Consider the following 71,345-nt stretch of genomic DNA (forward strand, 5'->3'; position numbering starts at 1 on the left):
CCCTTCAAAAGGTCAAACTTGCTTACAAATTTAGCAGAGCCCACCTGATCAACACAATCCTCAATACGAGGTAGTGGAAAAGAGTCTGGCTTGGTGACATTATTTACTTTTCGAAAATCGGTACATGGTCTAAATGTTTGATCTGGTTTGCTTACTAACACACATGGGGAGGCCCAGCTCGAACATGAGGGTTCTGCAATGTTGTGTTCCAACATGTAGTTCACCTCCGACTCCAATTGAATACGTTTCTCCTGAGAAACCCGGTAAAACCTTTGTCGGATTGGTTCCACATCTCCTATGTCAATATCATGTTCAATGAGATGCGTTTGGGTTGGAGTATCTGAAAACAAACCAGGAAATGACAAAATGAGGTCAGACAGTTCTCTCTTTTCCACATCAGGCAAATGGTCCAACAACCTATCCAGGTCATTTAGTGACTCAGAATTTTTCAGTCGGCCTTGCATCACACAGTCGTCTGGAGTATGGACTGGCTCCTCACCACTGTCTTTCCCCAGAGACGACAACACTACACCCAAAGAAGCCACCAGAGCCACCGGCTTCGTTTCCCTTTCAGTCTGATCTGTAGTGGAACGAAGAAAATAAGGTTTTAGCATGTTTACATGGCATAACTGAGAGGACCTTCTCCGGTCAGGTGTAGAAACCAAATAGTTCAAATCTGAGACCTGGCGAAGAACAGTGTAGGGGCCTGAAAATTTTGCCTGAAAAGGAGAACCCACAACTGGAAGGAGTGCCAGAACCTGATCACCTGGACTTAACACATGCACTTCAGCCCGGCGATCATACAATCTCTTCATTTTTTCTTGAGAATTGTCTAGATTTGTTTTTGCCAATTTTCCTGCCTCATACAAACGTCTTTTAAATCCATTAACATAATCTGTTAGTTCTGTAGGTGGAGGAGACTGCTTCCAGTCAGCATGTAACACTGCTAATGGACCACGAACTGTGTGACCAAACACAAGGTCATTTGGGCTAAAACCTGTACTCTCCTGGGTCACCTCTCGAGCAGCTAACAGCAACCAAGGCAAACCTTCCTCCCAGTCACGACCCAGTTCAGTACAATAAGAGCGCAAAAGCGACTTTAGTGTCTGATGGAACCTCTCAATAGCTCCCTGGCTTTCTGGATGGTAAGCAGTGGATTGGACATGGGTGATACTGAGTTTCTTTAACATTTTTCCAAACATGCCAGAGGTAAAATTTGTTCCCTGATCGCTTTGGATCACCTTTGGAATGCCAAAAACAGAAATGAACTGTGTTAAAGCTTTCAGGACAGACTTGGTAGTAATGTTTCGCAGAGGATAGGCAGCAGGATATCTGGTAGTTTGACACATTACAGTGAAGAGATACATGCTACCAGTTTTAGACTTGGGCAGTGGGCCCACACAGTCAATCTGCAAATGTTCAAATGGCTGACCAGCTGCTGGTATGGGATGCAATGGAGCAGGTTTAATTGACTGATTCGGTTTTCCTGTGAGCTGACAAGTGTGACAGGTTTTGATGTATGCTGAAATGTCTTTTTTCAGGCGGGGCCAGTAAAAGTAACGGAAGATTTTATCATACGTTTTCTTAACTCCCAAATGCCCAGCTACCATGTCATGAGCAGTACTCAAAATCCCATCCCTCAGCTTTGTTGGAACGACAATCTGGAACCTGGCATCGCCAACAAACCTATCACCTTGAGGCAGCCATTTTCTCACCAACATGCCTTCTTCCAAAAAGTATCCGTGTGCCACACTTTCAATCTCTTCCACTGGATGCACCTGCTGAAACACTTCAACCAGAGTAGGATCGTTCTGCTGCTCCTGTACCAGGTCAGAGCGAGACACAGAGAAGGGAAAAGCAGGCAATGGCAACACAACATTGAGAGAAACTTTTTCGTCCTTTTTCTCTTCTAATTTGTTTTTGTTCAGACAAGCCTGAGCCCTCGTAACAGCACATGCTGGAAAAACCTGTGGATGGCCCTTGTCCTCAATCTCAGTTTTATTCACAGAAGGAGTATGGGTAACCACTAGAGAGGGTTGTGAATCTGCCCAGATACGACCCCCAGCTAACTCATTTCCCAGAATAACTTGCACCCCTTCCACTGGTAGAGCAGGCCGCACTCCCAAAACAACCTCACCTTTAACCAGATCTGAACACAAAACAACCTTATGCAAAGGAGCAGGGACCAAATTTAGACTCATACCTCTAACCAATACAGAATTTCCTGTGTCTGTTTCTGAAGAGAATGGTAGCACTGATGACAGAATGAAAGAATCCAAAGCACCAGAATCTCTCAATATCTTGACAGGAATTCTCTCATCAGATCCTGTTAAAGATACAAACCCGCTGGACACAAATGGATCATAGCCTGGATCAATTTCACTGGACATGTTAGTTAGAGAGGAGACTTCCTGGGAGAGTCCAGGCGATTCCACAGGAGAAGGTGCATGCTCAGCAACCTGGGAGACAAGATCATCCACTATGTTAGACTTGGTGTGCTGGCGAACTGCCGCAATAGCATCAGCCTTCTCACCTAACCGTGCTGGAGCAGAAAGGGCCACAGGTTTTATATAACGATTACCGTGCTGTGATTTTTGTTTTGATTTCAGCACTGGACATTCAGCTTTCCAGTGACCTTTACCCAGACAATAATTACAAACCCGACTTTGATCTAACTTACTGCCAGTGTTACTTGATTTGAATGATGGAAACTCACTTCCTGACCCTTTCTGATGACCAAAAAACACCTCCCTGTGTCGGTCACCTCGTACTTTATGTGTTAATGCATACTCATCTGCAATGGTTGCTGCTTCAGTCAACGTTTTGGCATTTCTTTCACTCAGATAAGTAGCTATGCGTTCAGGAAGTGTGTCATGGAACTGCTCCACCAAAATTAGTTCACACAACTGTTCAAATGTGAGCACCTCAGATGCCAACCTCCATCTACCAAAAAGAGTAGACAGCTCACGTGCAAACTCCACATAGGTCTGTTTGTCATATTTTCGCACACCTCTAAACTTCTGTCGATAAGCCTCAGGTACTAGTTCATATGCTTTTAGCACTGCTGTTTTTACCTTCTGAAAGTTCTCACTATCGGCTGTAGACAGAGCAGAATAAGCTTCTTGAGCCTTCCCAGTTAAAACACATTGCAGCAGCAAAGTCTGCTCAGGATCGCTCCACTTCCTGTTTTTAGCCAACCTCTCAAACAGCAAGAAAAATGTGTCTGGATCCTTCTCTGAAAACTTAGGAACTAACCGTAAACAACTAGAGACATCAAAACGTGAGAAGCTGCTCCCCCCACTATCTCCTTGTACAACTGCTGAGGGATCAAAGATCTTACCGTCCTTGATCAACTCCAGCTTATAGTGTTCCAACTTCAGCTTCTCAATCTCCACAGCTTGCTCCTGTGCCCGAATTGTACGCTCTCGTTCCAAAGCCCATTCTTCGCGCTCCAACTCATGCTTGTGCTGCAACATTAACAACTCCTTTTGCTGTTCAAATGTCAACCCTACCCCAGCTACAGGCTGTACATTTTCCACAGGCAGGTCAGGGAAACTAACCTGGGGAGAAACTTCATCCTGCTTGTCCATTTCTTTTACCCCAGCAACCAAAACTCCCAACTGAACCAACCCTTCTTTAATAACCCCAAAAAGGTGGTCCTTACGTCCCTGACTAGGGATTTTAATGTCATAATGTTCTGCCATTTTTACCAAGTTATCCTTAGTGAAGGCCACCAACCGATCTTCACTTGGACTATTCTCAAATTCCTCCACAGCAGACATCACACAAACCACTGTACCACACTGACTATTCCTAAACCTCAATAAGCTCCCCTGTCACTCAGAAACTGCCACTTTTTTTTTTTTTTTTTTTTTTTTGAACCCCCTTTAAACCAGCACAACAGCGACCATGTGGAACATCCTTTCCCCTAGCTGTCTACCTAACCAGCAACTGGCTAGCTGACTCAACCCTAGTCTTCATGCAATAGCGGCGGTGGGAGATTTAAACACAAAGCCCAATGACTCAGCCAGGCAACCAGCAAGCTGGTGACCTACCCAGACAATCATGGAGGTGTACCCTCAGCAAAATGCTCTGGCCACACTACTGCACAAAAAAAATAAACTAAAACAACAAACAACGAATCCAGGAATGGAAGTCGTTCTGATGCCTAACGGGAAAGTAGTTCCACAAACAAGGGTGGCTTAAGTTTTTAACCAGATCAGGGAGCAACACAAATTGAAAGAACACAGTTTCTCAGTGCAGGTAGCCTGAAAGCCTGGAAGCCTGGAACCTCACTCCACACTAATCTGAACCACTTGCACTATCAACCCTATGTGGTGGACTCTCTCCAGTACTATTGTTTTCAGCCTACAGCTACAAAAATGCACAGAATCCCAATAACAATCACTAGACTCTGTACTCACCATAACCCGTATGATTCTCATCCTCTAGCTGTATCGCTACCAAATACTATCAAATACTTAATAGAAAACTAAGGATCCAAGATCCCGGACGAGCCCCCATTTGTTACGAACCTGGCTCAAAGGTTCACAACAAAAGGAGATGAGTCCACACACCAATATAGTGCAACAAAACATTTATTTAACTAAACATAACACAACCTAAACTGTGCGAATGTTATTCATCAGTGGTGTAGAGCGGGTGTATGTGTGAGTGGCAAATAAATGAACAAACTCAAAACAAACTGAATTTCCCATGCTGTCAGAACAAAAGAGAGAGACTCTAAGATGGCCGCCCTTTATATATCATCCAGCTCCACCCTCTCAAGGTGTAACCAACCAGCTGACGGCCTGGAAGATACTTGGAGGCTACAGAGAGGTAAACATAAGGGAGGATTAGAGAGAGGCCGTCACAGTGACGTAAGCTGTTTTTCATTTCCCGCCCATCCCATCTTCACCAGCTTTGCCATTTCTCAACCTCTCTTTGTTTCCTTGTGTTCTTTTGCTCATCTCAAGCTTCATATAGCTTTTCGCTCCTGACTTTATAATTTATATCACTGTGTGCGCTTTATTAAACTCGATAACGTGGCTGTGTCGCGTTGTCCTCCGAGCTTGTTGCTTCCTGTAAACTGTGATGTATGAATGATGAAGTCAACGATCACAACTAGCATGCTAACATGCTAACAATACCAAAGCAAACATGCTGATCTTTGGCGAGCATCACTACTGGGACAAATGTGTTAAGTTAAGCAATATGTTGACTTTTAGTTATGATTTTGATCACATTTGCTAATATCATTTGGGGCGGAGGTGCGTGGGTTGCTTGTCATGGCGAAGCATTTTTTTTCCTATTTTGCTGTTATTGTGCACTGTTCAAATATTTTAAATTTAAATTTTAAATGTAATGCTCTGCCAATATTGCTCTTGAAACGTCCATGCCAATAAAGCTTTGAAGTGAACTGAAAAATAAAATGCTATAAGACGACGAGCGAGAGCGGTTTCTCTCCGTGCTGCCGTTGTTGTTGTAGATAGCAATTAGCTAGCAGTGCTATTAGCTGAAGCCAGTTTATTCAGAAGTGTAGAAACCAAGAAATATCAACGAAGCGAGGCCATTATCAAGTCGACACAATGCACTCAACAGTGTAAAAAAAAAAAAAAAAATGACAAAATTTGCGATTTCTCCTCCATTTTCCTTCCCCTCGCAGATCTCTCAAAATGAAAGGAATGTGGAAGTGTAGTTTATGAGTTGTTTCTGATTGAGCACGTCACTGAGAGCTTAGTGGTATCTGTGTGTTCATTATTCAGAGGTAACTGTAAGCTTATTTATGTGACTAAACCAAGCTAACGTGGGCAAACTGGCCCCAGTCTTTGTTTAAAGATTGATCTTCAGTCTGGATGAATCATTTCCCCCCCTAAAATATAATGCATGATATAACAGCTCATCAGTTTAATAATGAGTGGATCAGTACAAGTACTTTGGCCAGCTTGAACTTGCAAGATCACGGGGCAATATTTTCACAGCTGTCGATTGAATTTCAATCAAACCTCTTCAACGCTGCTAATGTTTCTATACATGAAGTATCACGTCTGTAGTGTCCAAATAGGTTCAGATAGGTCGGTGTGACTGTGCTGTTTATTCTGAGCTGTTTTAATGTCAGCAAAATCACTTCTGAGGTTTAGAAATCCCTCCAGGGAACATGATTTCTTTCATTTGAGCACAATTTAAGACTTTTGTGTTGCTCTTTAAATTGTATTCATTGTTTCCAAACCTCTTTCCTTCTGCCGATGCTTTGTTCGTCATGACAAATAGAAACAGTGACAGGGGATGAATGTGTTTTATGATACAATTAACATAAATCAGTTTTACTTCACAAAGATACTTTTGACATCCTACCACAGAAAATAACCAACTACTCAGTATAGTGCAGCACAGAAAACATTGTGTTCCCGCTCATAAGCCTCTCATGTGAAATATAAAAGTCAAATAGCATGAAAATCACTTCAGTACAATTTTTTGACAGCTTTAGTTACCAGTGAGGAAATGTAACTAAGTACATTTACTCAGGTATTGTAGGTAAGATTTTAAGGTACTTGAACTTTACTTGAGTATTTCCATTTTCTGCTGCTGTATGCTTCCACTCCTGGCAAATATCACAAACGTTTTACTCCACTACATTAACTTTAGTTACTAGTTACTTTACATGCTGCATTAGAGAAAAGGGTCCCAGATAAGGGCAGATAAAAACACTGATTCTAATACTCAGATAAATGCTGGATATTGAATTTGATAGTAGGGCGGGCTGATAATCGTTGACCTGTAGTGTACAGCATAAACATACATGCAAGTATATGAATAATTTACTTTTACTTGTACTTTTGATACTTAAGTACACTTAATTTTAGCTACTTTAGGCCTTTTCCTTTCTATTCGAATGAGTGCCTTTCACTTTTACCAAAGTAATAATAATAATAATAATTACATCTTTCTGCATTTTAATACTTTAAGTTCATTTTCCTGATTACACTTACATATTTTTATTTTCAATGCAGGACTCTTACTTGTAACAGGTTATTTTGCACGGCGTGCTATAAGACCTGAACACGTCCTCCACCGCTGAAGCACAGTGAGACTCAACAAATAGGAGAATTGTTCACAAAGTGTTTATTGTAAATTGTTTCAAATGGACACAGAAAAGACCATGTATGGAAAATAAAACGTTTCATGTGTATACAAAAAGAACAGACATTGTACTCGAGCAGTATGGAGACATTCAGAAGAAGTGAGTTACCCTCGGCTGTCTTTGACTGTGCACCGGACATGAAGAAACTCTTAACTCTCAGAACAACAACATCTTTTGATTGTTTACTGTACTCATGCTCCCTCTCTTTTACAGAACAGATGGAAGCTGATCGGCAGAACAAAAGGATTGTTTTGCAATTTCATGCCCCCGTTTGAAAAGTAATTCATACATTGTTTTTGATGCTTTGACAGTAAACTCGGGCTGACAGACCCTAAAATCAATTGCTGTACTTGCATAAAACACGGACTTTTCCCTCATTTCTGGAATTGATATGAAGTTCTCAGAAACACACATCAGATGTGCGAATTATTCATGTGATAGTTCAAAGCAAATACGATCACGTCCCTTTCAGTTTGGTAAAAGTAGGATATAAAATTGGCCACGGTCCGTCATGTCAAAGTCAAGAGGACGATTGGCCTCGTGCACTTCCAACGGCTAACAGGCCACTGCATGAATTTCCATCCACATTCTGACAAAGACCGTTTTCCCTTAAGGACAATGTGTCGACATGGAAAATATCCCTTCTTAAAAAGCAGATAAAAAGCATAATTCAGTGACCAAGTGAGTGGAAATAAAAACCAACAACATGTTCACCTTCATATGAAAATAAGCACACGACAGCTAGTTCACTGGCCCTTATTAAAAACTAGCAACGGAGTCGACATGCAAGCTTCAACAGCACATGAAACAGTTACTTTATGCCGTCATTAGTTAAGATTCAGATCCACATATCTCTGTTGAAATTTGGTCCTTTTTCACAAACATAGGCAAATTTCTTAAAGTCAACAGTTGTGTTTTGGCTCCCTTTAGGCAGTTCATTACCTTACAGCCTGCATGTGAACATGTAGAACATTACACACAATATTCACTTCAGTAACACTGCGTCAAGCTATCGATAAGTGGACATTTTGGCAGCAGCTACAACCACACACAGTCGGGGACGAAACCAAAAGAAGCGCTGCAGACAAGGAACAAGGTACCGTACCAGTATAGCAACACATTAAATCAGTGTTTTAAAAAAAAAAAAAGATACAAAAAATTTCCTAGAAAAATATATTGTTAAATACACAAGACATGCATGTTAGAAATATATGACGGACCAAAGAGAGAAAGAAAAATACACAGTCAACCCTGTATTATCAGCATTACATGTTCAACTTTTGTTGTTAAATTAAATTCAAGTTTCTTTTGCATCTTCTCAACACTTCATTGTTCAAATGGGCAAAAAAGAGACAAAATCAGGATTGAATCAAAGTCTGATTGTTCAATTTTCTCCAGCGCAAAAAAATGATTTGCTGATTGACCGGTGAGTTGACAGAAAAATCATCTGTAAGAACTTTGACAAATTTGCTGGTTAGAGACGAGACATCTGAGGATTGTGTTGCTTCCATCTCTCTCATCTAAGAAACTGAATATTTAAATTTCAGTTTGACCAACAGGAAAAATCTTCCATCTTCATGTTGGGCTCTGACAACTTGTGATAAACATTTATCATCAAGTTTGACAACTTATAGACTGTTTTCCAAAACTGTTTTGTCCCTACTTCTGTAAGATATGCTGATGATTTGATGTGAGGATAAAAAAAGGATTAGGATTGTTAAGATATGAGTCCTGAACCTTGTTTTACTACACAGACTCTTCTCGACTGTTCTGGCAGTGGAGTGCTGTGACTGACAGCTGTCAACTTTTAAACTTTAAGCCACAGGGTGTCACGTTTCAAACTTATTCTCTAAAACCTTTTAAGTACAACAGCTGGAGCTGCGGAGTGCTGCTGGTGTGGGAAAGTTAAAAAGTAAAGAAAAGACATAATGTGTTTGTCTGGACTAATTTAGCAATGACGGGGGGTAATTTGTCATTCTGATCGATTCTTCTCCGTTTCTCACGTAAGCCACTATAGATATGTTGAGATGCTCTCGACAGGACAGCACAGATCTGATGTACACCGTACCGATACGATTCACAATCAAACACAAACACAAAAACAACTCTATAACCACAATCATGTGCTATCAGGATTCAAAACCGAAAGCATGCAGTCTGCATGTAGCAAAGTAGAGGCAAACACATGAACAGAAACCAAATATATATATAATTTGTCTCCATTTTTAAAACATCTGTATTCAAAATACATTAATTTTTTTTCAAGTCAAACCTATGAAATTGTCTTTGGTCAAGAAAAATATCTTAAAATCTACAGGCTAAAAATGTTATTGTACAGGAATGAAACATAAACGTACTCGAGATCATGTAACTGATCAAAATGGGGAACGCTGATACCAAAGTATCTAATCATTTCCATTTGGAGTGCTCCAAATATTTAAAGTGCTTCTGTATTATTCCCTCAGCATTTAATGTGAAAGAAACATCCATTGAAGTAAGGCAGATCGGTTTCATCTACTCAGCTGTCCTCTGAAAATATATATACACGTTTGTTCAGACGAGGAAGGACACTAAAAGAGTAGAGAAAGATAAACGGGGCACAAGTAGAGGTCGATCCTCTAGAAAGATGATGATTATCAAATCAACTCTAAAGACAGGTGTCAGAGCAAAACCTTAAAAGATCGGGAGAGCATCATCACAGCTGTTGATATAAAACCGGGTGAATAAAAAAAATTAGCAGCCTATTCACACACCATCTAATGATGCCTTTTCCACACAGAGGACATAAATTAAGACAAGGAGAAGAGTGTCTTTATGGGGGGGGGGGGGGGGGGGAGATTAGGCAACGTACTGCCAAAGAAAACAACACCTCAGGGTTCGTTTTGTTTCGAGGACCGAGGAGAGATCCTGGAGGAGCTCACGAGCTCGTTCTGGTTCTTGTTCTAAGGCTGTCACTGCTGTAGTGGACTCATGATGTCTGGAGGTCAGGGTGTATCGTTCATCTTTCTCCTGGACACACAGAGGGCGCTCTCGCTGAGAAAACTCCCGGGGCTCCTTTGCGCTCGCTGTGGTGTACCGACCCCTGCTGGTATGGCTGTTTCAGGCCACACCTCCCTGCCCTGGTTAAGAGGTTTTCCCTACGATGGGGTTGTCCCTGAAACAGCAAGGACAACAAAGATGGGTTGCCTAGTTGATTACTCTGTGAAACCTCTAACAGGAGCAGTTAAAGTATGTATGCAACATGTAGTGACGCCAGTCCAGACTTACAGGCTCCCATACTGCGCCGTGGTGTCACTCCTGATGTTGTGCTGCCTCTGAAGTTCCTCCATTATGTTTCGAAGCTGTTTCAGTGTCTGAAAGGTCTCTTTGGGTTCCTGAATGGTGAACTTGGAGTAGTCCTCCTGCTCCCGCTGAGGGCCCTGGTACACCGCCATACTGGCGCAAGCATCTACAGAGAGGACAGACATCATTATACTGCACAAAACAAGTCCCCATCTACATACTTCAGTTGTTTAGGAGAATTCTACACGCCGCTTTGCTGTGAAGCTCCAGAAACGTTTAGTGGACTACGAAACTTCACCCGACTTTCCACTGGCGTGTGAGAATATAATGCCTGAATTTTTTTTTTTGGGTGACCTTATCCTTTGAAAGAGAAAGTCTGAACTTTGGCTATTATTGCTCATCCATCATGCTGGAGTAGAGCCAAAACAATCACGTCTGTACATGATACTGCACATTAATCAACATCAGAAGTCACGAGCTTTCACAATGTAATGCTCCAACAATCCCACTGACCCTCCATGTTCTGGAGCTTGGTATCGTTTGACGAGAGGAGGGAGAAAATTCTCTCCGTTTCCCGGTCACAGTCTATGTCCAGCTGCAGGTTGGCCAGCACGGTGCTGAAACAGGAGAGAACAAAAATGTAAGGAGATCTCGTCCAGGTGTGAACAGCAGAGAGAATAGAAGCATGTAATATTTTTTATTTCAAATCCAGCTGAGGCCGGGATGTACTTTCTGTAAGCTGCATGTACGACTGCAATTCCCCTAAACGTTGTGACACTGTGTAAATCATAAATAAAAGTGAAAACAGCACAAAGAGTTATTGTAATTTAGCCTCCTGCTGCAAAACAGTGTACTATTTGAAGGAATGTTGGAAAGAAGACAAGCAAAGGTGGAAAAATAGATTGAAAGAAAACCCCAGAAAGGCCAAATGTCGTTCTCTACGGTAATGAACGACTGCTCAGAATTTCCTGATTATTTCCAGCTTCCTGCACGTAATTATCAAATAAAGTTCTATTTCAGCTCCTATAAAGCTTCCTGGATAAAAGAGTTATATATCTTAAAGAGGGGTTCCTTCAACGCTATGTTAAGCATGTTGCTCCATACGTGAGAAACTGATCAGTTGATGGGACCAGACGTTTTGTAGCTGCTCTAAAACAACCCACATAAACAATCCAGCTGAAGAAGTTTGGTGTTTTTGTCATTTTAGAGAATCTCTTTCTACACAACATTCCTGTTTTTATGACTCACAGCTACATGGTTGGTGAAATTTACCACAAATGGCAGAGGTTCAAAACAGCAGTGAGCAATTTTATCAAGCGTTTAATGCGATCTGCAACACATGTCCCATGAAACAACACTTCATAGATGAAACATTTTCGGTCCTGGTGTTGGTGGTGGTGATGAGGGCAAAGACTCACGTTGTGCAGGGCTTACAGCCGGGCTCGTTGTTACTCTGGCGTTTGCAGCACTGCCAGGCTCCACTGGTGTAGTTCGACGGATGGAAGGTAGTAAGACGTCCCTCGTTGCAGCGACTGACCTGACCCAAGACCTCCAACCACTCGCTGGCCTCCACACAGTTTCCTGCTTGCACGTACAGAGGCTTCTCAGAGTGGACCACCTGAAACATCTGGCACAAGAGACAAACCGCTCATCATTTCAGGTCATTTTTGCAGGTTCATGTAAAAGATTTTAAAAAAGGGTTTCACTATAAAAAATGATTTCAGTTTCTTTATCAATATGTTTTTAGCACATTTTATCAATACTGTGATAATACTGATAACCTTGATCATCATGTTTCACATCAAAACTCGACAATTTCCAAGACATTTTGTTAAAATGTGTCACTCTCTACATTTCTTTATGTTGAAAAATGCTTCAGGCTGCAAGTGTTCGAGGTTTTCCAGGTACTGGCATTTACACTCATTTACCGGGGTGTCAACAAATGCTCATGAGGTTAACATGAGGTAATACAATATTTCATCAATTGTATGTTTCAACATACAATTTCAACATGAACTGGCTCTGGGGCTAAAGTCGTCATTACAAAGGGGCCATACTTTAGAAGTGATGACTGGGCGTCTGAGGGGAATTGGCTTACATTTTTGCGGTTAAAGGCACTTTCATCCAGTTTCTCCACCGCCTGGATATTTTTGACATTGATGATGCAGAGGGCCTCTTTCCCTGAAAAGCAAAAGTTATTCTGTTTAACATTTGTACAGAATAATACACAGTTACACTCAGAAGTAGTAATAAGCGACTGTATGTAATAGGCTGTTTGCTTGTGTGCTCCTTTGTAATAGCAGAAAATATGAGGAGGTGATTGAATGAATGCACTGTAGGTCTTCTGCTTCTTTGGATTTAATTTCTTAAAGTCAGTCTCCCATTCTTAAGTAATAATTAATAATAAATGATCATATTCTACAACCCCCCTATTACTACTTATCTATAGGAAGTAAGAAAGACGTTGCACATGAATTACGTTCTTTATATGCTTTGCTCAGTATGGGTCTTGTAAGGTGCCACAAGAATAAACAATGCAGTGCACATCCAGACACCGTCTGGACCAACAAAATATGATAATACGTCTGCACACTGTAGCTCCCTGAAGTGACATTTATTGGTACATCCACCGTGGAGCACTTACATTGTATTTACTATGAGGGAGCTACAGCGTGCAGGCTTTTTTCTCCAGGTTTTTTGTAGTGCCACAAGAATAGTCAATCTCCCTTAATAACACTTCATAACATGGTATTTTGTAATGTAACAAAACACAAATCTGTAAGTGTTAATAGTGTCCAAATAACTAAATAACTAAATTAAATGAAGTCTTTCTTACTTAAAATATGTTCCACATTTTAAGTGTGGTCTTGTTTATCACTTCTTAATCCAAACAGGTTCTACGTGTTTCAGCTGTTTAATGCTGCTGGACCTCCGATTTCTTTGTGAAGGACCAGATAATGTTAAATTAGAAATGGAGACGGCTAACATGAACTAAAGACCGGCTGCGAGCACAACACAGAAGCTCCACAGAGTTAGAGAATAAGTCATATTTATGAAGTGTTATTGAGGGAGAATGACTAGTCTAATCTAATCACCTAATAAGGCCCATACTGAGCAAAGCATATTGAGATCGTAATTCACGTACCACAACTTCCTCATTGGTAAGCAGTAATTAGGGGGCAAAACCTTCTTTACCTTTTCCTTGAACCCCCTGAGAACATGAAGTGTTTACTTTATATACTTCAATACTTCTGTATTTTTTTAAACAATCATGTACAACATAACATTGTTAATATTAATACATTCCCTGCCACCACCACTATGTGAGACTAGAAAAGTCTTTACTTTGGTGCCATCTGGTGGTTAAGAATGGTACTGTGATAGAAAAAAAGCATGCGGCCATCTCCTGTTAGTTTTCTGCTACAAGTTCTAGGTGAGATATATTTGGTTTGAGTACGACATGATAGAAACTGGTCTCACCTTTATGTTTGTGGTAGGAGAGCTCCCTGTTGGTCACTCTGAGCCATCTCTTCTTGAAGTTTCTCTTGCCGAGGCGTTTTCTCCCCTGGGCACGTTTCTGTACCTCCCTATGAAAGGACACACGCAGGATTAAGGTTCAAGTGAAACAGAACCAACACCTTTTAATTATTTTGAGCAATTTTCTTTTTCTTTTTAAAATCACACAGCTCTGATTTGAGAAAAAACACTGTAATAAATCTGAATTTCGAGCAAATAATTTATTCCAATTTCATGGATGTTTTGTGCAAAATTTTACTTTTTTTTAAATTTTTTTTATTTTAATAGAGAAGGAGCTCTCCTCTTCCACGGACCAAGCAGTCCTCAGTTGGTGTTTTGTTGTCTTTTGAGGATGGAGGTCTGTTTTCGTGGCTTTGTTGGTTAGTTTAGTTTATGTAGTCTTTTCTCAGTTTAGGGAGGGAAGTTCTGGGTCCGACAGCCACTGCGTGGCCAGGCCTACAGACTCCCATAGTTTTGGTATCGTTTGTAAATAAACATTTACTCTCTTTTGCAAACTTGTTCTCAGGGATGGCATCCATTATAATATGTTGTGGGTCACAAGGTAGAGCCAACTGTTTGTTTTACCGTTCATAAAGAAATGAATATTTTTTCCCCTAGGAGAAGACTTACATTTAGAAAATTTTGCTGCCAAGAGTTCTCCCTACTGATCCTCCCCAGCCCCATGATGAACACTCACCCCTCCTTGAGTACCACTGCGTCCTCCAGTCCACTGGACTCCTTGCTGACATTAGAGGAGATCTCATCAAGAAACTGGAGAACAGAATTGACGATGTCAGCGCTTAACCCTTTAGAGTGATAAATGAATACATTAACATTATGTGTATTAGAAAAAAATACCTTTTTTACTTTTTCGATACACTTGTCTTCTTGGAATGATTTGAAGAAGTCATACATGTAGGTTTCTTTGAAACTAGACTGTAAAAGAGAAAAAGACAAATCAACACGTGGCAGATGTGAAAATACTGCATTTGATAACGTTCGATGTCAGTTACACAGCACATACAGTAGACTAGATTTAAAAGTTTTCCTCTAAACAGAGAATCTTATTCTTGATGGTTTCTCACAAGTGCCTTTATCAATAAGTCATGACTCTACATTAGGAATAATGTTTTGCTTTAACTGGCTAAACACAGTTTATCATCTTGACTGTTAATCTTACCAGTTTTTTTGACAAACTACCCCAGCTGCCCAGAGTCTGGATTGTTTTTGAAATCAGTGTGAGTGTGCGGGAAATCTCAGGATCCTTGAATTAAAGAAAACACATAATGACAACAATGTACTGTTATTCAGATACAAATACGCTCTCCAGTATATTTATGAAACATTGAATCATGGTGCCAGGGACATGCACTTACAGGATGGTGGGAACGGAGTTGGAAGGTGTGTGGAGAAAGAACGGCGACAGCGAAGAACCGCAGGAACACAAAGCTACTGACGGCTGAGTACTGAACATGTGGGTCACCTGCAGAGAGAAACGACATGCTAATAAAGGATTCTGGCTTTCCAAAGCAATCATCAAAAACCAAATAAATACTGCAGCACATGGTGAAATTAAAACATCAGAAAAATAGAGAAAATGTGGAGAACTTAAATCAGTTAATTACTTAGTGAAGTGATGACTGATAAACACTGATCTTCCCATCCTATATGCACTATATGTCTGGATGGGCTTTGTTCTTGTTCTGGCATTTACCTGGGAATCGTTTGCAGGCCAAGTGTCTCAGTGACCTGAAGACATCACACATCAGTGGGGGACAGCTGGAACTGGACTGGGTGATGGAGGAAAAGACTTTCTGGACATAACCCTGCAGGTTCTCCTGCAGAGGTAACACAAACATTACTTTAGATACCTTTAATAAAGAGAGGAAACAAATATCTTGATGGTAAAAGCCACTGACATCAACAATGATACAGTGGAGGTTTGTTTTATGACATGTATTCATGTATACATTTACTGTAGCAGCAAAGGATATATCAGCCTGATCAAACTAGTTTGGTGTATTTACCTTGTTGACCTCCACATTGTCTCCTTCCTTTAATTTAATGGGGTCTATCTCACATGTTTTGGTGGATTCACAGATCTATAAAAAGGTTAAAAAGGACAAAAACAAGAACAAACATAATTCAATACTGAGATAATAGAGAGAGATGTTGCATGTTTTGTGAACTTAGAATGAAAACAACAGGATGAGTGATGAGTTAGAGTACAGCAAACATTCAAAATGTCAAAAAAACTCAAAGCAATATTACGTCTCAAATAAAAGACGACCAATAACACAATTTGGCACATTTTGAAGGTCAGACCAGAATCAATAAGTCACAAATGGACAACTGAGCAAAGAATTACAACATTAATTCTCATGAATGTGATCCATGTAGAGAATCTTACTGAAAAAGTGATCCAGTGCAGTCAGTGCAGCGCTCTGTGAGAACTCTCAACCTACAAATTAAGTCTGCACATCTGCTTATTTGTCACTGTTCAAGTCGAGTTTTCCATACTGACCTCAGTGACTCATGGCACTCTCTGCCATATACACTGTGTGTGTGTGTGTGTGTGTGTGGGTGTTCTTGTTACTCATACCTCATCTATTACAGGCTTCAGGGTAACCGCCAGGTAATTCTTTCCCACAATCTTCATCATGTCATCAATGCAGCGTGTTGCCAGTGAGTTGCCACGAAATATAGTGTTAGCCTCCCTGTGTGAACACAGAAATGTTCCAGCAACATTAGGACGACTTTTGACCACATTTGGTGACAAAAGATCATCACACACTTCTTTTTTTAAAATATATTTTCTGGGCATTTGACAGTCCAGCCCAGTTATTAAAAGGAAAATACAGATCAATGTTTTTATGTCCTTATTTCTGTAGTTATGGCCATCATTCCTTCTTCAATTTCAGCATCTGGGTATGACATTTTATGCACCACACTAGTTTTACAATCAGGAGGATGCAGTGATGCTCTTGAATGGCTTTACACGTTTATTAGAGTGAAATAAAGTTAACATGAACATTACTCAGACTCCACCTTTAAGTTTCTATTGTATTTCAGAGTTGCTTCCTGTTTCAAATTTAGCTTTGGTTACATTATCACAGCCAGAAGGAAGGATGGCAGAAACACCCAAGTTGTCAGATAAAAAAAGGAACTTAACTTAAACTCTTTATGGATAGGAGAAGTAAAAGTGTAGGTCATGACATTTATCTGTATAACTGTGTATTCATATCTACCTCTACTCCAGGTATGCATGTGTGAGTACTCACTGAGTGTTGTCCAGCTCCAGCGCCGCCACAGCAGAGACAAAAGGCACAAAGCGATTGTGGTGGAGCAGCAGTCGAACCGTCGGCAGCACAGCCTCGTATCGCTCTCGGCAGATGTCCCCCAAGATGTGCGCTGCTGACGCCGAGATGGGCTGAAGGAGGCAGACAGAGAGAGAAATTTACATTTATGTACGTGCTTTTAAAGGTTTTCCCCTCCGTCTTACAGTAACTTGAACCATTTTCCTACCTTCACATCTGGGGATTTGAGCAGCAGGTTGCAGAGTGGTGTGTAGCAGGCAGATGGCAGCACCGTGTCTTCTATGTAGGTCAGCTTCAGACGCAAGGATCCCAAATCGTCTGACTTGGACTTGCTGCCGTTTCCCTTGGGCTGGAGAAGATACCTGTGAAGACCACAAGAAGACATGTTACTGAGTTGTGTGGAAAAACAAATACTCTTCAAGCTCATAAGAAATGTAACCTGATATTAAAACAGTATCAATATCAATCAAATAAATCTAAGCTTCTACAGCTTTAAGAAAATGGAGGCTGATGGAGGGTTGATCCTGTGCCCTGCAACCACCTGCTCAACACATCAGAAACCAACTGTAACAAATATTACAGGCAAAAAAAGAGCGCTAAAAGGAAAAAAAAGGAGAGAATGTAGGATTTTATCTGCCAAAACTTAACTGGACTGGAGGAAAACATCATTATCAGTCAGTATTTTGTTAAATGAAAACCCTTAATGTGCTTTAAACCTGTGCCTTGTCTAAATATTGGATGGTTTCTACATGAAAATACCATTCTGCATCAAAAAACAACAGCTGAACACACTTTTTGGACATTAGTGCCTGGATACAGTACTTTGAAGCTAAAAACACAGCAAAGATACATAAGCAGCTTTTAGAGGCAATGAATATGAGAAATACTGCCGTAAAGATAAAGAACGAGTAATATATATATAAAAAATGACTTTATGTGAACACTGAGGCTTATGTATCATCGTTTTCTAACCGGGACAATGCCGCCTTTAGAAATATATCAGCGTTAAAAAGCTTATGCAGATCAAACAATGTCTTTGACATTAGCTTCTTATTTTCCCAGCTGTTTCAATAATTCTGTTGGACTGGATAACTTCCACTTAAAATCAAAGGTTTTATAGTGAACTTTGTTGAAGACAGCATTGCTCATATTTCTGCAGCATGCATGTCTCTCTAAAGCCAACAGGTGGAGCAAAACACAAAATGTTTAAATGCAGACTTGAACTGCAGTGCTTCAAAAGCTGCAGCTACATACTGTAGGCTCGTCCATAAGCTGCATGATCTGTACCCATGGTACACAGGCAGAGAGACGCTTCCCTGAACAAGTCAACAGATCACCTGTGCTGATTTCACCAAGCTGAACGGTTTTCATGTGTGCAACATGGACGATTTCCAGCATAAACACAGGACATGAGGTACTGCCACCATGCAAAAAGCCACCCACGCACTCAACTCACAGCCCTCATGTACTCACAGATTGCTATCTGGCATAATCCCACATCACCTACACTGACGCAAAGCTAGGAGACACCCACACAATGGAAAAAACTGCTGAACACTGAGAAATCTAGGAAGATTTTAAAAAAAAAACACCTTTTAACGGAAAGGAAAACGAGTTCAGTGTGTCCTGGTGGATAAGCAGGACAGAGTTCCTAAACAGAAAGACTCCAAAGAATGGAGATTCACTTCCAAAGTTTAAAGAAGTGATCTGTTAAGAGGAAGATGACCGGGCCATGAGTCAGAGTCAGAGTGAATAATGTTGACAGACTGGCTGGTTTGTTTATTACAAAGAACGTTATACATTATTAAGAAACAAACTCATCAGATTTAGTCAGGGATAGATAGAGGAAAGTCCTAAACTAACTTCATCATTGTGCCTTTTGTTTCCACAGCACAATCAGCTCTACCAAAAATACAGTTTTTTATAAAACCCAGAAAGTCAAATCTGTGGTGGTAAACAAATATGAGCCGGGAAAGGTGTTTGCATTCTGTACAGGTCTGTCAGTCTTCGATCTTCCCTGGAAATCTACATGAAAGTCTCGGCCTTTGGAATTCATATTCAAACCAGAAGTAGGCGTGATCCACCCCAGAAGCTGTTGTCTAGACTTACAATGAAATTGTTTTCTACTGTCAATTATTCTCTAAATGTTAACATGCTGCAAGTTTAGATAGTCACAGAACATGATTTGTATTTTGTTAAGAAAAAATTCTAAATAAAAGTCAAAGCTTGTTGTATCAGATGGAAATCAGGATCTGGAGTTATAAGGAACAGTTTTGTTCTACACAATGCAGAAATATGTTAATTGTACCTAAAAAGCACATTATCTCTTCATACTCTGATAATGGCGTTGCATTTTTTACAATTATAGTACACAGTAAATGTTAGGAATTATAGTGCATTCATGTAGTGAAGGAATACAATCAGTTCTTAACTTGGAAAATTCATGTGACCGCCCCCTCGAGTTGAAAAAACAACAAGGTAACCCGTGGAAACTTTTGTTACAGACCTCCTTTGACGTTGGCGAATGGAAGTTAATGTTTGGCTAATGGTTAGAAACTGAAGTAAAAAAATACCCCCAATACAAAATCAATCCATACAGCTTGTCTGGCATAATCTAAGTCTCTGAAAGCCCTGAGATCCCAAATTGATTTGAAAATATGTTTTTTACACACCTGACGCGCAGTCAAGCGTGTTCCCCCACTTCAGACAGGTTGCACACTAACACTTTTAGCTTAGCGGCTTCAGTGATGATTTCAACTTTAAATTGGGATCTCAGGGCATACAGAGAATTGGATCATGCCGGATGAGATGTGCAGAGTCATTTTATGCTTTATTTCTGTTTTTTGTATATTGTAAAACAAGTCCCCATCTACTTTAGTTGTTTAGCTAAATGTTGCCGTTTTGCTGTGAAGCTCCAGAAATGTTTTGTGGACTACGAAACTTCGGCCATCTTTCTATCAGCATGGGGGTGAGTAGCTAATGACTGATTTTCATTTTTGGGTGAACTTATCTTTTAAAAAGATCATGAACAGATCAAGTCTGAAGAATGACTTGCCAACACAGGAAATGGGACCATTCAAAGGGCATGTGAATGTAGGGTGGAAAGACCTCCTCTTCCGTCTAGTGCTTACCAGGCTTTGTGGATGTGGTCATCTCGCAGGATCTTGACAGGGACCCGCGTCTCCCCCAGAAAGACATCCTGAGCCAGATTCTCATTGTTCCACAAATCAACTCTGCAAAGGTAGAAAATGGAAACTGAGGAAGGTATTTGATCTATGAAAATATATCATCAAACTACACATGCATCAAGTAAGATATCATTTTGTTACTCTGTGTGTGTTCAGCACAAACACATAATCACCCCGTTCAAATATGGCAAAAAGGGACACAATAAATGTCACTACTGAGTGGTGCTTACCTGCTTGGTGCTTAAAAGCCAATTGACAAGACCCGTGCAATGAAACCACCTCAAATCCAAACCTCAAAACCATGCATGAGTGTTTACCTTTGAATCTGTCTAGTCTTACCCAGTGAGCTATGAGTCCACTGTGACGGACGCCTCACATATCCTTAACCAGAAACCCAAGGCTCTCTATCAGTAGTCAGAACACACCAGATCTAGATTCACTTTTTTGTCCTGAAGTTGTTAAGAAATCATTTTTCTTCCGTCAAGACCATAGAGGGGAAACGAGAGAGAGAGAGAGAGAGGGAGAGAGAAAGAGAGACTGAAAGTGAAACAAACATGAAAGAAAAAAAACGTCGACTTACTTAATCTCAAGTTTTTCAATGTCCTCCTCCTCTACTTGGAAATGAGACTTTTTAGCAGAGTAGCTGCTGGACCTTGTGACCTGAGGGTGAACATGTTGAGGCTTATTCATAGGCTTACTTATACACGTAGAGTCTTCAAGGAATCTCACAGTAATGTAATCGAATGATCTTATTAAACCTATGATGTGGCAAGACAGCAAAAATTTACCTCAAAGAAGAAGGTCTCTTCGAAATGAGGGTTGCTGGTTTTCTTCTTTACCTTTGTTTTCCTTTGGTCAGACCTGAGGAGACGTTACAGAAATTCACATTTTAAAACTTTCCCTGCTGTGATGTTTACTGACTAAACATTTCTCCAAGTACGCAAGCAGTTTTATTTTTGCTCATCTAGCTTTTTGTCTTTCAAACTTTTAATTTGAAAATACTGCATTATATATTTAAGGAAATTGGCAGAAGTCTGCATGTTTGAAGTATTTGCTCCTTTTTAAACTTGACTTTTATAGTTAACAACATATAAATGAAAAGAATATCACTGTTTGTTATAAGGAAATCCTAACTCCCTTCGGTATATGTGTGACAGAACTTTAAATGGAGCCCCGATTATTAATATTATTTATGTAAGTAAGTCAAGTTTAAAGGCTCACTCAACTCTTCTATACTTGCAGCATGTAAAAAATTATCATCTTATGTTCTTGTTGTCAGGAAATCCCAGCTTCCTCTGGTAAATGTGTGGCATTTAGACTTACCTGGCAGGTCCAACTAGTGACACGGTGGCATAGGGGTCACAGTTCTGCCCACTGATCAAAGGCAGTCCCTGGCACTCTATTATCCTGGAGGAGGTCATAATGACATAGGACACTGTTAATAAAATACTGTGAACAAGGACAAGAGTTTAGAAAGCATATCCTCAGTAACGTGTTAATTTACATTATTACCATCAAAGTAGTAGTCTGAAATATTTGTTTTATTTACATAGTTAAGTTGTGAGAAAAAAACATGAATTAAAAAAGAGCAGGGATTAAATCATTTCTATTTTCTTAAGCCATATTCATTTTAAAAATAAACACAGATCATTGGTTAGATGTTTTTAATTAATTATTTTAAAATTCCACACACTTAAAAAGAGGACACTATTTTACGACAAATATTAGAAAATAAGGAGTTCAATATTTTTTATTTTTGGGAAAAATGGGGGAAAGAAACACCAGACGTAATAGACATTTATGACGTTTAAAAACAGAAATATAATCTGAAAAACAAGTTTTGTGATGACTTGGTAAAATAGAGCTAACATTATACAGTAAAATGTGTCTATTTCTAATTACTGGGTCGTGCCCTCTTCATGCAGCGTTATTTTTATGTATCAGTGTTGTATTTTGTTGTAAAAAAACGGCCACATTAAAAGGAGAAGGCTGACATATTGCTATGAAGTTTGTTTTTCATCCAGTTTATCCGTTCTGAGACGTGCTTAATCTGGTATTAATTGTCAAGATCACCATTTTAAAAAACAACTCTGTTGCCAGGTCCTAAGTTCTCACAGACACCATCATTAAATTGTCTGCAGTAGAAAGCAGCACTATGCAGTGACAATCTGCTGCAGCAGTCTTCATTTAGAAGCAGTGCTTTGCCCTCATGTTTGGCTCGTGTCACACAGGGACCACTGCTTTTTTCACTAGTGTTTCAGGTGACAACAAACAGACATTGTAGGCACCCTAAACAGGATGTGGCTGCTAAGCACGAGTCACCAGAGAATAAGAATGAATTCAGTCCAACGCTAAATGAAGCCAGAGGGAGAAACCGAGCAGAGCCAGTGTCAGGATGTTTGTGCATAATCTTCCAGGGTGTCATGACATTATTCCCTATAGTCTCCTTTGCATCTTGTTCTTAACTCGACCTCATCTCGCTCTGCTCGGACATCTCTGGTGACTAATCATACTGCAACAGGCTGACTAAAAGTGTGAAAATGATAAGCTTAACCCCTTTTGGTTTTAACTTCGTCTGGTCAGTAGAGAAAAAACAAAAAGGCGCCTGCAGCGTTCACTGTGTACGCATATATGGTGATAGCTGACAGCGAGCAGGTGACAGCTTAGGCAAACAATCCAAGTTACACAGTGAATGACGGCAGCAGAAAACCACAGCGGTTGCAGTGTGAGAAGCACAGGCTTCCTGCTCAGATGCCATCACTTCCACCTCATAACCCTGTTCTGCAAATATGAATGGGGGATGCAAAACAACATAAACAGCGTGAGGTCTGAAACACACACTCGTATACGTGTGTGCGCTTTACATGTTTAACCTCAACCTTCATTGAGCGCTTTTCTTTTGAGCAGACCCTCCTCCTCTGTCGTTGTTTGGTAAAAGTTTTAGCTTGTGACAACTTTATTTTATTTAGTTTTGTACAAAATATTTTTATGGAACAAACTAAGTTAGATTGCACATTAAAATAATACTTTGCAATAAATAGATAGATATATAAATAAATCCCTTCACATGCAGATAACTCCAAAACCAAAAAAGTAGCGGATCATGTGGAATAAAATAAGCCTTTATTTTCTCACGATTCAAAAACATCATGAGGTCTTAGGTGGGGCTGGTAATTTCCAGTTTAATAAAATTATTCTGGTTGCCAATAATGATACATATACTATAATATTGTTTGATTTAAAGTTCTGCGATTATGGTTAATCACCGTCTTATCACAGTAGGTAGACACATCAGGGCACATCCAGGACATGTGAGTAAAGTCAGCCTGGAGGAACATGACATCCATCACAAGTCTTGTCAAAATGAGGATATATTTTACAGGGTTTGGCTTTTAAATAGTGAATATAATGGAGGACATTAAATTGAATCAAGCCATGTCTGGCACAAGAGGTACTTCCGTTTATTATTTTCTCAGCAGCATCCCAAGTTTTCTCTGGGAAAGATTACCAAATTTTTATTCCCAAGTCTACTCTGGTCCTAATCAAGGCTAAAGCGTTAAAAAAACAACAATACAGGATGTCTGACAATGAGGGGGAGAGGGGTGTCCAGAGAAGATATGAGCCCTGAATTTAGAGGAGATTTTAGATTCTGGGACTGAGCAAATATTGAAATCTGTTTTAATGAGGAAGGTAGAATGTTTTTGCCAGATTGTTGAAATTTGCAAATGTACAACCAATGTATAGGTCCTTATGATGAGTAAAGCTTGACTGTCGCCAAAGAGAGAAGTCAAAATCTCGCCAGGTTACTGCACATTATTGGGCTCAAGTTTGAAAGCTCAGTTGCTCTGACGATCTCCGGAGGTTTAGCAAACACATAATTTCCATCAACATCTTGGACAATTTTCCTTCTCTCCCACACATTTCTGCAGAGCACTATTCTGAGCTGTGAAGTTTTTACCAGAAGCCTCTGTGGCCGTGAATCTTGCAAAGTTAATCAGTGGAAGCACTCATTTGGTTTAATCTGCAGTTTTTAAAATGCTACCTTGATTTCAAATTCCCTGCTAACATTCCCATTTCATTAGACAACCAACTGGATCATACCTCACTTGATTGGCAACAAGGGAAACCTTGGTACTCACCGGACAGCTAATTGTTGGCCTACTGCCTCTGTGATCACTTCACTCAATCGCATCTCCAAGTGAACCTTACCCTGTTGAACATAAGGAGAGGAGATCGCCCAGTGAGAAGTTAGAAATGACTCAAATCATGAGATCTCAGTCTTACACCGGGCCACAAGTAAAAAGTTTCAAGCGGAATCCCAAATTATGTGTAGGTTGTAAAAGAACATTGAAAATGTGGGCTGCAGTATGTCAAATGCAATTCCTTCAACCCTGATATTCTCATCATTTTACTACATACATGTAAAAACGCATTTCATTGAATTTTCTCTGTCTGTTATTTCTTTTTATTCTCTCCACCTGCCGCCAGGCTCAGCCTCCTGTTTCATGTTGTTTTAGGTTAATGGAGGGACCATATGACAAGAGCCACAGCAGCTGTGAATTTTGTCATCACTCAAAAGGCTCTTTACGGGGTCGGATGTGGTGAAGGCTGCCGGTCTCGCCTTCGGAAGTGTCAGAGAGAGAGTGAGAGAGTGAGCAAGAGAGTGAGCAAGAGAGAGAGAAAGAGAGAGAGAGAGAGAGAGAGAGAGAGAGAAAGAGAGAGATAAACAAAACGCCCACACACTTGCACTCTGTCTCTGCAATTCAGCACTTGGCTGAGATGGCGAGTAGTTCTTTCTGATGCAAGATAGGCCTTAAAGCCAATATAATCTTGACTAGATCCAAATGAGCCCATATCATAAGCAAATTAACACTCACATTACACCCGTCTATCCTCCCTTTGAGGAAATGGTATGACCAAAAAGGTGTGTATCTTTCTCCGAGCACTGCAGTCTTCTTTATTAGCTGCACAGGTAGACTGGAATATGTGCTAACAGTGCTCACAGGGTACACACACACAACCCTCTGTTTGACTACAAACCAAAGCAGCGAGGCATTGCAATAACACCTCCATCACTCACTGATGTAACTTTGCAGTTGAAAGTGTCTACTTGTGAGTGAATCAGTGTAGCAGCACATACCCAGAATAGTCTGGCGTGGGCTAATGGCAGCTAGAGTCAACACGTTAGCTACAGCAGCACAGAAGTGGTAGTGTAGCTGTAGTTTCACCCAGCACAAACCAGACCACAAAAACTGATCTGATCAAAGAAATGTACAGTTGAAATAGAACAACCCACATACATGGCCTATATGTGACAGAAACTAGAACTGCAGCCCTGAAAAAAAGATCAATAAAATGCTGAAAAACAGAAAAAGAAAAAGACAGTTTCAACACATGAGGACCAAAACCACCGTGTTAGACTAAATTACTGTTTTTCTGTTAGCATTTAGCAGTGCAGCTAGGTACAAAGGTACTACACATTGGTACAGTAATAATACATTAGAGAGAAAGGTTGATTCTGCTGTGAAGCACATACAATTCAAATGCTGTTTAAAGAGAAAAGAGTACATGTGTATGTAATCTACTGCATAAGCATCACTGGTAAATGTGAACTCTGTGTATGTGTTATGATATAATAAGGGATTTGAGTTTGTACATTGACGAAATGGATATTATATTGTCTAAACTTTTTTAAAATTTCTTTTCCATCACTGTATTTTCAATGTTATTGACAATGTTTTAATAAAAATAGCATTATCCGGGAGGATTATGTGAAGAGCAGTCACGTTTCCCTGCCTCATTATTTTTGTCCTGTTTTCAGGAAAAATAATTTGTTGCCTTGGTACCAGCACAGTACTTAAAAATAAAAAGTAAGCAAGAGTAAGTAGGTAAAGTGAAGAACAAGTAAAAATCATGCAACTACTACAGAGTAGATAATGTGCTTCCTGTTTCCACCGACACACGCATGCCCAATTTACGTGAATGGTCATGTGATATGCATTTTCAGGCGTGTTAGTATGGATGAAGATTAGATTTGAATTGGTGCTAAAAATGCTCGTCTAGATGGAGATCATCTTGTTTTAAAATAAAAAAAGTATTAGTGGGGATATAGCCTTGTGGTTTTCAAACTTTTTGTGTCCAAAAGGCAGTTTAAAATCTCAAGGCACACCTGTATTCATACCCATGCAAAATAGCCTCTGTGGCATGTTATCTTATAGATAGATAGATAACTTTATTAATCCCCGAGGGGAAATTAGGTTATCATAGCAGCGGGTACATTCAAGTACAAATACAATCAAAATACAAGGTGCAAATATAGAAAGACTAAAGTACTATATACATATACAAAAAACAATAAAATGCTTAAGTAGTTATAAAATAAGATAAAATAAAATACTGAGGTAAATAAAATAAAATCAGTTTTTCAGTTCAAGTTTGCATTTGTATTAAGTTTGCCTCTGTATTCGGAAATGGATGTGTACAAAGGACTAATATGGTAAATTAAAAACTTATCAATACTTGTTGTATATTTCAGTAATAATAATGATGGTTGTAACAAAATCCCATGGCACACCTGAACTTGCGTCATAGCACACGAGCGTACCATGGCCACCATTTGGAAACCACTGATATAGCCAATGGCATCTGTATGATAGTCATCAGTGAATGCTACAGCAGCAAACTAACTTCAGCCAGCTGCAACCAGTTTTGACAAAACGTCTTTGTCTTCATTTACACAGCAAATTTGTTTATGAAATAATTCATAGACCATTTGATCACATTAGTTGCAAACCTCAGAGTACTGATACCATCAGAATATCTCCTCTAGGGCTTTGGGCAGGTTGACATGCTGGTTGTATAAAACAACGGCTACCTGTATTTTAGGCAGTACTGGTTTTATTTGTATGATATAAAAAGATGGAAGTGAGTTGGTGACAGAAACTTAATGAATTTTGAAACAACATTGGTTGTACATTTTGGACAAATTTACATCTTGCAAGTGACAAAAATAATAACCTTCACAACAACAACAACAACAACAACAACAGTGAACATAAACTGCTAGCATGCCAAAAAACATAATCTCATCTTCCACAGGTTTGTCTCGCAAGTGTTTACAATGTGCAGACGTTTGCACTGTCACCCTCTTAAGCAATAACAGTGGATCTCAAAGTGATCAAGAGGACCCATGACGGAGTTCAAGGCGGTGCCCAGCAAAAAAGGGAATCATTTATTTTCACTATAATTTCATCTAAAGGTGAAACAATGACAGAATGTATGACTATTTAGGTCATGGGCTTTCTGTAATAAAACATCTAAAAGCAAAAATATCATCAGACTGTGGTCTGTGGTCTACTTTGTGTTAGTTTAGAGGTCTTTGATGAAGAAGACTCAGAAATACTCTACTTTAAGTCTTGCATATTAGATTTCATTCTCATTTTTTCAGTGGGGGCTGACAGTAAACAGCCAATCGGTGAACAGAGTTGAGCCTGTCTCAGGATTTCAAACTGTGAGAAACACACCAGCTTGGACAGAGACTATCAAACCTTACTTTGACATGGAAATGATCTTATCTGTATGCAAATTTTAGATTACGTGCAAGTGAGTTTCCTGCTTGTTATGTTGGGGTGCTGCAAGTTGTGAAAGCATACATCCCCTGAGACCAGAGGGAGTGGTGCAGCCTCATTATCAATAACATTAATGGTAAATTACTTCAAACACGCAGTCAAATACTCATCAAAATCATGACGAGATATGCCATAAATTGACAGCCAGTTTTTCATTTCAACAGTGAAAAAAAAAATTACCTGAACTTCTGAGTTAGGATCTACTGGGTGAAGGCTAAACCAGTGCTCCTTCCCACTGTATTTACACAGGTCGTCCTTCCGGATTGACACCTTGCCTGTGAAGAGACAAACATGCACACATTAACCTACAACTCATCCACTCAAATGAGAAAATAAACTTGTGTAAGTGCCTTATTTAATGCAGCTTACCAACAGGTAGTTCCCTTTGGAAAACGCTCTTGGCATAAACATAGAAGGATAAACACTGAAACGGGCGTGGGATCTCAAAGTAGAAGTCCTCTCCATAGAAAGGGCTGTAAATAAAGTAAGAGGTTTAAAATTAGCAAACATGGCTGAATCCTTCGGGGTGAGAATGTGTGTAGTGGCCTAAGAGGTATGAGGTGTGATAAACTGTGACCAGATTTCCTTATTCAAGCCGTTACAAATACGAAAAGGCTTAATTAATGATGTGACTCTTGACTGTCTGATACATCAGTGTTATTCCATTAAAAAGACTCAATTTGTCGTAGTCTACAACTAGTCTGTGGGAGAAATGCTACACTGGAAAACAAAAATAAAACAATCACATTTATTTAGAAATTTATAAAAAATAAATCATATTCATTTCAACAAGTTGGAAAAAACAGCCAATTTATTTCACCTGTTAACAATGTAAATAAACTTATTTCAAGAATTAGGATCAAGTGTTTTAATGCTCACATGATACAAAAGCATCTACACCCTGAGCACCTTATTATCTCAGTTTACACCTGTGTGTAGTGAAGATGCCAAACACACAGTTTTAACTTTATCTTTCCAAGCTGGCCCTTGACTCCTGGCAAATAACCACAGAGGTGGGCATTGGGAAAGACCCGCTGCATGACTTGCATATCCTGGTCCCTCAACATTCATGTCTGCTGCTCTACCAGCTCTATAGTAATATATCACTGTATCCAACCTGTGCACAAATGCTCGCACAGATAAAGACAGCGACATATAGTAGCTGCTGACTGCAGCTAAAACATGCTAAAGTACTGTGAGCAACACAATAAGTGTTACACAGTTGTACACAGTGTTGCATGCAGTTACAATCATTTTATGCACTGTCTGTATATTTATATATTCAACTAAATCTTTGACGTCCACCTGACCTATTTATATATTAACAAATCATGTGATCACTAAATGTAATTCCTCATGTACTGTAATGCCGTTTGCTTATTATAATGATCTAATTAATGAGATACAAGGCTGTGTTTATGGCCTTAGATTATGTAGGAAAAATAGACAATCACTGAATTAACTGCGCCAGGCAGTGTGTAATAACATTATTATATTTGAGCATAACCATGATACACACAAGATTTGTTAATTTACTGGAAAATGAACTGTCTGAGCAGAAGGTGGACAACACAGGGTGCCCTTATGACTCATCAGGCTTGTGGGGAATGTTCTTGCTATGTTGCGTGTCACTTTTGCCATCCATTCGCTCCAAAACCTCTCTTGTCATTTGGTTAATATGCAGCCTAACAGCGCACAAAGCCTGTAACAATTATCAGTGAAGTCTCATTTGTGCGAAGTTCGTGTACGTCATCAAATTAAATGGGAAAATACAAAATATGACAAAAAATCCTGCAAAATGAAAAGAAACTGGGCTGACTTGTGTATTTTAAGTGCTGAAAAATGTGATTTTGGGAACAGACAAATAGTAGAGCTAGAAGGAAAACAATCTACTGAGAAAAGCCTTTATTCTACTGGCAACTTTTAACTTTACATTGTCATCCAGTCAAGACACATGAAAGAAAACATTGTATCCCCAACTAAAACAAATTAGATCGGATGTCTGTAAATACTACAGGTTCCAAACTAAAAAACAACCAGAAGATAAGGTTACCACCATTTATGTATCTTTTATTTGTGCAGGAAGAACTTCTGATTTATTGATTGCCTTATTTAAGGTTCTACTATTGTTATTTTTTTCACTATAAAAGATTTGTGTCCTAATTAAATACAAGGTCAAAGTGATTCCAGCATATTTTAGTGCAGTTTTAGTTTTTATTTGAAAGTTTTATGAATATTTAGATGATTATTGGAATAATATTGTGAATTGCAATTATGTTGGACAGGATACTGAAAATGAAAAATTACATTTTCATATCATGTCAAGTGTCAAAAAGTAATTTGTAGCGGAACTTTGCATTAAGCTTCAATTTGATTATTTAAGACGTAATTGTTCATGTATTTGTATCAGGAAAATATTCATCAAGCCCTAGCAAGAGGCCCAGGTACAGTCTGGATGGGTTACTGGTCCAGTGCACCTAACCTGCATGTCTTCCGACTGTGGAAAGAAACCTGAGCACCGAGAAGACACCCACTGAGACACAGGGACAACATGCAAACTCCACTTAAAACACAACATGTGCTACAATGCTGCATAACCTGGCCTAGTAGCAAAGTGGTTACATCTCTTCTGTCCAGCACTGACCCTGTAGGAGCTGGCACAAACATGGAGGGCCCAAGCATCTGTGCCACTTGGCCCTGCCAACACAACCGCCTCACGACTGAGACTGCGAGCTAGACAGCTTGATCTGACACAGCCGATTGTAGGTTAAGCTCTACCTCAATGTAGGTGCTGCCTGCAGATGGACCACCTGTCCCAAACAGACTGAGCAGTGCTTAAAAGTTGTGCTGAATTAACCTTTCGTATGTTCAAGTAAAACTGCAAGCCATCTTAAGGTGACAAAGTTTTGAGGTTTGTTAAGTTGGAACATAAATGTAGCGTCAAATAATTAGCATCTGGCACATGAACAACTAGACACATGCTTGGTGAATAAAATAAACTAAAGGAATGCAACTCAGACATGTGTTTCCCTGTCAAACATTACATTACTGGAGTTTAGGGGTCATGACCAGGAAATTAGCTTTGTAAACAGGCATATCTGTGGAAATATTCACCACAAGTACAGAGGGAACCTGGTCCTGTAGCTCTTCAATCCCTGCACGGAGGCCTCTCTCTACAATTCATGCATCTTGGATGGTGAAATATCTTGCCTGACACTTCCGCACTGGGTTTGGCCAACACATCCAGTGTACGCCCACACACCCTCCTCAACATCACATGGAATTATGCACTTGTAACCTCTTTATTCTGTACACACTCAAACATACACGCACTATACTACTGTCCCCTCTGCTGTCATCATGCTAGCTAGAGCCACTCGACCACAACTGTTTGAACATGCCTGCTTTATCCAAGGGATTAGCTGCAATTAGAACTTCCATACAGCCCTTAAACCATTAGAAATAGGAGCCCATACAACAGGCATGAGTCACGCACCATTAAAAAAAAAAAAAAAAAGAAGCAGTGGGCCAAATGTGAGTGATTATTAAGATGTGCTAAACAGAGGCTAAGGTAGTTGAGAGTGACACAGAGAGAAAGACAGGGGAGAGCGTGGGAGGACACACTTCCTCAGAGACTGTAAAATCCTTTTGAACGGCACCGAAATCAGGAGAGAGAGAGAAAAAAAGAGCTGTTGTGAAATACCTAGAGAAGGCAAGCCCATGTTTACAGCCAGATGTGCAATGATGTAGATAGAAAGCTGAAAGGTTTTCTGGTGCCCATCTCCCACACCTTTCTCTGAATGGCTTGTGAACATGAAGTTATTGGTAAAATAGCTCGTTTCAGTCTGAATCACTTAATGTTTCCCAGCTAAAATGGTACCCTGCACACATACAGCTCTGAGTCACACACGGACAGTTTGTAAGATGTAATAATCAAATGGCTGAATTTCAAACCGGACGTTTCTCCTGTGATCGGCCTGCTGCAAACGTAAATGGTTCAGAATTTAGTATAACCCTTTCCACATGAGGGATTTCCTCAACACGTTAATTTGTTTTTTTCTCTAGCTGTGTTTTGACTTCGAGTCTTTAAACAAACTGTAACTTACACAAAGAATAACAGCATCCAAGAGTAATGTTCCCAAACTCCAGGCCATTCTCTGGATTTAATGTTAGTAAGCTGTGTCTTATATCCAGAAAAAGATTAGGCTCAGTCCACATCGAAACCTAACCTATGTTATTTAATACTTTGCCCGAAAGCACTCAATCATTGTTTTTTTTATCTTTAATATGAGAAGCGGAGATAATCAATCCATGTCCATAACTTAATCAACATTATTCCTGAAACAGTATGTTGCATGTTCATGTTAGAGCTGCAACGATTAGTTGAAAAAAAAATTCATCGGCAACTCTTTTAAAAATTTCATTTTTCAAGCAAACATTTGCTGGTTCCAGCTTCTTAAATGTAAGGATTTACTGTTTCTCTTTGTCATTTATGTACTGCTGCAATTAATTATTATTTTCATTGTTGATTAATCTGTTGATTGATTTCTTGATTAGCTGTTTGGTGCATAAAATGTGAGAAAATTGTGTGTCGATCAGTGTTTCCCAAAGCTCAAGATTAGATTAGATAGGCTTTATTTATCACACAACGGGGAAATTCACTTGTTACAACAGCATTTGAGATGACGTCCTCAAATGTTTTGTCCACTACCCAAAAGATATTCAGTTTACCGTCATACAGGAGTAAAAAAAAGAGCTGGAATTAGATCATTTAGATTTCCTTTCCCCCTTGAAAATGACTCACAAATTGACTATCAAAATAGTTGATGATTAATCTAAATTAGATTATCATAAACTACATTTATGATTATGGTTTTGTACTGTTTGTTCGACAAAAGAAACAAGTGAAGACCTGACTTTGGGCTCTGGGAAATTGTGATGAGCATTTCTCACAGTTTTTTGGACAATTTATAGATTAAATGTTTATTGATCAATTGTGAATTGCATTAGTAGATACAAGTTACATGCCCATGACATTTCTAGTGTTGAATGGTGTAATCTTGCAATATCTTGTATTTCTAGCTCTCTTAGAGCATCCTACATCATTTTAGATTAACATTACTGGGGCTGAAACAGATAATTACTTTCATTATCAATAATCTATTAATTACTCAGTAAATCAAGCTAACTGTCAAGACGAATGACCCCCTAAGTTCTAACACGGCACAGTCAAAAACAAAAAAAGGCATTCAACACAGGATGCACAAAAAAAAAAAACCTCACAAGGTTTGACATTTTTACTTGATGGACCGGATTGTACAAGCTACACATCCAACACCCTATAAAAAGTTCACTGCTAGTTCAAAACTTCCCTATGAGAAGGAAAAAGCACACTGAACCCAAAACCTTCGCCTGTGATTAAACAGAGGGATTTTCTTGTATAGCCAACATTACTTGCTACAGCTGAGGTGTGTAATGCTGGACATGATAAAACCCAAGACACTGAAACGTCTGTACACACCTTGCAATCACTTCCCCTCAGGAATAAGGTCTCTTTCTTCTTCTGAGTTGCTTAAAGTATCACACTGGCTGGGAAACTAGTCACTGAATACTTTCATACTCATCATGATATTCAACTATGCATTTCTTTTTTCAACTGATGGTATGAACCTGTTGTTTATGTTCACTTTGCACATCCTTTGTCATTATGTAGTCCAGTGGCCTTTCATGTTACTGTTTTTTAATTGACATGTTTTAAACATCGTACTGTAAACTGATAGCTGTAAAACACAAAACCCCAACTGGATAAAAAGACCATAAAAAGGGTTTAGAAATGTAGTCAACATGAAAATTGACTCCACACACAGAGTAAATTACTTGGTGCTTACCTAACGCTTTTGTCAAACACCTTGGTGCGGAACACCTCCTCCTGATCCAGACTTATGGTGCAAAAAGTGCAGAGATCCCTTTGTCGATTTGGACCTGAGACCGGACCCAGGTTCTTAGCTTCACCTACACCAACGAGAGAAGAACATCATTAATATTGACATGCATAAAAACAACAGTAGTCTTTCAGAAGTTAAAATGAAAATTAAATATAACATTTATATTAATATTAAATTATTGTTTTGGCAAATATTGTGAATGTGATGATTCAGGATTAGTGGGAATGATCATTTCTGCATCACAATTTTCACTTTCACTGAAATAACTAATAAAATCATGATCATTTGTTGGGGTTTGTAGCAAACAAAGAGGTTTTCTTACACCTGGAGAACAAGATTTGTAGGTCAGAGCATCTCTGCAGCACTACAGTAATTCATTATAATGCTGTTTTATGACACATTTGTTGTTGATATTGTTATGACACAACAAAAAAATGCAGCTTTTTGTCATCTGAATATTGCACTTTGCATTTAGATTAATTGTGGGGCCCTACTTTTAGGTACGCTTGACTTAGAAGTGAACTAAAGTAGCAGTCTTCAAGTCTGACAACTCTGAAAAGCTAAAAAAAAAAATGACGCAGAAGGAGCTTATCTTGAATCAATACAAGCACATGGGATTGCAATCATACACCGCACACTTTTAAACTATGCTTTTACAATCAACATCCTCATCTTCACAAGGGGACACGGGCTCTTGCCAGTTGTCAGGGCAAGCTGCAGAGCGGATGTAGCTGAAGTAGACTTGAGGCTCCTATGTGGTTAAAAACATGAAACATTGACTTCCTCAGCATAGCCAATGGCGACGACGCAGCGCTGATTCACAAATGACAAACACCTTTGTAACACACGCTGCTTGCACACACTTGCATTACATCGCAGGCAGACCCAGATTACATTGCATGATGTTTTGTGCAACACATGTATAATCAATCACCAAATCAAAGCCAGATAAATTGAACCTAACTCTACAGAACAGCTAATTGGAAAGTTACTCGAACACAGTCAATAACAGTAAACACGATCAATAACTTCACAACGAGTCTCATTTGGACTGGTGGATTAGAGCAAAGACAAGAGTCTAAATTGGTCCTCTAGCTTTGGTTAGGTTAAGTCCAGGTAGAGTCCTAATTAAGTAAAGCCACTGGTGAGATCAGCTTTTTAACAGGCTATTAATAATGGTGTATGGCTAATCTTAGGAACGGTCAGTGAAAACAGCCAAGTTGTCACTAAGCTTGGACCAGGATGACTCGGTGGGAGTAAAGCACATATGCAAGCAGACACAAACACATACAGTATACTATGGCCAACCACTCCTGCTGCCATCGCTTCAATAACACTCCCACTCAAACAGAAGCATGTCACCTGTGAAAACCGTGACCTAAAGGTCAGAGAGCAAACAATACTTTGTCTTTTTAACAACTGGGCCTTATCGTGATTTAACTCTGACGACAACGCAACAAAGGGAACATTTCAAAGTACGCAGGCCTGTATCTGAAATCTGCTACGAGAGTACATCTTCACACAATACCACCTCCATTGATGTAGGCTAAAGGAAAAAGGACAAAGTGTGAACGAGGAAGAATGGAGTTTCGTAAGACTGCAAAGTGAGTTACATGCCATTATAGTTCCTCTATTTTGTTCTGCTTACCGTTTTCTCATTAATTCATAGTAGTGAAACTGTTGTCTTCCTATTGTGTGCTGTGCATACAAGCCTTACATACTAGCAAGTCTTTAGTCACCTTCCAGTAAATATAAAAAGCTCAGCCCTGTTTATAGCCGGTCATTACATGGTCTACATTTACGTTTACTTACTCATTTAAAACGACAACAGGAATACAAAACTCTGCTTCAGTACCAGCTATTTTAAACTGAATGTGCAGCAGCCTGTTATCTCTGTGTACAAGTGCATAGTTATGAATCTCAAACTTATGATGACATTAATTCACATCTTGAATTTGAGTAATGGGACTAAACCACATGTATACATTCCAACAGGTGCACAGCATGCAGGTACTCCAGTGGACCAGCCCCGCCTGAGAATGAGGATGAGGAAACTTGCCTGACAGGCATCTGACTTTAAAGCCAATGTTTCCGATTTAGATGCATGACTATTGTAATACCATAATAACTACACTGCTCGCAAAATACATTATTTGTTGCTCGCGGGCAAAAGACAACTCACTCATTCCCATGAAGGGGTTTAATCATTAATGTGGTCGCAACTGATGAGACATGACAACTGCATTTAATTGTTTCTTGATGAATCCCTCCACATCCAGGTCAGAGAGCCAAGACATCATGTCCCCGGCTTGGATATTTAACATTAGCTAGGCGTGTGAATAAAACTCTTGACAAGCTCACATTAAACTCTAAAGCGGTGAGTGATCACTACTTTGCTGCTCGAGATGTTATTTGATAAGCGTTGCCTTTGGGCTGAACATAATGTTGTAATTATCTCACAGCAGCTGAGTTACCTGTAACGTTATGACTGAATGGGTGAGTGACGCTGGACTGACACGGTTGGTACAAGCTAGCCTACTTTGCCACCAGCGTTAAGTTAGCTTCCAGGGCAGCTCGGTCCGCACAAAACGGCCCCATGTTGAGCACATTTCCATTTCTAACGCGTATAAAACACCCAGGCAGCTTGAGCGTCTTCACTGGCGGTCGTGCGGCCGTACTCGATGAATGAAATCATTCACAACAAGCTAGCAGCAGCTGCTAGCATGCTAGGCTAGCTTGACGTTGAGCACCAGCAGCCTGCAGCCCGACCAGATGAACTGGCTGCCTCTGCCTCCTCACTACTGCTGGTAGCACGCCGCGCCCTCCGGCTTCCCCTCTCGCCGCTCGCTGCCTGTTCTACCGACCTCTCTCCCCCCGCGAGAGACGGAAAACATCGACTCGCCAGTCAAACTTACATATTTTACCCCGCAGGCTCTGTAAAATCCGAATCCTCGCGTCGTCCTCTTCCGCCATGGTCAGAGCTGACTGTTGTCGCTGCTCCGGTGCATTCAGCGCTGGTTTATCATATCCGTTTATGAATGCAGGCAGAGTGGAGGAAAGCCAGCCCCACTGCCGCGTCACGTCAGGTCCCGTCCGTACACACTGGTGCCTTAAAACGTTTGGAGAAATATCAAGCTTCCTCAAAAGTCGAGCACCTCGCTCTAGCTTGTACTTAAATCTGGAGATGGCAGGAGGTTTAAAGAGGATTTAAGGTCTCCGTGCTGTTGCTCATTATGCAACGACAGTGCTCGCAAGGAACTGATACTTTGACTTGTGAAGGTAGCTTAGCTAGCTAATCTTGGTTACCAGTGCTGTAGGTTAGCTAACCGTGTCCTCATGACATGCTTGTGTGAAACAGATTTAACTGGGTGTGAATGAACTGCCTCTGCTCTGAAAACTCACGTCTGAGCCGCACAACTAATCAGTCAGAAACTATGTAGCTACACAGGTTACATTTAAATGTGAGTGACAATATTAATGTGTCTGCAAATTCACCACTGCTAGCTAAGTTAGTTTCATTTGTCTAACATTCTTGGAAAAGTTAGCAGGCTAATGTGTAGCCATTTTTTTTTTTTAATTTAAAATGTAAGTCTCTTAAACTACACTAAAAATCAGCAGTTTACATTGAATAAATTATTGTATATGATAGTGGTTGTGTCTTACCTTGGCTGCAGCTTTTAGCAGGATAATTCATTGGAAAATAGCTAATGATCACTGTGTGAATGCTTATTTAATTGGAATATACACTATACCTACGTATGAGTGAGCCATAGACAGCTGTAGACATTTTGAGATTTATAAATATGATTTATTCAACTTAATCTGTATTAAAATCCCATTTAAATACACATTTGAATGGAATCATGACTGACATTGTGCTCTTCTTTCTTTCAAGGTGATGTTGCTTTTGGCTGGGAAAAAACACAGGTCTGGTCCTCATCGCTGATTGTAGCAGGGAGTCTGAGGGCAGTCAGGTATGGATTATAACTTTCATTATGAACATCTGTGTATTATCTGTGTATTATGTAGAACATGGTGCACACACTAGCCCACAACCTTTGTATAATTAGATATCCTCGTGGGAGAAATTGCGTATGTTACAGTTGCTCCCTTGAGAATAGGAATATCACATTGTAAATATAAATATGATTTAAATAGAGAAAGATAGTACAACAAGAGTAAGTAAGCACAAATATATGAAGTACTAAAGTATACAAATAACTGTAAACACATGTATAAAACTATTATATGTGACAACTTTGTATATATATATGTAAGATTTGTATCTCATATTTTATTAAAGTACAATAGTAACTATTTCAGCCTTGCATTGAAGTAATTGCCAGCAGACTATATGAAGATTTTACTTTACATTAATGTGACTAATCTGTCCTTATCTCAAAGTCCAATGGCCCCTGATGCCATTAGCTATGTTTCCAAATTATTAATAATAATAGGTAATCTTCTATTAAATGACACGCCACATTGAAATTTGGGGAAAATGTTGTCTCCATGGCATAATCGTGGCATAATCAGTGTGTAGCAGCACCTTATAGCCAAAATGTATGATTCATCTGTGACATCACTTGACCAGTCTTAGAAAGAAGCAAAGAATTTAGAAACATCTGGAAATTGAGTCTCGGGGCCCGACTCTACATGCAGATGCAGTTTGTGTGGAGGAACGAGGGGATGAATGAATTTCTCAGATGGGCTGCAGGTCCCTGAAGGACCTGGAGGAGCAGAAAGCCACCATGTGGCTTTATACTTACGAAAATGTTTGCTGTGGAACAGGTTTTGTGACTATTTAAATCTCGCTATTTAAAATGTCCCTCTTAAAAATCTTTTTAAAAAAACAAAAAAACACTTCTCTGCATGCCTTTTAGGGATTCTGTCTTATCATCAGTAAATGTGCTTATCAGTCAGTCTAACGTGTTGGTCAGTGGTTAGTAAATACTGTGATAGTCATAGCATTTATCATATCTCTAACCAGGCTGAAGGAGGACAGGATGCAACTGTTTAGAATATCAACAACATTTATTTAAATAGTTTTACACGTTTTATACATAAACACACAAAAGTAGTAACTTTAATCTCAATGGTGCCATGTGTTAATTATAAATTAGAATCATATCAATGGTGCTTAAATTGAGTTATCAAAGTATTTAACCAACAGATTAGCATAGTCTAACTATAAAGTGCAACTTATCAATGCCAGTTACAGTAACTGAATGGGAGATTCAGAAATGTGTAAAATTCATATTGTTTTTCTTCCCAGACATGTTTTTGAAAAAAGTGAAGATGTAACCACACGAGGCAGCGCTTCAGTTGTCGAACACATTCTACCCCTGTTCTGAAATTGCACACCGTTCGTAGCATCGTTACCAACATTCATATATTTTCTTGAGGTTACCGTCATGTCACTGAGGCTGCCGTATATGCATAGACAATGGACAAAGTACAGTCTGTGTCAGAGGGTCCTATATTATCCAAAAAACAACTTCTACAAAGGTGAAAAATCACTCATTCATCAAGATAAGGAGGGAATAAATTGCCGCATACACTGATATCAGATCCTTTTGTTTAGTGTCGTCCATTCAAAACATTTTATTGAGCTCAACTGCAAAGACAACATTACAACTCTTAGATCTCTTAACCGACGCAGTGGCTTGAAGTCGAGCTTCAATGTCTCTTCTGCCTATTGTTTGCCACAGTCCTCGAAGGGCTTTAAAAAAATGGCTCCTCTTTGCACATCCATTTATCTGGCTTGTGCATAGCAATGTGTGTGCCTTTAGCTTCAGAGTCATTTCTCCTGAACAGTTTAAAGGGCTTCTCACAATCATTGTGATTGGTCGTTCTTGGGCCCATCAAAAAATCCTTGTTGCCGTCATTGCCTCTGTCACGGGATTGCTTTTTTGGGATGAGATGCATAGAGTGATGTGCATTGAGCCTTTTTTTCTGCACTTTCTGTTTCACCTTTGAGGACAGCAATGGGTCAGTGCAGGGTGACAGTGGACTTTTAATGTTGGAGTAGGACATGTCTTGGTATGTCGTCAAAGACATAAAGTCAGTTGTATCCTCAATTTTAGGCTTAATTTTATCAATGGAAAAACCTCCTCCTTCCAGCCTTTCACTTTTTATGTCTGGGCTCCCTTGATTGTCACTGTCTTCTGTCTTGATGGTGTCTTGTTTATTGTCTTCACTCAGGTGTTCTGAGTATTTAGAACATGGTGTGAAGTTGTCATAATTATATCCCTCCTCATTCGTCTCCTGGTGTTTTTTCTCATGGCTTCTCTTGGTGGCAAGGTAGAGAAAACGCTGGGGACAGAAAGAGCAGCGATACTTCTTCTCTGGGTTCGGGCTCCGGGGTGTATTATCGAAGCAGGAGCCATTTTCCATACAGTTGTTGCAGATGTAATCACCACCGGCAGGTACTTCACCAGGGGGACCTTGTTTACCACATGTTCGGCAGAAACATGGGTGGGAACCGATAACATGAGCTTTGAGACCGGTCTCTGTGATAAAAGAGCTGTCACAGATGTCACAGTTGTAGGTGGCCCTGGGGCTGGGGTTCCTGTTAAGACCACGTTTCGCCTCTGCACTAACACCTGAGATGCTCTCGTCTGTCAGCCAACTACTTTTGTCAAGGTGGGCTTCACCGGCAGCAGTTCTGTCTCCAGATGTTTCGGGATAACGGTGAAACAAACCTTTTCTGTGCTTGAATCTCAACTTCTTCCTTTTCTTTTTAGCTTTGTAAGAATAGTAGGGACGCCAAAGCATATCAGCTGTGTCACAGTCATTGGGATCTTCGTATGTCTCTGTCTCTGTGGCGGCAGTGACTTCTGGTCTGAGGCGGAGTCTGGGGCTCTCTGAGTTTTCCCTTGTTGGAGGGCACTCACTCTCCTCCACACTCAGTTGTCTGATTCTCCTTTTCTTTCTGGGGAAGAGCTTAGATCCTTTGATTTGTCGGCGGATGATGGCTTCATTGCCTATTTTCACTGTTATCTGACAGAGAGGCATGGCAGCACCATCCACAGATGGGCCCGGGCATGCGGGTTTGGCAATGTATGTTTCTGTCTTTGCCCCCACCATCTTATCGCGCACCAGATTCTCTGTGCTTGATTGGAGTATCTCCTTGGTCATTTCCTCAACTCTCTTTGCTGAAGCTGATAGCTCACTTAACTTTTTAACGTTGTTCAAAGAGTTTAAGAATGGCACATTATGACTGATGTGCTCTGAGTTACTTAGATCTGAAGGATCATCCACTGCAGCAGACTCTGTATTGGGTTGAAAAGAGAAGTTGATGAAGGATGAATCTCTATTCTCCCCCTCTTTTCTTGTGCCTCTCTGAATGTCCGATTCACTGTTCAGACTTTGATCAATATCTTGGTCACATGGCTTGTCAAAGCTGATGCGAGGCATGACAGGTGCCACCATCTTTGTTGTTGCCATGAATGTCAGAGGGAATGGAGCGGTATCAGGGTGGCTGATCAGACCATTTTCTTCAAAAGGAGGGATGAGAGAGTTGCTGTCTAGTGGAGCTTGGTCCCCTCTCTCAACACTCTCTGAATATGTCTGACTGTACGTCTTGTATTGTCTCTTTCTAAACTTCATAGGCAGAAGCCTGTAGAGTTTGATTGGATAAACGCTGGCTTTCAGCCCACCGTTGGCAGATTTTTTCTTAACAGCTAGACTGGGATCAATGCCGTGAAAAGACTTCTGATGGTTCTTTAAGATATAATATGTCATGAATGTCTCGAGGCAGAAAATGCACTGATAGCGGCGTTCACCTGTGTGCCAGATTTCATGCTTAGTACGGTACTCTGCCAAGGCAAACACTTTATTACAGTAATGACAGGGATAGGCCCTCTGCCAGGAATGTACATTCTCGTGCCTCTTCAGACTGGATAGGGTGACATAGACCCTTTTACACACACTACAGTTGTATCTCCTCTGACTGCCACCTGGCCTCAGTACCCTCTCACTTTGTGGAGGCTCTGATTGGTCCACATGAAGGGGCTCCTCGGTGTAAGGTGTAGAGAGGTCATCAGAGGGAATCTGTGTCGTGATGCTTTCCATGTCCGGCATGTCGTCCGATTGGACCTCTTTGGTTGATAAGTCAGTAGCATCTAGTTTAGGCGGGCCTCTTGCAACTCTGGGACAGACCTGCTCATGGTTGCGTAGTCGTTTGAGGTGTATGAACTTCCTGTGACAAAACTTACAAAACAAATGACTGACAAAACGCTTTTTATGTACCTCTGAGTGAATGGTGAGAAGAGCTTTATTTGTGAATATCTCTGGACAGTGCTCACATCCGTAGATTGAAATACTTTCTTCCGGGTGAGGTGAAAGGGTTGGTGGACCTAACTCCACTGGAACATTGTCAGTGGCTACAGGAAGCCCAGGGTCTATACTTCTGTCTGTTTCTGCCTCTGAAAAAAGTGGAGGTGGTGTCATGGCTGCAGTGGGTGCTGCAGAAACACCATCAGGTAATGTGGGGGTTATTGCATTTGGTGTATCTGTTTGTGGTTCAGCTGGTGTTGGAAGTATACTTCTACCCAAAGCGCCTCTCAGCCTGTGGCGCTTTTTAAGCGGGCCTGCGTTCCTGTAAATGAGTTGCTTTGGCTGTGATATTGCTGGCTTACAGACCTTCTTGTTGTCCCACTGACTGCTGTCCTTGCCTTCAGTAGATTTGCTTACTGCATATGAGTGCTCTGAGAGGGCTTGGGTTGTCTCATTGCTCCCATTGAGGCAAGAGGTTGTGGGGCAACTTGATGGGAGCTGTCCCGCATCTGGTGACTGCCTCTCCCCATCGGTTTGAACCAGAGGGGTGAAAAGATTGTTCCCAGGACACACTTCAGTGATAGAAAAGGCATTGGTGATGCGTGGCCCTTTTGCACTGTCTATCTCGTCAGGCCTGGGAGCTTCTTTCTTTGTTTTTTTAGACAATGGGGCTGTGCTGGGGTCTGTGTATTTCACACATTCATCCTGCCTCTCTTGTTCGGCAAGCTTCTCTAAAAAAGGAATCCCGAGTCTTTTTCCAGCTGCCACTAGCCCCCCTGTGTCCACTGCACCAGGTGATGTCACCTTTGAGCAGTAGATAAAGTTGAGAATACTGGCGAACACCTCAGACTTCAGGTCCATCAGCTCCAGCACTTGGCTCGAGCTCCATGTCTCAGGAGTTGTCAGAGCGTTCCTGAAGTACCCGCTGCAGGCTGCCAGGATGTTCCTGTGGGCCCGAAACTTAACATCTTCCACCACGATGGTAACATCACAGAAGAGGCCTTGGGAGCGCTGCTCGTTGAGTTTGCTCAGCACAGTGTGAGGGTGAGCACTATCCATCAGGTTCTGAGTGCATGGGGACACCACAGTCATCTAAATAAAGAAGAGAAGAAATATCAGGTTATTACAAAATGGTGGATCTGGATGATATTGTAAAAAATAATCCAGAAGATGTGTGTACATTTTGTATTTGAAAATATTTTAGCTCTTCTAGTGTTATTACACTAGATGGCAGTAATGTCCTGACAGATGAGCTCCATTGCCAACAGTCTGGTCAACAGCTCTGGTGAGTCAAGGCATCATAATCTCCATCCTGTTTCATTAAAAAAAATCCCTGCATAGGGTTAGGGTTAGTTTAAACCTTCATGAATGGGTCACATACTGAGTTTAGGACAGACTGTAGGATCATCAAAAGATAATCTATTATAAATTGTGAAACCTTATGGAACCGATTCAGACTTCTGCCACCGCTATCTAAAAGTCTTTCCCCATCTTTTGTTTTCCTGTATCCTATTCTTGCTTCCCTAGAAGCAACCTTTATTCTCTCCTAAAGGCTAAATAAGGCATTGTTTAAAGCTTGTCTCATTCTATTATTGTAGGAAAGACCTCACTGATGGACTAATAAATACATTGTTTTGATGAAGGATGGGTCTCGGCCCAGAATAGACCCACATTAACTTCTGGATAAAGGGATGGATTCAGGATTTTTTCTGACTTTCTTTAACATTATGCATTTTTTGACATTTTGGTTAATTTCTCAGGTAATAACATGCATGGATCTTGCTGAAAAAAATAGGCATATTTAGCTGGCTGGTATCTATACGTGAGTACAGAAGGGGAGAGTTGGGCCTTGATGGAGGTATTGATTGCCATTCTAGTTTTGAGTAATGACTTTATGTTTGAAAGGGTGTTATTTAAAATCCCAGCTATTAAAAATTATGTGGGAAGGCATGTTGACTCTACTAATGATACTGTTGGTACTGCAAGAAAACATTTTAAGTCAAAGGACACTAAATTTTTGCCAAACATGTTGCCTCTGACCTATAATTGTAGTGTGAAGGTTGCGCTTCAAAAGGTTTTTTGATATAGTGACCGAATGCTCGATGTCTTAATAACTTCCTATATGCAACGGCTTTTGGTCTGCCCACTCATTTCTTTTCTGTTCCGCTGATCATTTTCTCTGTGGATTAACTAGTTTCTTTCATACATGGATATTCTTGTTATGACCGCCCCAGGTAGGCTATGAACTAATCCCAGAACAAAGCCACGAGAGGATTCCCATCTTTCTAAGAACAACAGCTTTACCCTTAATGTGAGTGGTCTTGAATTGCACCTAGTAAAATATGCTGCAGGTCCCTCAGTCATACATTTTTTTGTTATTATTACTCATTATAATTCAATTTTGGTGGTGATCTATTTGGTGTGCTACCGCAGCTCTGCATTAGCTCCAGTTCAGTCGTCTAGGTTAATGTGAAAATGACATGCAGACAGTTACGCACTGATGACTCATACATTCCCTTCTTCGGTTGTTTGTCGGTCGGCAGTAGAGAGGCACCCTTTTACTTTCCTTACGTACAGTTTTTGTCAACTTTAACAACAGGGAACAGTTAATTGATGCCTCATGAGTGAAATGGCTGCCAGGAAGTTCCACTGATGTAATGTAATGTAGCACGGCAAGTACAGTGATCACTGCCGTGAAACATAGAAACAATAACATTTTTAACCTATTCAAAGAAGCTGCTGTATAAATAACATCATAATACTATATCTGAGGGACACACATCTTCCAGTTGTTACACCTGGGCACACACTTCTGTACTGTTTATACAGGCGAAACAGATTTCTGGTCAGAGGAATTACATAGTTTTTGTGTATCGACAAAGCAGCATTTGTGGATTCGTTTGATTTTGACAGTAAACTAGTATAATCTACAATCTGCAACCCCTAGAGGAAGTTAAAGTTCATTCATCCTCACTTGGAAAGAGGATGTATCACTCAGAATGTTGTTCTAATAGTGGCAAACTGATATCAGTCAGTGTGGTTTGAGTCCATACTGAGTCATTTAGCATGCCTCATGTAGCATGCTGACTGTACCCGCTAAGACTCACTCAGCTTGTTCTTGTAAGTGATGAATCATTGCACCTGCATCGCTATTAATTAAATATCCAATTTAAGATCAGAGACAAGTTGGTTCTTGATATTACTGTTATTTTTTCCACCTTGACTCAAAGTCATACAGTGACTTTGCTATTTAGCATGAGACCATGACTTCCTTTCCTCCAGAGATGCTTTGTCTATCTGCTGCCCTGGAGGCACCATGATTATATTTTGTGTCTCTCCCTCACGTGTTCTTTGTTCTTTGTTCTTTGCTCTTACATCATTAAAAACAGAAGAAGACTTTAATTTATCCTGATCCATATGAGATTTAGTCAGTGCAAAGTATATCACAGTCAAGTTAGATAAAATTAACAGGCAATGTTTATCATTATTATGTTTATAATGTTTATCAGGGATGAGTCTTGACAAATGTAACAACTGATTTGAGCTGGAAATGTCTTAATGTTCTTAATCCAGAAGTCTTACGTCAATTAATTATCCTGTGATCTAAGAGAAAACAAAAATCATTTCAATCAATTTTCTCAGGAAATCTGCCTCTTGTCTTCTTGATATAACAGAATAAATTAACCTGTAATCACCAGAAAACAAGCGTTGTTATCTCGATATAAAGAAATAATTAACTTGCTCTCGAGATGAGAGCATTTTTAAAAAAATGCAAACATGGCTGCTCTTGGCTTCCGTAGAGATCTAACTTTGTTTCGTGGTTTGCTTATTTTTTTGTCGTCGGCATCACGCATCATTTGTAACTTTTCAAGGTAACAGATTTACAGTATTTTTTGTTAAACTCCAAAGCGGTTTAGGTAATTTAATGGTGATGTAATTTTTTATTTGTTTTTTCCTCTAATTTCCAGTTTCACGTTCGTGCAACAAATGCAATATGGCCGCCGTTCTTTAAGCCTCTCAGGCAGCTGAAAACACAACCAGCCTCCTGCCTTCTTTCTCAGACAGGCCTCCGTTGTCATGGCAACATGCTATGGCGCAGCACTTATTGGGATTCAGCTGGATGGCAAGTGACCGTGTTAGCTGTCCGGATATTCGGTCCCCTCTCTCCCACAAACATCCTGCCCTCTCTGAGAACCTACAACACACAGCAGTCTGCAGAGCAATCGAGGTTTGCTTTGTCTCCGCTTTAATGTACTTTGTGTATGTGTATCGGTCTGTGTGTCTTTGTCTGCAGGAGAAATGCTACCCAAAGGACTTTCTCATCTGATAACAGCAAGTGATGTGCCACCGTTTTTGTACTAATTTCTCAGTTGGTGCAGCTCACAGAAACAGTTTCATCTTTTCTTTTTTGTTGTCATTTTACTTTACCACTTTCACTTTTAACAATTTATACTAATTGTTGTGGTTTTTTGCCACCACATGCTGAGCGGAAATTTTGAATTTGTCATCAGTGCTTATGATTTTGCCACACCCAGCCTTCTTTTACCTTCAGAGCTCATGTGAAATATTTTTTTAAGTCTCCACTTGTAAAATAAAAATCCCCACATGCTAAACCACAAACCAAGAAATGACAGTGTAGCATACAGACAGTCTTGTCAAACAAAGAGCGAAATATCAAAGCAAAAGACACTTCACGCACCTCTGCAAAGCGTACTTCCGCAACAAAACAGGTTATAAATTGAGGGGAAACCATGCAAAACATACCTTAGTAAATCAGAGAAAACGATGCAGGGCGAACAGGAAACAGTGTCGTGCAGTATCCCTTTTCTACAGCCCTCAACATACCCAACTATACATGAATAACAGTTTCGTGAGGGCAAGGCGAAAGTAGTTTTTTTTCTATGATGGTCGCTGAACGGTGGTGTTGTCAGAAGCAGAGCTTCTTCTGACGTCTTTCTTCCTCTCCCTCCCTCTCTGTGTGCAGATCTCTCAAGCTCCAACGTCCTTCGCCTCTGTCCATGCAGCCCAGGTCCTGGGCTAGATCTGCCCTGCCCTCCTCTGACTGTCCCTCTTCTGTCTTGCTACAGCTATAGGAATAACTCGCAGTTACTCACAGCTGTACAGCATGTAGCTAAACCGGAGTATGGGTCTGCCTTTGTGCTAGCTGGGCAACTGAAGCGTTTGCTCTGGAGCCACTGAGCAGGAAACGGCAACTTTTATTAAGCATGGCAGAGGGCTGTAGGGAGAGCGGAGAGATGCTGGGTGCTACATCACACACGAGCTCTGTAGTCGATGCTACAGCCAGAGAGAACACTCAGCTGCATTGCTGGTAGCAGCGTAGAGTGAGGAGTGCAACAAATGCCGTATTAAACCTCCCCAGCACCACACCAACTAGATCCCGATGCATCGATGTTGACCAAAAGCACAAACGTCTTTTGCATGAAGCAGAATTATCTGTATAGAACATGCACCTTGAATACATAACGCTACACCATCTGTTTCAGGCTTGTGCACACAGACTCTGTCTGTGCAGCAGTATATTACACCAAAGCCCTCCGTCCGTGCTTACGCAGTCACTGTGGTTAGGTAATGCAGAAGCCGAGAGAAGATGGCAGAGTCTGCTGTCCTATTGTGCATCACAGCAGTCACAGGACAGATGTTCATCGATGGACATCGATGCGCTCTCTCACATTTGCAGCAAGCGTGCAAACTGATTGCAAGGCTGAGGGGGAAGAGAGAGTCCTGCTATCAGTGGGGACTCTCGGTATACCTATATAGAGGCTGCTGATTGATGCAAAAGCAGCAGATGCGTCAGCACTGCAGACAGGGGGGAGGGGAGGAAGCTGAACCCGACATGGCACTGTGAGCCTCTCGCTAGCCTCTGAGCACGGAAGCAGCTCTTTTATTTACACAACTCAGTGCAGTCATATGACTGTGTGGGTCCTCTCCTCATGCTGGCTGAGACCCACTTAAAACCAGTTTCAGTGCCATTTAATTGTATGTACTGTTGAGTTCAAAAGACAAAGTAGCAGGTGACATATCATTATGCATGCACTCATTGCCCTAAAGGAATGAAACGTGCTGTTCAAGGAGTGTTTGTGCTTTCGTCTCTTGAAATACCATCAGTACTCACACAAAATCTTAGCTGCTGTATTGTCCTTTTCCCTTTTCTGTCTTTGATATATCACATTATGTAGGTTTAATGAACACACAATTAACCACAGACTCAGTGGTCTACTTTTGGTGCTGACAGCCTGCTTACTTGAGGGCCCCATAAATTAGCCTGAGGGACCAGCCAGTGTACCAGTCTGTCAGGTAATTAAACCTTAAAATGTGTGTGACACTGGGCCATGTTGGTGTGACACCTAAAAACAAAAAAAGAGACAACAATCCAAGTGGCTAAAGTCGCTGCAGTACAAACCCTCTGTAATTGGAGCCAGAAAATCTAAATTTGGGAAACTAAGAGGGAGTCTGGCAGAGTATGTGGCAGCCACCACAGCAGACTGTGATTTCCAAAGACTCCTGTCGGTTAAAAAGACCCAAATTCACAGCAAAGACACAACAAGACTGTGGACAAAATTATGTTTTTTTCAATTGACTGCAGTATATTTTCAGTTTTCTGTGAGGCAGTGTCTAAAATCTAGACCAGTCGTTCCATCAGTGGCATTTAAAGAGAATATGTGAACATTTTTATCTCTGGAGCATTTTTAGTTTGTGTCCTCATTTCAAGTCCTCTGCAGTAGCTTCAGTGACTTGAAGTGAATGCTGGTTTTGATTGGGGGCAGACCATCAGGATTACTTCTTTGTGTCCATCTTATAGTCTTCACGAGAGCACAAAACAATTGCTAATTTGTATGAACCGTATGTCTTACAAATGCGTGTAGAATGAAATGCCGCTGTGGCTTTTTAATCATTTTTAACATAAAATTTTACCATAGTGGACCATTTTTAACTTCCGAGCCATCAGTAATATTTTCTATAGTTGGGCAGTTTACAGGGTTGGGAATAGGGTTGTTCTGATACCGTACTAGAATCTGAAATGCCTCTGACACGAGCTAAAAGTCTTAATCGGTATTGTCGAGTACGTGAACAATTACCCCCGAGAGTGGACCCTGTTTCTTCACAGCAGCGTCTCGTGTCGGCAAGTTCGCGTATTATTTAGGACCGATATTTGTGCTCTTTCTCAGTTATGACCGACTATCAAATTAGGTTTTGAAGATATTTCTGTGGCAGTCATTCCCTGTCTTTTACAAAGGGTTCAACCTGAGCCAGGCTGTACAACAGTGACAGCAATCATATCACATCATACCTATTCTAGATACATCTGTAATTTTGGACAATAAGGTTTATTGTTAAATTAATGGTAAATATCTTGGCTCTGTTACATATCTTAGTCACAAATCATTGCAAAAATGTGTGTTTATCAGCCAATATATCAATATCTGAATTTTTCATTCCCCAATATCGCTTTTGGCACCGGCCCCAAAAATCCAGTACCAGTGAGGCTCTAATGTTAATGACATAATTGGGAAAATGTCCTTCTCAGTCTCAAGTTAAATGTGGAATCAAAACTGCAAATTAAATCAAATGTACTGCCCAGACTTAAAGCACTTAGATATTAATCTGAAGAGTGGATCATATGAAGTATTATGTAAGCAGCATTTTGTCACCAGCTCTTCAGATCACAGCTAGGATGCATTAAAAAAAAACCATGACAAAGTTTACCGGCCTCTGTGCCTCTGATGCTCAGTAAACTCAGCCTCGGCCTGTAGAGACTCTCATCAGCAGAGAGGCACAGACTGTAGTACAAGGCTGAGTAGGCCTCATCCTCATTCTCAAAGCATTCACGCTCTTAGCATACAAAGACACTCATCCCTGGTAGCACTTAGGTTGCCGCCTTAACAAGCACTCGTACTTGGACTTGCCTACCAAAATGTTTCTGTGCAGACGGTCCTGCTGGGCCTGTCTCTGCCGCTGTGGATGTCTCTCCGCTGTTTGTTTAGAAGCAGGAAAGGCTACCGTTCTCCCTTTGGCCTAGATTAGGCCTTCACTATCTTCCTTCTTCACTGCTGTCTGGATGTTGCCTGTGGACTATGGTTCTGGCAGAGGTTCCTTGTTCCTGCTGTGTAGAGTTGCCTTCTGGAGGCTGCTGCGTCACTCCCGCTGCATCACTGACCCATAAAGAGGAGCTGAGAAGGAGGGGTGGCGTGGTGAATGTGTGGAGGCAAGAGATAAGCAGAAAACAACCGCCACTGCTCCAGCAAACAAATGGATGAGGCTTCCGCTCTGCCACAGTTGGGGCCTAGTTGCTGCTGTGGTATTCAGGAAGTGGGTCGGGAGACAGATCCTTTATTGTTACGTAATGAATATTTTTCCTCCCAGACCAGACTCAGCTGAGAAGGCGGTATCCAGTGTTCAGAGGCTAATAATAGGCCATAGTACCTACCCGTCAGGGCTGTATGCGGTCATGTCAGATCATTCCAACACCCGGCTATCATTCAGGCAGAAGATTATTTAATAATGAGGGGAGTTTTGTTGTTGTTTGTTGTTGTGACCTGCTTTTTAACATGTGCTGGTAAAACAACATATTTGAATGAACTCATGTTTGTGTTTCTATTTTGTGACAATAACAAGGACAATACTAGTGTGTAGCTGTTTTGTTAACATTCATTGTACCATATGTTCTTTCTGGTCCACTAAGGTACCTGTTAGAAACAGAAAAAAAGACAGTGCATACCTTTTGTCTTACGTTACTGGTTTCAGGTGAGGTCGCACCGGTGAGGCAGACGCCCTTACAGACGTATCTGTACAAGGTTTCAATCCAGAATAAGTGCGTTGTACTCTTTAGGCCTGGATATGGTAACCAGAATTACACTTGTTTTGCACACGTTACCCAAGGGTTTATTTGCTTGATCCTCCTCCTCCCAGCATCTGACTCTAGTTTTCACTGCCATGTTGCTCCCTCTGCTGGCTGCACACATGAACACAGCACAGAGACCACATACAAACGCAGGCTGACTGTAGGCAGAGGCAGCGTCGGGTGCCGAGGGCCTTCAGCAGAGGGCGCAAGAACAGTCCACTGGCAAATGTAAACAGGAAGTACAACATGAAATTGAACATTTGCCTCCATATGTTGACTCCGGTTGCTCTAACTGGCAATAGACAAGTTTTTTTATTTGACATTATGAAGTAAAAATGGATGGGACAGTTTAATGGCTACAGAATAATGAAACCATCTGCGTTTACATCGGTTCCCTGGAAACTTTGCTTCCACTCTACAATTTTGTCTGCCACCGGGCACGAAATCTTCCAGGGAAAAGGAAGGTTAACAGGCGAGCCAGTCAGGTTAGCAGCCTGGCACCATTTCTGATTGCTTTCACAGCTCTATTATAGACTAAACGATTGGATAAACTCACGTTTTGTGCTGTGATGTTGTTATTTGAGGCTCGGAGGAAAACGGGAACAAACCAGTTGTCTGTTGCCATCGAGTTGTTGTACGTTTTAACAGTGTGAATGAGTTTGTGAGCAGTTTGCTCGGTTGTCTTTATGTTGCACGTGAGGCCCTGTGAGTGTGTTTTTGTTGCAGTGTCTGGTTTGATGCAGCAGTTCACTTAATCCAACACAGATGTCTCCTATGGAAAGAATCCTGAACCTTAAGTATTCATGTTTTTGTTATAAGCCTTTTTTATTATGTTTTAGCAGTTTATCATTCAGGAAACACAATGTTACACTACATGCTGTATTATACAGAGGATTGCAGCGATATGCCTCTTTCAAGATATAACAGGGTATGAAAATGGATGATAATTACACCATGTACGTTTGCTTATCTGCAGTATTGAATTCTACTGTATTAGTGTTATAATAAAGCATTTATTCAGCAAAAAAATCCTTGTTTTCTTTCCTTTAAAGGTCATTGTAACTGATGATGATGATAATAATAACAATAATGTAATGATCTATACTGAGATGTCTGTCATACCGTGAAAATCTCTAACCATTGCAGCCCGGATCATACAGTATGCTAATTAAATGTACAAGTAACATTACTCAGTGTACACTCCCTGCAGCATGAATAACTTGCAAGTGAGAATTACTAGCATCTATCCACTGAATGCTGCTGGTAATTGTTGCCATCCAAAGTGTAACAAGAAAACGGCGATGCATCAAAATACTGATTTGTATTGAAGAATATTCCACACTCTTAAAGGTGCGATGTGTAAGATATAGTGTTTTAGTTAAAACGTTAGAAAAATGAGGCTGTGTTCATTCAGTCTGGTGTCTAGCCATATTGATTGGGAGGCTGCTGAGCTCTGTTGCCTGTGGTGTAAACACACCAACACTCTCACCTGTGATTAAGGTTAAAGTGAACTAGCTGCACGGCTAACTGAGCTTACTACCTACAGTGACTTCAGCCAAAGATTGGCCACAGCGAAGGGTGTAGTGAGCAACAGTTTGCGGTTACTCTGGTGAAATGCCGCCCTCTGTTTGTTCTTTACACTCAATCTTTACACATTGCACCTTTAAACCAATGGAATAAACATCTTTGTAGATCACATATCTCAACTCTAAACCACAAAAAAAGATCTTCCACCAGCCCATGGCATTTGCTAGGCCCTCCATGTCACAGGTAAACTCAGCACACCGAATCCTCACAGTCAGCTCCCAAACGTCTCAGGATCGCAGAGCTGGTACAGTCCAACAACAAAACACAATGCAGATGTAGAGGTGTACAGTGTAGAAATACAACAAAGCACAAACATACATGCCAGAGAGAGAAAGAATAATAGAGAGTTATACACCACGTCTGTGCCATCGGATAGAGACAATACTGTACTTTTGTAAACTCGTGTTACGAGGCTCTCACCTTTCTGGATCTCTGTGAAACCTGTGCCAGCAGGGTTAGGGTACCGGATCCTGAGCAATATGTCATCAGATCAAGCGCTCCAGGTGATCAAACTTTCCCTGACAAAGTGATCCAGGAGAGACACATCAGAAAAGAAAAGAAGCAATCATAGATTTCCATTAAATCAAATGCTGGGCCCAAACAGTGTCGCCTAATGTGACACTTCTCCAAACCAAATTGACTTTTGTGTGAATCCAACATGACCTGAGGCAGGATGAACATTTACATCCCTTGAACAAGGTAACAGGTTCTCCAGGTTAGTCTGTGAGACTCTGCTTTATAAACGTTAACACAAATGCTAAACCTCAGCTTTGGTTGTGACAAGTTGTGAAACAGGTTTTGAAGGAGGTGGACTCAGGTAAGATGCTCCCCCTGGCAAGGACGCCATTTTGGACGCAGAATGTAACCATGACAACTGAAAAGACACTAGTGTTTATTCAGCGGCGGGGGACTTTAATGGATTACACGTTACATTGATGTGACGCGTGGCATCATATTAATTTATACAGGTGATTGTTTTAATGCATGTTTATCGATGGGGGGGAGGGGGGGGGTCACGACCCAGCGGATTGATACTTTGTATCTGTGACAAGCTAATGTTACCAGTGACTTCAGTGTTGCAGTGATTATGTGTGAAAAGCGGACTATATAGCTCCACCTTTTTGCGTGGAGACTCCACAGCTAACAAATAGTTTTTTCAACAGATCGGTGCATCCGGTGATCGCAGCGGCATTGTCGGCTAAAAACCAAGCAGATGCCGAAAGCTACGATCAGACGTAAGTAGTCCCCTGAGCGGATGAATCACGCGGATGTATATTGCAGTTGTAGGCCCCTCAGCTGATGTGAAACTAGCAGGGGTAGAGAGAGAAAAGAGGAGCTGGTGCACTGCCTGTTACAACTACAACACTGGAACAAATAGGTAACAACATTATACAAAAAGGTAGAAATTTTCAGTGACATCTCAGCCAACAGTCTCTCGGACCTCTGAGACTATTTTATACCGAAATACATCGGAGGAATTATGGTTCAGTGTTGCGAAAATAGCTCGAATCCCGTTCCTGCTTTCCTGTTTTTTTGTGTCTAAAAGGTATCAGAGGCCATTTCTTTTTGCTAGCTAGCGTTAACATGCTAGCTGCTAGCTAGACAACTTGTAAAATTAAACGTAACTGACAAAAATGCTACCAAAAGACTGCATACGGGAGTTGTAACGAGGCCGTTGTTTGTCTAATAAATCCCATTAACATCCTGTCGAGCTGGCAAAGCGTTAGCCAGCGACAACAAGGCTAGCTAATATTAATTAGCTTGCATGCCAAGGTTAGCTGGTAATAGCTATAACGCTCTTGTTTGATTTGACAACGCTTAACGTCAGCTACGTGACTGCCCCGCAGCAGCTAATTCGGTATTGATAAGGTCAGTGGTTTATTGTCAACTAGACAGCTAGCTTAATTTATACCAACCAGTAACGGTAGCTCGTCTAGCTAACAGTCGAGTGTTTATTTTTGTCAGCTTACTGTTTACGAGTGAACAGTCATTGAAGGAACATTCGCTATCTTATTTGGCTAAGCTAGCATTAGCTCGCTAATTATTCGCCCGAGACTTGTCATTTTGGCCGAGACGCTTAGCTAAATAAGATGCTTGACGTTATTTCGACCATTTTACCCAACTCAAAATAGAAAGTATGCACTTTGTTGACACGTTGCTTGTTAGGAGTCAACTTGTTTCTGCCTGGCTAACATTAGCTAAAATGCTAGCCAGTGTCCTAGTGAGAGGCAGGCATTGGCCTTAAGTCAGCTTAGAAAACATTAGTGATCCTCGTAGCTAGCTAACATTAGTTAGCTATACTTGTGTACTCAACATTCGCGTTGACAGTTGCTAAGAGAGTGATACTGGATCTGCCTTGGTTACCTGCCGACTTGACAGTTGTGTAATTTTGATTTGATCATCCCGTCAAACAGTATAGAAGGTAAGCTAACTTGCGTGCGAGACATGTATATTTTTTCCTTTAAACCTGATCGTCTGCCAGACACAGCAGTGTGTCATGGCAGTCAGAATACCAAGTTAGCATACAGTGGTTTACTGGTAGCCTGCTAGCTATATTACATTAAACCGCTTTCGAAAGACGGTCAAGCCGATGCTGCCATTTTCGATGTGTTGCTAATCTCAGGTGAACGTGATCGTTATTTGGCACTTAAGGGGTCCGTCGTGGCCGTTATGTTGAAAAATCGCCGTTTCGTACCACAACACGGTACAAACAAGGTAGCTGTTTCAATTTGGCATTGCGTTTAGTTAGGGAGCTAAATTGGTTGACACACCGGTACGCCAACTACGCATTTCCATGTATCCACTGCTACGTTAGCCAGCGTAACTTTAACCAACGAGTCTTTGGTATGTTGTAACTAGCCTTTTTAGCTTTTTCTCGTCCCCATATTCAATATCCAGTTGTTACAAGCTTCGCTTTGGGGTTGTTGGAGGTTTTTTTTTGTGTGTGTGGATACGGATGCGACTAAGCTTCTGTCAAAATGTATGGGTCGCTAGGGTATGAGTGGCTAAACATGCTAGTCGGTGGTGGTAGAGAACTACGTCAGAAATATAGGCCTCTGTAAATCATGGGTATAAAACACGGATCCTGTCGTGATTGTTAAGTGGTGTAGTAGCAGAAACTTTGTACCGGCGAGTGTTTAAAGCTGCCGATCATTTGATGTGCTCTACTAATCACATTATACGCGACTGTGCTGCACCAGTTGTCAGACTGGACGAATAAACAAAGACGAGGATGCACTGTCAGTGCAGGCCTAAAATGGCCCTGTGAGCTTGCCAAGTGTGGCGTATTTTTATGATCAATGATATCATGATTTAAACTCTTACTAGACAGGCAAACTATTCATCTTTCTTTTGTTAATGGCAAAAAGTATTTAGGTTGTGATTTAATAGTCTTTGTGTATCAGTTGATTAGATCATCCTACTGTGTGTGTGTGTGTACGTGTGTGTGTGTGTGTTACAAAGATATCAATCACTTTTGTTATCAGTACCCTCATGTCATTAACTCATGAGACTGAGATGAATATTGTACTTTACTTTGTATGTAAAAGACATTTTCTTTCAAATCCTGACTAAATTATTACCACAACTTCCCCCAACAACAAGCTCTGTTGTTAGGTATCAAGGTGTTTATGGGATGTTATGGCAATTTTAAAGATAAAGATTAATTATCGTTACATTAGTTGATTTTCATTAAAAAAAAATATTTAAAACTTAAAAGATAGTTCTCTCTGTGTTGCCTGTTTGACATGCAGGCTGCCTTAATAGTAGGTTTATTTTGATTTGTCTGTGACCTTTCATGTTTTTATTCAGGAGTTTTGGGTGGTAGTATTAATATTTTTAACTCGTATTCTGATGATGGTGATTATTATAATTGCTATTATTATTATTGGATGAATTAAAAGCAATTGTTCTTCCTGCCAAATGGTTAAAAGTAAAGTAAAAGTCCAAATGTGAAAGAAATAGTGTATGCGACCCTGTACTCATGATACAAAATTGTTGAACTTTGGTATGAAGTCTGTGAAAACAATTATAATTTGGTACATACTGTAAGTTAACATTTAAAGGGCGTTTAGTGGTTCACTGTAAGTGGTTCACATACGTATATATTTTGTTGTGACTATTATTGGGAGACTGCATTCAGACTGGAAAGATAGATGGATCTGGGAACATAAACTGAGCTGTGTGGACCTTATTTATTTCTTTTTATTAGAAACAAGCATATTACTGACTTCAGTTAGAAATCTACTGTGTACATATAGTGTATAAATGTATATGTTGTAAATAATATCAACAGTGAGTTGTCACATTCCTTGCTCCTGGTCTTTGTTTGGCCTGTTATTGCCCCTCCACAAAAGGTAATGTCAAAGTAGGATTGGTCAGTTGTTTTCTTGGAGGGAATTTGTAGCCGGAGACGTACAAACCCGAGAAAATCAATGAGACATTCGTGCCCCTGTTTATCTCAGATGGGCTCAAGAGGTGAGCTTAAGCGTGATGGTACAAGAGTTCAAGAAGCTGTCACCTCCAGCACAGCAATTTATTTTAAACCAAGGACAACCCAGTGGTTGTAGGAGAGCATAGAGAAACCGTTGACTTTTGTCCGTGTTCTTATGTGGTTGCTTTCTTTCTTTCTGGTGTTGCAGTGAATGGTAGTGTCTAGAAAGGGTATGTCCCTTCAGGAGAGAGGTGCCAATGTCCAACCGGCCTAATTCCAATCCAGGGGGGTCACTGCGCCGTTCACAGAGGAACACTGCTGCGGCCCAGCCACAAGACCACACAGTCGCAGGAAGGTGAGTCGACCTGCACACTTCTAGTTAAAATCTAAATACAACATAAGTATCAGAAACTTAAGTTTTGTGGGAAATATTAGTTGGGGTTTCTTGTAGGAAGTAACAAATGAGGGGTGTTCAGTAGAGGGATATTTGTACTTAATTTATTGGTGGTGTTTGTCTTTAGTTTATTGTAACTTGATGTAGAATGGTTATATCCTCTGTGATCAAAGGGGAAACTTATCTTTTGTTCTTTTATCAGAGTCAAATGGGGGCTAACTCTGTTTTAGCTGTTGTTGCTTGCTACCATAAAGGTGTTAATGATCACAGGATGTGCAGATGTAGTCAGCCAAAAATGATTTGGGAATTGATCAAGACTCTCTTTTATGTGGCTTGATTACAGAAACCCACACTGTCACTTGCTCTTTAATTTCCAACCTTACAGGTTGCAGTCAGAGCAGGTAAAACATAAAGCAAATTCCCCACCTGAAAGTAGAAGACCTAATTCTAAGGCTTCCAAAGCCACAGCCAGCTCAGCCACTGGCCAGTCCAGAGGGCACAGCTCAAGAAGGTACCCCTCCTCTCTACTTGGTGCTTATTTTTTGTGCGTGCTTTGGGTTTTGTTCTAAATCTAAATGAGTACAATGAATGTGGTATTGTAATTGATCACCTTCCACAGCTTGAGGAGTTTTCTGAGATGGTGTTTTGTTGTCCCTCTTACCCCCTGACAGAAGCGGTCTTACTCTGTCCGTGGCTTCATTTGTGTTACAAGACGAGCCAGAGGCTGCAGGGACATCTGAACAAGAGCGACCAGGCCACCAGTCAAAGAGTGAAAGCACCCGAGGGCTGAAGCGAAGCGAAGCTCCAGACCAAATTAGTACCTTTGGACCGACCCCTGCCAAGAAGCCCAAATCAATCCCACAACCCCGAGACAATACCTCAGAGACCAAGAAAGGCCCAGCTAAGTCCAAGAAGAGATCACTTGCGTCAGAACCACCTGCATCGTCAGGTCGAGGCCAGAGTAAGAAGAGCGGGGCCGCTGGGGCCTCACCGATCCAGAAACGGAAGAAAGCGGACTCTCTCCCCGGTCTAAGTAGCACCGCTGGGTCCCTCCCCAATCGTACCGAGGGCAGAACTGCAAAACCCACCAAGCTGGCGTCTAAATCGGCCGCCTCAGCCAAAGCTGGGTGTAGCAACGTGACGGACTCCTCCTCCTCTGCCTCCACCTCTTCCTCTTCCTCAACCACAGGCACCAACAGTGCCACCACGCAGGGTGCCCGAGTCAAACAAGGAAAAGATCAGACCAAGGCACGACGCTCTCGCTCAGCCTCCAGCCCCTCCCCACGCCGCAGTACTCGCGACAAGGAGCAGGCCAAAAGCGCCAGCTCTTCAAAATTTGAGTGGGCAGCACGCTTCAACCCCAAAGTCAACCTGCCAAAACCCAAACTGTCCTTGCCCGGATCCTCCAAAACTGAGACCTCCAAACCTGGGCCATCAGGATTACAAGCTAAACTAGCAAGTGAGTCACATTACCTGTATATGGATCCCCTCTGTTCATAATAGGAACGTTGATGCTAATTCACACCATGAGCTGATGCATCTCTTTGACAGCTTTAAGAGAACATTTGGGTCCTATTTTAGAAATGTAGATAGGAAAAGTTGAGTATGGTGAGAGAAGTATCTGCAAGTGTTTGCTTTTCTCAGTTTATAAATTGTGTTCAACACTTAGGGGTTAAAACAGGGTTATGATTAGCTTGTACAGAGTCAGTACATTATTCACGTGCGCTTGGATGGAGGTTTCACCTTTGGGATTAAGTGTCACAGGACCTGTGAGCCAAGCAGATTCACAACCTCACTCTTAACCTATAGAGCAAAAACACAAATACAGCACACATACAGATAAATGCTCAATTAGTGCTAAAATTGAGAACAATCCATTTACATGCAGGGATAAAAATTCACAAAGGCTGAGTCTGAACTCACTCCCTCATTCACAGTGTATTCATTTACACATTCAGAATACACACACTCAGATGATATGGTCAAGGGTGAATACAGTCCACTCTGTAGTAAAGAGAGAGTGATTTTGGACATTAAAGCCTTTATCAAGACATCTGTGTAACTCATATCATGATCTCCATGTATCATGTATAAATACAGATGGTGACTCTGACACACTGCAGACAATAAAGCGTGTGTATCTTGACTAGCATATCTAGTTCACATGTGCTGAGTGTGAGCTTCACAGAGCTGGTGAACTGGCTCAGATTTCAGACCTAAGCACCAGAAGCCTGAAACTGGAGAATAGCTAAACATAACATAAATACTGCTGGTCAGTGTGAAGGCAAACGTGTGTTTGCATCAGGTATGTTGTAGAAGTAGAATATCTTGTATTTCTGGTCGTATTTATCTAGTCTGGTAACCTGACCATTAATCCAAGAGCTCATGAATAATGTTCATTTCTTTTGATGCTGTCGTGGTGTCTAGGTAGCATTTTTATTTCAGGATGTATTCTGATGTGGTATTAAAGCTTGGTAGCTAGGTTGTTAACATTGCATTCGGTCTTTAATGTCTGTGTACATTTGGGTATGTATCGTTATAACATTTTCAAAAGCTGAAATACAGCTTTCCAAACAATCATAAACACAAAGAATTTTGATGAAGAGACCTTATATTTTTTGTGCTCTCTGTTGGACAAACAAACTGAGTTTGTGGGCTGATGTCTGATCAGATGTATCGGTCGGCCCTTTAAAATATACTTTGTCAAATGCCATACTTGGCTCAGTAAAAACACAAACTGCCGTGCAAGAACTCTAAATAAATCTAAATAAAGTACAGCAGACGATCAACTAAACATTGATTTTCATAAAGCAATATCTGACCTGAGGAAATAAAATGAGCTTTTGGTGCCTGGCAATTGTCAATACACAGCGCTACAGCACTTGAAAAGTATTAAGGTTTGATACCTGTCCCTCGTAGGAAGAGGGCAGAAATTGCAGGACAATAGTTCAGATCCACACAGATATTACAGTAGAGATTTGCTGTGTATGATTAAGTGTGTGTAAGCTGTTCAGGTCAGTGTGGGGTCAGGCTTTTCTAGGCAGTGGAAAGGATAGAAACTGAGGTGGGCTCTGTGCCCTGGGCCCTAGGCCCAAATGGAGAGACCCCTCCTATGTTGGCTTAGCTTGTTGGCCCACCAGCTGACCAGGGGTATGTTTGAGGGCAGGGAAGGACTCATATGCTGCTTCTGTCAGGATAGGAAAGAACTTTTATCTCTAAGATCTTCATCCGTTAGGCTCTAATTTCTTTTAACACATACATTTTTCAGCTATAATGGTGAGTAAGCATATACAATGCAGTTTGCTTGTGTTTCAGTGACTCTTTTTGGCTTTCCATTGCACAATTGGCAGTTTGATCATGTTGAATTAGTAATGTTACTACAGCCTAAACAATAGGAAAATACTTGGCTTAATGGCTTTGAGTGGCTCTAGATAATTAAGCTTTATTTGGGTAACTTATGCTGAAATTTGTGTGAAGGATTGATATTTGACCTGGTATAATTCAAAAGTAAGTTCAAATTAAATACCAAAAGGAAATAATAGTTCATATATGATTAATTAATTTGGTCTTAACTTTTTGAAATGTTTATTTTTAAACCACTGAATTATGAGTCACAGATCTAGCATGAAGGTTGCACTGTCATAGGGCCATGGTTGGGGTACTATTTATACCCACCCAGTCAGTGATACAGGGCTCTGAACAGGCAACACCAGTGCCTTTACTATATGCAAAAGTAACAATCTGCATCATTCTTTGCTCTAACAGCTATATTGGATTTTCCGCTCACTTATGGTTTCTGATGTGTTACCTCAGCCAAATTATAAAAGTAAAGCAATACTTTGTGTTAATAGTTCAACCCAAATATAATATTATCTGGCCTACGAATCCACATAGATATCAGACTGGCTTTTAATTTACTTTGTATTGAGACTACATTTCTGTCAAAGTGTTGGTGTGTAGTCCACAGGTGGGTTAATGTCACTTTTCTTTCACATCAGGTTTGAGGAAATCCACTAAGAAGCGCAGCGAGTCTCCTCCAGCAGAGCTCCCCAGCTTTCGGCGGAGCACACGCCAGAAGACCACGGGCTCCTGTGCCAGCACCAGGTACAAATCCCAGTGTTGACTAAAAAAAATACATTCAATTTGGAAGTATTTAGTTTCATGATGTGCGCACACCAATGAGGGTAAGCCAATTATTAGAAACACCTCTCAGAAAAATTAAAGCTACGGTTGGTACATTTTTTTAAAAGCATTTTTGTCATATTTGTAGAAAGTCTCATAACATCCCAACAGCAATCAGTAATTTAAATGCTCTGACAAATTAAATTCAGTCTCTGAATCTCTACATCCAGTAATTGTGGTGGTTGCAGGCCTCCAATGAACCTAATAAAAAAATTGGTAAATAAAGTTATTAGCAAGCGACTAAACAAGAATGGCAGAGAAAGTTTAGCCAAAATTTCGCAGTACGAACATGCTAGCTTGACAGTGAGTACTAACAATAGCCATTTTCGTTGTTTATGGTCATTGTGATAATATTAGGTGTTTTCTAACATGCGAGTGAGACATTAGGTAGTTGGGTATGGTTAGCGATGACAATGATGAGCTGTGCTCCTGATCTTCAGCAGCTTAATCACTCGGTTACACGAAGTAGAAAGCCCCTAAGACAAAGGACAAGTGAGCAGTAGCGGCAGTGAGCAGCTAACCAAGCACCAAGAAGCGCACACAACCCCTGAACCCAATAAAAGCGCCACTGCAGCAGCAACACACTCCTGTAGCAGCTAAAGTTAGCATAAAACACAGCTCATGAGCCGAACAGCTGTGGCGGCAGCAACGGCCTCCTTCGGTGGCTAATGTTAGCATAAATCACACACCCTGAGTAACTGTCACGCTGGATAGCCTTTCAGACTGTCGTGACACCTTTTTTGCTTGTGTTGACTTGTGGCATTTTCAACATTTAACAGAGTTGTTTATGTATTTATTGGTCTTAAGAACTAAGAGAGCACAGTGAATGTAGCAAACTAGCCAGCAGCGAGAGCTTTGGGGCAGTCAGTGTAGTCGGGCAGTGCATGTTCATGAGTTTTTGGAGGAGTGGCTCTAAATGGACGAGGTGGGATTTTTTTATTTTTTGCTTCACAAATTATAGAACACAACATTGTGTAAACAAAGATGATGGATATTACCAAAGGCTGTTCTGACATTTTGTTGTTGTTTTTCCTTTTTGATATTCATTTCTGTTGATACTGGGTTGATCTGATATTTTAACAAAATACAAATGTTTAATTCCATCACATTTGAATGTCAGATATTTCCATTACTGCTACTTGAGAAGTTGCTGTTTAACTGAGCCACTGTAATATCATCAATATTATAATATCATATAAAAATCAAGTGAACATTGAGCTGAGCTACCCTAAAGGTGCCCTTTGGGGTTTTCTTGTAAACACACAAAATGTATGCTTACAGTCAAAACGCATTTCTGTCCTCATAAAACACTTATTTACTTACTTTGAAATCTGAAAACATCCATGTCACAAGCTTTCGGTTTTCTTCATCTCTGACTTTGCAGTCTCATATCTCGCTGCTACCTGTAGATCAGAAGAGTAGGGTGAAACCTTTGGAACGACTGGGTATCCCATCACTTGTGTACTCACATGTGCATTCTTGTTTGTGGAAATGTGATCAACAAAAACAGGGACCCAATGATAGAAAAACTCTCCATAGACCTATCAGAGTTCAAGAACTCTGCAAGGAACCTTTAAAGGGGAATTGCCGTTTTTTACAACCTGGACCTTATTTCTAGCATAAAATACGATCATTTACTCACCCAGATAACTTTGGTGTCATTTGGAGTCGTTCGGACGAAATTAGATTCAGTGGAGCACCGCGTATATCCATATAATGCGAGTGATTGGGGCACCGAAGCGCAGCCTCTGTATAATGCATTATCTGCCGCGAAACTAGTTCATTTCACCAATATTTTGTTATGATACGCTAGTGCTATTCCCCTCTGAGTCCGGGGTTGCCTGTTATCAACATCCGGGGTCACCAGTTTGTTGTTCTTTGGCCAGCTGTTCCTCTCTCTGCCTCCGCATCCTCCTTTCAACAAGCTCCTCATCCGTGTTCTCTGGCTCAAAACGGTAAGGACGTCCATCATAAACAAAGTCATCGTCCACCACCTCAGAATCGGAAAAATATTCAGCCATGTTGCAAAAAACTAGCAGTAGCAAACTACAGGTAAACAAGCCAGCTGTCGCGGGTGCGTGCGGCTTTCAGAGATGACATCATCCAGGTCAGAGGTTAGTAGGTCAACCTACAGACCCCGGATGTTGATAACAGGCAACCCCGGACTCAGAGAGGAATAGCACTAGCCTATCATAACAAAATATTGGTGAAATGAACTAGTTTCGCGGCAGATAATGCGTTATATAGAGGCTGCGCTTCTGTGCCCCAACCACTCGCATTATATGGATATACGCGGCGCTCCACTGGATCTAATTTCGTCCAAATGACACCAAAGTTATCTGGGTGAGTAAATGATCGTATTTTATGCTAGAAATAAGGTCCAGGTTGTAAAAAACGGCAATTCCCCTTTAAGTTTTCTTTGTGGAGCCCTTTGTTGTTAAATGTCTGCCTTTGATAGAAATGTCTTTCTGTTGTGGTTGTATTTGTCTGACAATTGCCCCAAACACAAAGGGAATTTCTGAAATGATTGTAATCAAAACTAACTTTGGCTGTGTGGTGATGCAAAGTTTGCCAGAATGTATTTTTTATAGGATGTAAGCGACCAGCCTGTTGTCTATGTAAAACACTTCTCCACACAGGCAATTTGAACCCAACAGCCATCACAGGATGATGATAGTTAGCTTTCAAAGCAAGATGGCAAAACAGACAAATTCTGCCCAATGGACATGACAAAGACAGAACTGTCAAGCTGATGAAGCTATTTCACAAAACAAAAAAGGGATACATTCACATTTGCTCCCCCCATCACACTCTTTGGCAGAGCCGAGTTGACCCAGGTGTCGTGATCATTGTCTGTCAAGTGAAAACCTTCTCTAAACTTGTCAGCTGTGAAAGCTTTTGGCTACAAAGACAATAACAAAGTCCCACAGGAGTCTTGATACATTTCAGTTTTGAATCTCGTACTTTTATTGACCACAGAATGCACTGTACAGTGTCAGTTTTCTGCCCACTCACATTGTCAATCTGTTTTTAATCATACTACAGTCGGCGGGGCTCAGGCCTGGGCAAGCGCGGGGCAGCCGACGCTCGCCGACAGGAGAAAATGGCCGACTCCGACAACAACCAGGATGGGGCCAACTCGTCAGCTGCTCGCACTGATGAGGCATCACAAGGGGCTTCAGGTACCCGTCATGTCACTACTATTGATTCTTGTTTGACAGTAGAAAAACTGTCCTTGTGCCATTCACCTGTGGATGATGAGAATTTTCCACTGAATTTGTTTGGGAACTAAACCTCCTTTTCCTTTTAGGTTTGAAAAACAGTTTTATTTTTCAATTCAAATTTTGATTTAAGGCTGTTTTTGTGTTCAGCTTCAAGCTCAGTTGCCGGAGCAGTGGGCATGACCACCTCCGGAGAGAGTGAGTCTGATGACTCTGAAATGGGAAGGCTTCAGGGTATGTTAATCCACCTCAGATACTCAGAAACTCCAGTCAGTCCCTGTTAAAATTCACTATATTATGGGGCAAAAAAGCAAATGTACACACACACACCCATTTTTAATGCTATAGCTTCAGTTATAAAGATGTAAACAGTTCTTTTTAGTTTTATATTTTGTAGATATGCTCTCTAAACCTTGCTGTTTGGTCCCTATAGCCCTACTGGAGGCCAGGGGTCTCCCTCCACATCTTTTTGGGCCTCTTGGACCCCGCATGTCGCAGCTGTTTCACAGGACCATTGGCAGCGGAGCCAGTGAGTGCAACCTTTTAAACTGTGCATCAGTGTTCTTTGAATTTAGTGAGCTCAAAAAGCTGAACAATTCTCTCTGTCCAGGCTCCAAGGCTCAGCAGCTACTCCAGGGCCTGCAGGCCACAGGTGACGAGTCTCAGCAGCTTCAAGCGGCTATTGAGATGTGCCAGCTGCTGGTGATGGGCAATGAGGAAACACTTGGCGGATTCCCTGTCAAGAGTGTGGTGCCCGCTTTGGTTAGTCTTATTTTGTTTAGTCATTAAATATCTCTGTTATACTTAGCTGTCTTGCATGTGCACCTGAATATTAATTTACCTTGTGCAAAATCTTTTCATAGAAGATGAAAGTTATTTTATTAAATATTATCTAAGTTTCCACTTTTTTGATTCCTTATTAAACTCTCAACTATCTTTCACAGATTACACTGTTACAAATGGAGCATAACTTTGATATTGTGAGTATGACAAACTTTTACTCATGAAAATGTAGTTGCATTTAGTTTGATTCATTCATTTTTGTAATGCCGCTGCCATTTTGACATGCCGTTGATGTTTGCACACAGATGAATCACGCCTCACGTGCACTCACATATATGATGGAGGCGCTCCCTCGATCCTCTGCTGTGGTGGTCGATGCTATTCCTGTCTTCCTGGAGAAGGTAAGACACTGCACACTCTGTCCCTAATCACTTGTTAATTCGCAATGGTGGCTTTTTGATGTGCTAATGCTTTTTCCACCTTCTTGTCTGCAGCTTCAGGTGATCCAGTTCATTGACGTAGCAGAGCAGGCCCTGACAGCCTTGGAGATGTTGTCAAGGCGACACAGCAAAGCCATTTTGCAGGCTGTAAGTGTTGCACTCGCACTCGTCTTTTTGTCACACTCTTCAATCGCCCTCTCTCTGTTAGCCTCAATAATACACCACAATAATGTTGTCATTTATCGTCTTTCACAGGGCGGGCTCGCTGACTGCCTCCTGTACCTGGAGTTCTTTAGCATCAATGCTCAGAGAAATGCGTTGGCCATTGCAGCTAACTGCTGCCAGAGCATTACTCCAGATGAGTTTCACTTTGTTGCTGATTCTCTGCCACTGTTGACTCAGAGACTCACACACCAGGTATGTTTTTTCCCATGTCAGACAGTGATGAATTAAAAACTTCAATGCCATCACAGCAGGGGTTTGGCACAGGTAGTGCCTAGTGGTGCCCCTCTTGCAAAAAGTTTCACATTCCAAAAATGTAATTGATTATAAACACATGGGTATAAATAAGAAAACATTGTTTGGTTTCTCATTTTTACAACATCAGTGATGAGCAAGGCCTGAAATACATTTAGGTCAGGTAGGAGAAGGAACATGGCTTGGTGAGGGAGCCTTGTCTGACTTCTTTTTAAGAGCAAAGAGTCAATTTAAATGCAGATTATTGTCAAAAATTGGTCAGTGGTTTCAGATTGTATTCTCCAAATTCAGACAGTGAAATGGTGCATGTTGTGTGTCTCAGTATAACTGATTACATAGTACAGATAATCTTATGGACATCCTCTTCTGTTATCAGACAGCTGCATGAGTATAAAATGATCAGGTGAAATACAAACCGCCTGCTAACCAGAACTTATGGTAACCCTCTGTCAAAAGATCTTGCAACATAGATTTAAAAAAATGTCACCACGTGTTTTGTGTGAGTAGCTTTAAAGAATGACAAAAAAATGACCAAAGATGACAATCATACATTGGTGGTCTAGGGCAAAAGATAAGAAGATTACCATTGCTGTAAACATGCTTTTAAACTAAAACAGCTTTTTAGAGAAGTTGTACTACTTTTTTCTTCATGTGTTGGTCACTCATTACAAAGAAGTCAGGACTTGGTCATGGATAGCTCACTTCAATATTTAAGTATTTTATTTCTATTCTGTATCACAACCATACATTTGTGCTTTGAATTTTAATTATTTGAATCATTTCTTTTACTGTAACCTGTTGTAAAGATTGACTAATGGCTGTATTCATGTCTCTCTCTTTCAGGATAAAAAATCCGTCGAAAGCACTTGTCTCTGTTTCGCCAGACTGGTGGACAACTTTCAACATGAAGAGGTTTATACTTCAAATTCTTTTGAAGACGTAACACCATTTTTGCTCTCTCTGTGTTTGCCCCTTCTGTATTATCTCCTCCATTTCCCCTACAACTCCCCCGCTAATGTGTCTGTGTCTGTCAACAGAACCTGCTGCAGGAGGTTGCATCACGGGACCTGTTGACCAACATTCAACAGCTGCTGGTAGTGACCCCTCCTGTGCTCAGCTCGGGGATGTTTATCATGGTTGTGCGCATGTTTTCCCTTATGTGCTCTAACTGCCCCTGCCTGGCAGTCCAGCTAATGAAACAGAGTGAGTAACCCACACATACTAATACCCAGTGGGAGACACCCTCACCTATTACTTGCTCCATCTGTCATTACTGTTTTGCCAATGTATATATATTCAATGGTGGTCAATTCAGTGGTGTTGTACTGTTTGTCAACTTCAACTTGCATCTCATTGAATGCCTCCATAATTTGCTTTGATAGACTTTTAGCAGTGGTGAAGGAATATTGTGTGTTGAAGATGCTGATGATAAATTCTCTTTTTGTCACCTTTTCTAAACAGACATCGCAGAAACTCTGCGTTTCCTCTTGTGTGGTGCATCAAACGGCAGCTGCCAGGAGCAAATTGAACTGGTACCTCGGAGCCCCCAGGAGCTCTATGAACTGACCTCCCTCATATGGTAATATATATTTTACCTGCCTCTGTTCAGTGTTGTGTGTGTTATGATAACGCTGGGAAAGATGAGAAGAAAAATGGTGATTTGGGGGTCCTAGTCCTGTAAAATATGCTACCAGTATGAGAAAATTCAAGATCAACTTATGACAAGACTTGGTAGCCTGTAAGACTCTTAGTCTTAAGTACAGAAACTTAAGAACAGTGCCACCAATGTTACTCCTGCTTCTCCCACACCTTGAAGCACAGATACAATTGTTTTGCCAATGATAGTTGTCATCTGACTTCTTACATAAAAATCTAACTAATTTGACTTGATGACTGTATAGGTAAATACGGGGTAAACAGAACTGTGTAGTTTACTAAACCTGCTCTTCTTCTTGCAGTGAGCTGATGCCCTGCCTGCCTAGAGAGGGCATCTTTGCAGTTGATGTAATGCTGAAGAAGGGCAGTGCCCAGACGACAGAGGGAGCCATCTGGCAGTGGAGGGATGACCGGGGACTCTGGCATCCTTACAACCGCATTGACAGCCGCATCATTGAGGTATAAAAATGTGTCAGAGGTGACTTTGTCACCCACTTTCTGTATGTCTGAAACCTCTAAATTTATGATGAGATTTTCATTGTGGGACGTTGTATCACAAGACAGAATTTATGCTGGTCAATCATTCTGGACCTCTGCTACATTACAAGAGAACTATTTGAAGGATCAATAATGGGTTGAATCTTTTAAAATGTTGCATTACATTACATAATTCAGTCTAGTAGCAGTGTCAGCATTTGTCAGTACATTTACTCACACAATAATTGGAGCATATCCACATATGATACTGACATTAGGGGTGTATTTGATTACCTTGCCCTGCAGACAGCCCACCAGAATGGGGAGGATGAGATCAGTTTGTCAACCTTGGGCCGTGTGTACACAATTGACTTCAACTCTATGCAGCAGATCAATGAAGACACAGGAACAGCACGCGGTATCCAGAGGAAACCGAATCCTCTTGCCAACCCCAATACAGGTAATACAGGTCCTGGCAAATGACGTAAAAGTACAGTATAAAAGAGGAATTGTTGAAGTGTGTTTAAGGAAATAAACCTGACCTGTTCACTGCCTTCCTCCAGGGAGTCATCAGGAGGTTCGTCGAGAAGATGCACGAGCCCAGTTGATGAAGGAGGACCCTGAGCTGGCAAAGTGCTTTATCAAAACTCTGTTTGGGGTCTTGTATGAGGTGTACAGCTCATCAGCTGGCCCTGCTGTCAGACACAAGTGCCTTAGAGCCATCCTCAGGATCATCTACTTTGCTGATGCAGAGCTGCTGAAGGATGTGCTGAGGAACCATGCTGTGTCCAGGTAAGACTGCCCGGACTTTGTTAACATTGACACTAAAGCTGGTTCTGATGACCGTCTTTAAGGAGCTTAATATTAAAACAACAACAACAAAACCTGGATCTCAGAGACGCCAGGTAGCTGGTGACTTTCCTTGAGTTGCATGTAAATTGACTTTTTTGTATGTTTATTTCTACAGTCACATTGCCTCCATGCTATCCAGCCAGGACCTGAAGATTGTAGTGGGTTCTCTGCAGATGGCTGAGATCCTCATGCAGAAACTGCCTGATGTCTTCAGTGTCTACTTCAGAAGAGAAGGTAGTGTATAACCCCATGGAAAACTCGTGCATCAAGTCTGGTTTTCTGCAGTTTGTAAACATTTATTTTATTTGGCAGTAAAATGTGTTTCTGTCAGTATTCCTTTACATTGATCCACAGTCCTCAGCCAGATCCAAGTGACTCTTTCCTAACTGGCAAGAAGCTGCAGTGTATTGCTGCTATATTTAAGGCTTTAGGCAGTTTGTAATGCACGTCTTTCTCCTTTCCCTTCAAGGTGTGATGCACCAGGTGAAGAACCTCTCTGAATCTGAGAGCTTTCTTGTCACTAGTCCCCCGAAGGCTTGCCCCAGTGGTACTGCCAGTTTGTGCACTACCACCATCAGCACTGCATCCACCACATCTGCTAATAATGCAACTCCTGACCTGGGCTCACCCAGCTTCCAGCACAGCATGGATGACTCTCTGGACCTCAGCCCACAGGGGTGAGTATTTGGCCATGTGTGGCTTTGGTTTGGCTGTTTACAAGTGTTGTAAAAATACATTTTTGCACAGATCCAAATTCTGGGTCATACTGGAAAATAAGCTCATGAACACAAATTGCATCCTGTGCTGAACCAACCAAGAACAGCTGGAGCTAATATGTTGCCTGACGACTAGCTCAACAAATTCTACTTGAAACTGAAAATATAAGCACATTAGACAATAGTAGTGTGTTCATTCAGTAATTGACATATGCTTCCATTTGTTGATGTATTTTAATATATGCGTGTTTATTTCATATTTTCTCCCCCACCAAGGCGATTAAGCGATGTCCTAAAAAGGAAACGGCTACCTAAAAGAGGGCCCAGAAGGCCCAAATACTCTCCTCCAAGAGATGATGATAAAGTAGACAATCAGGGTAAGTTAAAGTGTTACAGTCAATGTTTGTGTGTGATGTTTAAAGATCCCCACTAGACATATTGACACAAGAATGTATCAAAATAGTGTCAACTTTAATCCAAACACATCTCAAAGGAGTTTATGTTTATGTTTTACATGCATGTTTTGTATATTTTGTATCACTGAGCTAGTCTAACAGTTGCATTAGCAATGTGTGATGAACCTTTGAAATTTTAGCACTGGCAGGTTAATCAATGGTTCCTTTAACAACGTTTGAGTCGTCATGAAATGTGATGGCATTCTTAGCCCATTGATAACCCTCCTAATGCATCTTGGTGTTTCTTTACAGCCAAGAGCCCTACCAGTACTCAGTCACCCAAATCGTCCTTCTTGGCCAGTCTTAATCCCAAGACCTGGGGCAAGCTTGGTGCCCAGACCAACAATGCCAACTCAGAGCCCTCACGTACAGCGGGGGTGAGTGGCCTGGCAAGGGCACCTCCCAAGGACTCAATTTCAAACAACAGGTACGATAACCAGAGTTAATGAAGAAAGTTTCCTGTTTTCTGCTGCTGTGTTAGTCAAGTCATGCTTGGTTTCTCGTGTTGATGCAGAG

The 71,345-nt window shown here is 40.9% G+C and overlaps 3 protein-coding genes across 8 annotated transcripts in view; 1 reads left to right on the plus strand and 2 right to left on the minus strand.

Moving 5' to 3' along the window:
• Positions 1–7,105: 7,105 nt before the first annotated feature.
• rasa2 (RAS p21 protein activator 2) lies at positions 7,106–37,224 on the minus strand. The gene is made up of 24 exons (XM_073482606.1): positions 36,933–37,224; positions 33,961–34,084; positions 28,442–28,545; positions 28,253–28,347; positions 24,584–24,654; positions 21,768–21,851; positions 21,233–21,305; positions 21,025–21,104; positions 20,388–20,489; positions 17,465–17,618; positions 17,221–17,369; positions 16,542–16,656; positions 15,967–16,041; positions 15,654–15,777; positions 15,316–15,422; positions 15,120–15,203; positions 14,798–14,875; positions 14,637–14,710; positions 13,904–14,010; positions 12,522–12,604; positions 11,842–12,050; positions 10,937–11,040; positions 10,409–10,589; positions 7,106–10,295 (listed from the first exon to the last, which is right to left on the minus strand). Exons 1-24 carry the CDS (start codon positions 36,988–36,990, stop codon positions 10,265–10,267), a joined length of 2,466 nt encoding a protein of 821 aa, XP_073338707.1. The 5' UTR covers positions 36,991–37,224; the 3' UTR covers positions 7,106–10,264.
• A 1,808-nt stretch (positions 37,225–39,032) lies between these two features.
• zbtb38 (zinc finger and BTB domain containing 38) lies at positions 39,033–51,193 on the minus strand. Of its 3 annotated transcripts, none has more exons than XM_073482589.1 (2): positions 51,035–51,193; positions 39,033–43,389 (listed from the first exon to the last, which is right to left on the minus strand). In XM_073482589.1, exon 2 carries the CDS (start codon positions 43,387–43,389, stop codon positions 39,742–39,744), a length of 3,648 nt encoding a protein of 1,215 aa, XP_073338690.1. In that variant the 5' UTR covers positions 51,035–51,193; the 3' UTR covers positions 39,033–39,741. The 3 variants fall into 3 exon arrangements, with proteins under 3 accessions (XP_073338690.1, XP_073338684.1, XP_073338697.1); XM_073482583.1 differs by lacking the exon at positions 51,035–51,193 and adding an exon at positions 50,227–50,580; XM_073482596.1 differs by lacking the exon at positions 51,035–51,193 and adding an exon at positions 47,062–47,109.
• Positions 51,194–54,045: 2,852 nt separating this feature from the next.
• Positions 54,046–71,345, plus strand: part of trip12 (thyroid hormone receptor interactor 12) — a 24,737-nt gene continuing 7,437 nt past the window's right edge. Inside the window, exons 1-23 of one of the 4 annotated variants that reach the window (XM_073480787.1) lie at positions 54,046–54,122; positions 57,385–57,531; positions 57,956–58,081; positions 58,242–59,029; positions 61,569–61,674; positions 64,798–64,934; positions 65,124–65,207; positions 65,407–65,502; positions 65,584–65,735; positions 65,918–65,953; positions 66,062–66,157; positions 66,251–66,343; positions 66,452–66,613; positions 67,517–67,585; positions 67,711–67,876; positions 68,135–68,252; positions 68,632–68,788; positions 69,113–69,266; positions 69,370–69,598; positions 69,774–69,892; positions 70,128–70,335; positions 70,651–70,751; positions 71,082–71,256. In XM_073480787.1, coding sequence (XP_073336888.1) covers positions 57,434–57,531; positions 57,956–58,081; positions 58,242–59,029; positions 61,569–61,674; positions 64,798–64,934; positions 65,124–65,207; positions 65,407–65,502; positions 65,584–65,735; positions 65,918–65,953; positions 66,062–66,157; positions 66,251–66,343; positions 66,452–66,613; positions 67,517–67,585; positions 67,711–67,876; positions 68,135–68,252; positions 68,632–68,788; positions 69,113–69,266; positions 69,370–69,598; positions 69,774–69,892; positions 70,128–70,335; positions 70,651–70,751; positions 71,082–71,256 — 3,470 coding nt within the window. In that variant the 5' untranslated portion in view covers positions 54,046–54,122; positions 57,385–57,433. Of the gene's footprint in view, positions 54,123–54,233; positions 54,291–54,595; positions 54,614–57,384; positions 57,532–57,955; positions 58,082–58,241; positions 59,030–61,568; positions 61,675–64,797; positions 64,935–65,123; positions 65,208–65,406; positions 65,503–65,583; positions 65,736–65,917; positions 65,954–66,061; positions 66,158–66,250; positions 66,344–66,451; positions 66,614–67,516; positions 67,586–67,710; positions 67,877–68,134; positions 68,253–68,631; positions 68,789–69,112; positions 69,267–69,369; positions 69,599–69,773; positions 69,893–70,127; positions 70,336–70,650; positions 70,752–71,081; positions 71,257–71,345 lie in introns of those variants that run through there. The other 3 variants (XM_073480794.1, XM_073480802.1, XM_073480810.1) reach the window with 3 other exon arrangements.

The sequence above is a fragment of the Pagrus major genome, chromosome 2, assembly GCF_040436345.1.
Source record: "Pagrus major chromosome 2, Pma_NU_1.0".
In the NCBI taxonomy this organism is placed as follows: Eukaryota; Metazoa; Chordata; class Actinopteri; order Spariformes; family Sparidae; genus Pagrus; species Pagrus major.

What these genes read in the sequence shown, in the direction of transcription:
- rasa2 (XM_073482606.1), bottom strand. Translation starts at nt 36,990, where the DNA reads ATGGCGGAAGAGGACGACGCGAGGATTCGGATTTTACAGAGCCTGCGG. An exon ending in ATCCTAACTCAGAAGTTCAG is followed by an intron (nt 24,655 to 28,252) that starts GTAATTTTTTTT and finishes TATGTTCAACAG; the next exon opens with GGTAAGGTTCACTTGGAGAT. An exon ending in ATTGAAAAACTTGAGATTAA is followed by an intron (nt 20,490 to 21,024) that starts GTAAGTCGACGT and finishes CTACCTTTGCAG; the next exon opens with AGTTGATTTGTGGAACAATG.
- zbtb38 (XM_073482589.1), bottom strand. Translation starts at nt 43,389, where the DNA reads ATGACTGTGGTGTCCCCATGCACTCAGAACCTGATGGATAGTGCTCAC.